General features: G+C 38.5%; 5 protein-coding genes across 5 annotated transcripts in view; 1 reads left to right on the forward strand and 4 right to left on the reverse strand.

Moving 5' to 3' along the window:
- Positions 1-676: 676 nt before the first annotated feature.
- LOC106925704 (calcium voltage-gated channel auxiliary subunit gamma 2a) lies at positions 677-39327 on the reverse strand. Its single transcript, XM_088007899.1, has 3 exons — positions 37268-39327; positions 2050-2133; positions 677-846 (listed from the first exon to the last, which is right to left on the reverse strand). The coding sequence occupies exons 1-3, from the start codon at positions 37491-37493 to the stop codon at positions 677-679; spliced, it is 480 nt and encodes a 159-aa protein (XP_087864025.1). The 5' UTR covers positions 37494-39327.
- Positions 39328-40264: 937 nt separating this feature from the next.
- On the forward strand, positions 40265-47642 carry apol (apolipoprotein L). Its single transcript, XM_015000156.2, has 4 exons — positions 40265-40673; positions 42543-43136; positions 43868-43987; positions 45609-47642. The coding sequence occupies exons 1-4, from the start codon at positions 40660-40662 to the stop codon at positions 46567-46569; spliced, it is 1689 nt and encodes a 562-aa protein (XP_014855642.2). The 5' UTR covers positions 40265-40659; the 3' UTR covers positions 46570-47642.
- Positions 47643-49347: 1705 nt separating this feature from the next.
- On the reverse strand, positions 49348-55917 carry LOC106925702 (uncharacterized). The gene is made up of 3 exons (XM_015000158.2): positions 53930-55917; positions 53731-53847; positions 49348-50943 (listed from the first exon to the last, which is right to left on the reverse strand). The coding sequence occupies exons 1-3, from the start codon at positions 54457-54459 to the stop codon at positions 50106-50108; spliced, it is 1485 nt and encodes a 494-aa protein (XP_014855644.2). The 5' UTR covers positions 54460-55917; the 3' UTR covers positions 49348-50105.
- Positions 55918-57999: 2082 nt separating this feature from the next.
- LOC106925701 (uncharacterized) lies at positions 58000-65869 on the reverse strand. The gene is made up of 5 exons (XM_088007779.1): positions 65808-65869; positions 63689-63730; positions 61937-62503; positions 61726-61839; positions 58000-61632 (listed from the first exon to the last, which is right to left on the reverse strand). Exons 2-5 carry the CDS (start codon positions 63700-63702, stop codon positions 60717-60719), a joined length of 1611 nt encoding a protein of 536 aa, XP_087863905.1. The 5' UTR covers positions 63703-63730; positions 65808-65869; the 3' UTR covers positions 58000-60716.
- A 1380-nt stretch (positions 65870-67249) lies between these two features.
- The window catches only part of LOC148158126 (uncharacterized), a 4746-nt gene continuing 617 nt past the window's right edge, over positions 67250-71378 (reverse strand). Inside the window, exons 1-3 of the mRNA XM_088007900.1 lie at positions 71318-71378; positions 69827-69987; positions 67250-69711 (exon numbers count right to left, since the gene is read on the reverse strand). The exon at positions 71318-71378 is cut by the window's right edge and continues 617 nt beyond it. Of these exons, the coding sequence (XP_087864026.1) occupies positions 69039-69711; positions 69827-69987; positions 71318-71378 (895 nt within the window). The 3' untranslated portion in view covers positions 67250-69038. The remainder of the gene's footprint in view (positions 69712-69826; positions 69988-71317) is intronic.

A 71378-nucleotide genomic window follows, 5' to 3' on the forward strand; every position in this document is an offset into this window, starting at 1 on the left:
TCCTAGAAAATCAAATTCTTATTTTTATTCTGTCTTTGTTTACTGAGCTGAACTTTTGTGCTTTATGGCTTTTTAGTCTTTAAATTTGTAACTTGATATGATCTTTTTAGACAAAAAAATTATTTTTATTTATTATTATTCTGTTTTTTTGGAAGAAGCTTGTTAATTTGTCTGTATTTATATTTATATTGACTACAGATGGCTAACTCTGGCATATTATGAGCACTGTCCCTTTTGAAATTCATAAACTACAACAACAAATTTGCATCGGCCTCCTGTGACCCCATCGTGCACCGAGCAAAGAAAAAAAAGGAGATCTTCAGAAGTGTAACGCTATGAATCACCACGACTGTAAGTGCAACGCAATAGCGGAGTGTGAGGGTGAAGAGATGCAGAGAAAGACGGCGATCAAGAGAGGCCTGACCTATATAAGAACGAGGCTGAAATATTTATGGATGTGAGTGTCCTAATTGGCAAGCCACTGGGAGGAGCGCGGCAAAGAGGTTAACGTACACTCAAAGAACACGGCGGATCATCCCCGCCCTGATGGACGCCTCATTACGACTCCCACCTCCCGCCGCCGCGGCTCCGGCTCAGTTAGAACCATTACCAGAACCGTTGTCATAACCCCTCTCCATCGCACAGACGGACTGGAACAAGCGCTCAGAGCGCTGAGTCAAACGCAGCCTAATTGGCCGGGTTTATCTCCAGCGCTGGCACGCACGGCGCTGCGCTGCGCTGCGCTGCGAGAGGCCGCCATGGCTGTCGCCCGCAGTGGGAGATGATCAGAGCGACGCTTTCTGATCACTGAGAGAAAGACCTGAGGGACTCCAACCGTCCCCATGTCTGCAGAGGGAGACTGAGGGCCGAGCTCATTCAAAATAACATAAAATGACGAGAATAAAGTCATAAAATTAAGAGAATAAAATCTGTTCAATATGAAGACAAGAGCTGGGGACTTACTATTTACATTTCAGTAACTGTTTTTAAGTACTTTACTTTTAGAAATATTTTTACTACGCTTTTTACTTGTACTTGAGTAATTTTATTATAAAGTATCTCCACTCTTACTTGAGTAAAATTTCTGGATCTTCTACCCACTAAATGAAAATAAACACGTTTTTAAAATTCACCACACAGACCTGCAGTTTCTGTTAAAGTTTCATCAGTTTTTTGTTGACAGAAACTGATTTGGAAACATTTTATTTTGCCTGATTTTGATATTTTTTTGTTATTTATATAAATTATTGTGATTTTGGTCTTTAAAATATCAAAATTTCCTCTGAACTTCATGTTTTGGTCCATCTGATGATGTCATTTTTAAATATTAAATGATTTGATCAGTTACTCAGTACGTCAGTAAACTTTTTACCAAATACTATTTTACTCTTATTTCTGTAATTTATTGGACGGTTATGTTTTACTTGCGTTCAGTCTTTGGTTTCTCTGTCCTCCTTTGATTATGACTTTATTGTTACAATAAACGCTCCGTCGTTTTAGGGCTTCACTAAGAAAATTAAAACCTTTAAATTACAAGAATAAAGTTTTAATAATAAAAAAGCTGTAATATTGCCAGAATATTGATGGGAGATTATTTCATGGGAGATAATCTGCTAATGGAACTTTTTCATCAATAATTACTGACTTAAAAGAAGCTTTGATAACTTAGTGAAAGTGAGTTTTGTCTTATTTCAAATGTAGTCAGATATTTTGAGTATAAACTACATTAAAACACTGGGTAAGATGTTGTGTTTTCAGTGTGTAGCTCTTCCTGAGCTGCTGTGATGTTTAGGATTTGTAATCAAATGACTCCGACAAGCATCTCTGTCTTGCTTGCACAAAGGGGATGGGAGCAGAAATCGATGTGCTGTGTTTACAGGCGCACAGCTGACGGTAACACTGCACGTTATGTTACACACAGCCGAGCAGAGGAACAGACGAGCCGCTTTTGGCTCGGCCCGGTCCGGCCGGCACCGCTGGCATCAGGCGCCGTCTGAGCAGAGGAGCAACATGGAGCAGGACGCAGACGGAGGAACGTCTGGTACTCACGTAAGAAGTACTCTGATGGATCCGCTTCGTAATCCGTTTCCTCGGGAAAGTGGTCTATCTGTTTACACATTCCTTTGAAGTTTCCTGCAGGGAAGAAACACAGAAAGTTGGAGGGAGTTAACCCACAGTTAGACAAAGAACGGGCAGAGGAAGGCTGCATGTAAATAAAAAATGGTTTTCATTAGGGGGATAAATTCATTTTACAGATTAATTACATTTTTGGTTTTTAGAATATTTAATTTTGGGGAATATCTGGATGTTTATCATTGACAAACTTCTTGGGTTTCCGTAGTTCAGAGTGATGTCAGCACTCCCAGGGCGGCCATCTTGTTTTACATGTTATGTTTATTCAGGTCAACTATACGACAAAATATAGGGGTTGAAGTATTTTATAGTTTAATTACCATAACAAAGTTAGAATTTTATAAGAACTCCAACACCAAAAATTAAAAATTAAATGAGGATTGTTGAGCATCTTGTGAAGTGATACAGAAGTTTTACAGATAATGCTAAATACTTTATACTTCACCTTTTAGCACATCTGCATCAAATTGTTATCAGTACCAGGATTTTTAAACTATCATGCAAACAACCGAGTCCATTTGGTCATAATCAAATCCTGCATCTAAGCTTTTTTCCCCTATTAAAACGTCTTTTTCAAGATATTTTTTTCTGCTAATATGTTCTCACAATAAAACAAAAAATTCTCAAGGAAGAAAAAGTTATGTGATCATTTTTATATATTAATGACATGAATGACATAGGCCTAAGAATATGTATTCATTTAGATTATGATATAGAGTGACACAGAATTATAATTTAAAGCCAGAATTCTGAGAAAAATCTGAATTCTGAGATTAAAATTAAAATTCTGAGAAAACAGAATTCTGACATTAAAGACAGAATTATAAGAAAAAGTCAAAATTCTGAGATTAGAATTTAATAAATTTTTTTTTGTTAGTTTATTTCTTTGTTGTCCCTAATCTTCTTCCATTGAAGTTTTCTGTAAAGCCAAACATCCCAGCCCTAATATTCAGCAGAAAAACATCCAAAGGAGGAATTAATTTGTATTTAATTTCCTGTTTGCCTCCATATTTGTTTCATTTAAACAGATTACCGTTGGTTCTGGCTGCTTCCTTCTGGCTTACAGGTGGGTTTAATCTGATCATTTAAGTGATATCAAGTAGCGTCCAGCCCGGATCGCGTCAAAGCAGCAAATATTAGAGGCTCCGTTTGAAGACCTGCAGCAGTTGGCGGCTTGTAAACAAGAGCGCAGCAGCTGCTGCGACCTGGAGCCGCTCCAGCTGCGGCGCAGCGGCAACCTCAGGCCCAACACCTCTCTGTCCAGAACCGCCCGCCCCGGTGTGTCCTCCTGCTCTGGGACACGAGGCGGTTTGACACTGATGAGGTCACTCCAGGTGGTGCTGGCAGGGGGAGGCCTCCGTAAGGCGGCCATAACGGCAACCTTGTTCTTCAATGGCGGCAAGCAGCAGGCAGACGCCGGGGCATTTGATTGGACCAGATTAGTGTTTCATAAACGTTTTCATCTCCTCTCCCACCGGTGTCCCGCTAATTAGGGGAGCAGGTGTTGGTTGCTATGGCGCCAGGTGTTGCAGGGCAGGTTTTGGCAGCGGGGTGTGATGGACACGGCGGGGTGAGCTTTTTACCTTGTGAACGATCAAGAGGTGGGTAGAGTCGCTAAAAGTTGTACTAAAGCACAACTTTAACATATTTTTACTCAACTACTGAGGAACTGACCAAAACATTAATCATTAATATTTAAACATTACTGCCAACAGAACCAACAGAACAAGATTTGGTTTTATTGGGACATTTTTGACATTTTTCTCCTTCTATAACTCTGTTATTATAGCTAACTTTTTGTTAGTATCTTTCCTCATGAAAACATTTCTGATGTTCTGGTTCTTATGCTAAAGCTAAATATGGCTGAAAAACTTCTCACAATATCTGAATGTTTTTACATTTATTTTGAATATGTAAACAATACCTGGGCTTCCTATTTGTTGCATAATATCATAGATCTCACAATAACAAATTGAAATTAAGGACGCACAATAACTATAACAAATAAATATAAGAATTTAATATCAGTCGATATCAATAATCATCTATCGATAATTTTGTTGTTTGGTTTAAATATCTGAAGTACTGCCATCCTGGTGGGATGAGTTTAATGTTTCAGCTACAGTTTTCACTGCACACTAATGAAACCTGAAACTTCTGCTGCGCACGCTAACATGTTGTTGCTAGGTAACCAAAGAGTGAGTGAGTTGCTAGGTAACCAAAGAGTGAGCAGGAGTGTTGATTCCACCAACTTTTTTCAGCTGGCAGTGAGAAATTGAACAGCTAAAGTTTTTCCTCTGCCTACATAATATTGAATATCCTATCATTTATCCATTGATATTGATCACGTATCTGTTATTGATTTATTGTCCAGTCTTAAATCTACCTCACAAATTATCACCAGATTTGTGACTGACCACTGAATTATGCAACCTTGTTTTTCTCCAACTTCCAAACAAGCGTGGGAGCCTCTGGACTAATATTCCCACTAATCCCACTTAGTCCCAATCCATCGTTCTGTAACACTTATTTTTTTCCTGCTGACTCAGCGTTGGCACATAATAAAAAAAACATCGATTTCGTTCCACAGATTTTGTAGCAATTAGAACAAGCATGTGGGTTAAAAAAGAGGAGAATTTCACGGAGTATGGTAGGGAGAGATAATAGCAGGAAGAGCAGGTAACAGAAAGGCTTTGAAGGACAGGGAGCAGGAAGACGGGCAGGAGGTGGAATACATCAGTTTTAAGTGGTACAGTAACTGCTGAGCCGTGAAAAAGCCCTCCAGAGTTTAACAGAGCTGCACACTTTTTGAACTCGATGCTCCGATCAAAGTTCCTTCAGACTGGAGATTAGAGTCGGGTTCTCTGTAATCAGCTGGAAGGTGAACGCTGAATCTTACTGAAAATAAAAGGCACATAATCCACTAGCGCTTTGTTCACACACCGCTGAAGGTGTCAACCCGCCGCCTACCTGAAATAACAATACGTCCGTCTGAAGCGGGGTTGCCAGATCTGAATAAAACCCACCAACTCCAAAAGAAATCAACCCAAATCTCAGCCTCTAATGAAACTCTTCCAGGAACTCTGTAGCTGTCCACCATCTTGGTAGGTATCCAAAACCACTTGTCATAACACTTGCTATGACAACAATAAACAAGCCAACAAGTTTAGAGCTAGCTCCCGCCTCGTTCTCATGTAATTCATAAACAATATAAAAACATTATAACTCCATTATAATTTTTAAGTCCTCTGACTTCCTTTGTGCTGGTTGCTTTGTGCTCTGCTTTCCTACCAAGATGGCGGTTCAGTGGCGTGGATCACGGTTAAAACTTATGAGAACTATGAATAAGATAACACATTTTCTGCCACTTAATGACAACTATTTCCAAATCATTTTCCTCTGAACTCTTTCTAAAAACTCATCAAATGTTGCAAACAGCAGCCCAAATTTGAAGAACTCGTCCAAAGTTGTTTTTTCCAGCCTGATGTGTTTGAAAACAGCAGCAAAGTGCACACTTCTGCCTCCTCTCTGAGCGTTTCAGGAAGATGACTTGTGTTTACATACGGCTGCGTTACTCCGTCCCAGTGGAGCTGTCTGGGCTAACCAGCAGCAGCAGAGGCGCCATGTGTGTCCTAATAACGTTATGAAGTGGGTGCAGGATTTGGTTTGCAGCTGGCCGACCCGTCAGCAGCTGTTGGGAGGGGAAGGACTTCAATTAACGTGTTGAGAAGATTTATATGACAGGCATTGCTGTAAATGTACTGCGTCTTGTAATGCATGTCAACACAGCAGGTTGCTAACATTAAACCAACATCATGAATGTCAGCGCAGGGATGCAACAACCTTACTAGGTATTTTTGAATAGTGACAATATCTTTGTCACCAAGATAGTTAGTGTAAATATCTTAGTACGCTTGAAGTCTGAGTCAGAATGCATTTATTGTTATTGTACAGAAGCACAACAACATTTCGTTTCAGTAGAGCCAATCCAAGAAGACGGGGTTCCTGCGACGCTCACTTACAAGTAACTTTTCATCAGATATAGGAGATTATTGGGTAACATTTTGTTTGATGGGATCTGCATAAGACTGACATGACCTGTTATAAACATAACACCTGTTATAAACATGAAGGAGTGTTTGTGACTGTTGTCAGGAAGTGCAAATCGTTAAATAATGACACTTTTAATGCAAAGTCTCATTAAAAGTGTCATTATTTACCAAATTACACTTCATAAACATTCATAGAAAACTCCTTCATGTTCATACCAGGTGTTATGTTTATGACAGGTCATGTCAGTCTTATAAAGTCAAATAAAATGTTACAGTCAATAATTCCTTAATATTGATGAAAAAGTCCTAGTCTCACTTATAACATGAGAAAAATGTCTTGCTGTAAATTAAATAATCTGCTAATCAATACTAAGGAATTATTGACTTAAAACAAGCTGCTATATCTTGATGAAAAGTTACTTATGTTTGTTTTGTCTTATTTCAAGTGTACTCATAAGTCAGAAACCTGTGTTTTCTTATGTGACTTTTTAACCAGACGAGTGTTACAAATAGCTTTCTATACTGTGAGGCTTGTGAATGTTCGTATCCATGTCATTTTTTCCCCAAGCAGGTGATTATAAATGAGTTTGCAGGCAGATCTTCTTGGTGCTGCTCCCACAGACCGATGCGCCTCCATGTCGCTATAAGGAGCTACATGCTAGCCCCCTGCCTCCCCTCCTGTCCTCCGCAGCCATAAAGCACTTCACTGCCACCAGCCTGCAGAGACTGAGGGCCACTCAAGAGTGGAGTGCAGCAAAGAGAGAGGAGGCTTGTTGTGGCAAGGAGACAGAGGGCGTGTGTGTTGAAGATTTATAGTCGCACAACACAGCAAGGCTCTGGACCGAGTCCTGAGGGACCGGGGTTTATCCGGTCAGCTCGTTTTCAGGCACAAACACAAACCGTGTGGATTGACTGTTCATGGTGCCGTGACGTAGCCTTGATGCTCTTTATTCATGCTGCTGAGAGGAAGGAAGTTTCCCCCAGGCTGCGTTCAGGTGGAGGTGCAGAGTTCTGGTCCAGCTCCAGCTCAGATGAACACAACTGGTACTGCAGACACGGATTCTGGCTTCCAGTTATTAAACAGCAGCAAGACCATCAATGCGTCTCCTGCAGCCCTACTGGGGAAAAGAAAAGTGGTCTGGAATGTTGCTCTTAAGTTTCTGTCACTTTTGAGGCAGAAACGTATATTAGGGCTGCACCGATTTCCTTTATTTTGGGAGATATAAAACGGATCTACTGATTTCCTCTTCTGCCACAAAAGTCTGGAAATCAACCACTCTCCCCTATTTACTGCAACTTTCATGCAATATTTAGCGACATTTCAGACAAACAAAATCTGCTTTGTGTTATGCTTGCCTACCAAGATGGCGGTTCAGTTGTGCAGAAAACTTCGTCCACAACGGTGGCAAAAAGTTACGATTAATGTCATCGCAAATATTTCTAAATTACCACCACAAAATCTGTGATATGATTATCACAAAATCACAAAAACAATCATGAAATTTTGCTTTACGAGGTGAAAACATTATTTAATTGTAAGAATTACTTACTGAATGCAGACACAGCTATTTATTAATATTTAAACACTTTGTTTGGGTTTTATCAATACATTCAGAATCTTCCTTTAAGATACAAGGTCTTCATTTTGCCCAAAATGAAAATGAGTTTGACACCTTAAAGTGTCTTCTTTAAAATAATAATAAAAAATCATAATTAATCTGAAAGGAATTATGCAGCATTTTATTTGAACTCAGCTCTGAAGTTGAATTGGAAAGTTAAGAGATTCTCATTAACCAACATAAATGCTTCACATCATCAGGAGATAACCTGAGTAAGTCCAAAAAAGGAAGTTTTCAAATGATGATTTAATTCAAAGCGATCCAAATCAAGTCGGCCCTCTGGGAAAAGTAATTGACCTTCTTGTCAAATCATGAATGAACTGATTGAACTACAGTTGTTAGAAAGTTGAGCTCAATTTCCCAGGCATGATTATCACCTGACCTGGAGATGTAATAACGAATGACAGCTGAAAGCTCTCAAAATGCAAATCATTTTCTGAAAAAATGTAAAATAAAAAAAACAGAGAAGAAAGTGGCCGACATCTCTCAGTCTGAAAAGGATTATGAAGACGTTTCTAAGACCAAGGAGAGAAAACATGCAGCAAGAGAGATTATTACATAAAAATCACCCAACCAGGAAATCATAAACCAACCCAGAAAAACCCAGAAAGTCCTGTGAGATTTAACAGCAGGAAACTGAAACTGGGCAAAGATGAAATCTATGAGAACGAAAAGCTAAAACCTCCAAAATATTCTTTTCACTGACAAAACAAAACTGGATCATTTCTGGAAGGTGTGTGTGTGATCGCCTAAAACTAACACAGCGATTCAGAAACAGGAAGTGGACTATACCGCTGGGCATTCTGGGTAAATACAACCAAATACTACGGCAAAAATGGTTTGTGATTTTTAAGAAAAGACAGAAGAGAAATCCTACAAAATCTGATAAAATCAGGGTTGCGCTTGGTGTCTCCTTCAGAGGTTTTCTTGTGTTTTCCTTCAGTAGTTCTTAGTGCAGCGCCCCCACAGGCGAGGAAGGGAACAGGTTTTCCAATTAGTTTGGATGTTTTGACGGTTCGGTGCACCGATTACAGTTTTCTGGTCGATCTTTAAGAAGTCAGATTTTGGCCGATACCAATGTTTTCTTTCTGGAATGTCACTAAGTATAGTTAATTACAAATGTGTAAGTAGCTACATTTGTGTGGTTGATTTGTAGACATTTCTTGAGGTCGATAAGATCAGGGGATAAGATCGGCTTCATGTGTAAACATCAGCCGATCACCAATCTTCCAAATTTAACTAAATCAGTGCTGATAAATCAGTGCACCCCTATTTGACAGTTCAGTGTGAAAACAAACAGCTAAAGCTGAAAATGTAACAAATTTTACCACTTTTGTTGCCAGTTGCACCGAGTCTGAGTAACTTTAATGATTTGGAACAACGGTGTTGATAACAGAGAGACAGAAAAAGATTTGTTGGAGTTTTTGCTGCTGATTGTGACTCTGCTGCCATAATACATGACGGACTCTGTAACACTGACGGTGTGTTGGTCCTGACTGCAGGTAGAAAGAAAGTGAGACTTGTCAGCTTCTTCCTGGACGGCATATGAGAGAGACATCCGGGTCAGAACTGCCCACTCATGACACGGATCAAATGGATCCACAGCTGCCACAGCTCCACACAGACAAAGGTTCTGATGAGACACAAACACGTAGGAGGCGCCTGGCGGAAAGGGGAGGGCGAAGCGGCGAGGAGGCTGCAGGGGGTCAGAAGGACTTGACTGAGTAGGAGGTGCCGTTTAAAACAGACAGAGTTCGAAACGGTTAGAGACGGAGAAGATTGGAGCTCGCTTTGGATCCGGCAGTGGGCGGCATTCTCGAAAACTTTCCTGTTGGCCACTGAGTGCGTCAGCATCCAGATCCCCCCTCCCTTCATCCCTGCCCCCGTGTCCTCCTCTTCCTCCCACCTCCGTCCTCAGTCCCAACAGCAGCCGTTGCCATGTGGACATCAGAGAGCTTTTCGCTTCAGTTGCCATGGCGATCTGGGCCCGTACGAGGCAGAGGCTGACACGGACAGAGCTGCTGGTGTGTTTTTAACACCTGCATTTCCTTTTCTAATATGCACAAAACTTTTTTGATACTCCGCCAATGTCGAAAAAACACAGTTTTGTGATCGCGGTGTTTCTTTTAAATAGGAAAAGCGACTGAAATCACACGTGAATAAGTTTGTTCACGCTGTAAGCCTTTAAAAAACATGCTGCGCCATCATCCTAAAACCACTTCCTGTTCATCATTTCCACCAGCAGTAACATCCAGTTGTTGATCATGTGACTAAGATGTGAAAAAATTTGCTTATTGACAATTTGCCGTTTTTTAAATACACTAATTTCAATACAACCGAAAAACCACCTCACCCAGCGCAAAAATGTTTAATCGAAAAACTTTTTTCAAAATTAGCATGTTTCCATTAAACAAATGTATATTAATAATTCCAATTTGTGGTCAATTATGTGGTTAGTGGAAAGGCAGCTAGTGACACATAAAGACAGTTACAAAGTCAGCCTTCTATCACCTGAAGAACATTTCCAGGATTAAATGACTAATATTCCAACAAAATCTACAGAAACTCATACGTTCATTAATCTAGCTGATCCAGAACTCTGCTGCTCGGGTTCTGACCAAAACCAGGAAGACAGAGCACATCACCCAGACCTAAAGTCCTTCCACTGACAGAATAGACTTTAAAATACTGCTGATAGTTTATAAATCACTGAACGGCTTGGCAACACAACACATTAAAGATCTGCTGTTGTACCAACCTTCAGACCTCTCAGATCGTCATACGTGTTCTTGTACATGAATCCCTGTGGATGAAAACGTAACGTGTTGCTGAATGTTACACGGCAACAACCTCTGGCTCCTTCTGAACCGCCTCCCAACAGGAAGACACAACTCCTAATCGCCTTATTCATCTTCATAATCTCGATATTTGTCTTAGTAATGAGCCTGCAGAGCCAGGGAGGACCTTATCGCTACGGCTCAAATACTGCAAAAACACAAGCATGTTAGTCTAGTTTCTATTGATTTAGGTCAATAATTCATTAAAATTGATGAAAAAGTACTAATTCCACTGGAAGATTATTTCACTCATAACACGAGAAAATGTCTTATTATTAGTGAAATAATCTGCCAATGGAACTACAACCATTATTAACTTAAAACAAGCTCCTATATTTTGCTAAAAAGTTATTTTTAGGTTAGTTTTGTCTTAATTCAAAAATGCTAAGACATTTGCACTAGAAACTAGACCAAAATACTTGGTAAAATTTTGGAGGGCTACAGTTTTAGATCAGCCCTTAACAAGATGTTGTGTAAAAAACTAATCAAAACGAGAGAGTAAGTCAGATATCTTTTCTCTGTAGAGACAAAATCTGCATTTTGAAAGATAAACACTGGGAGTGGAGTGAATTCACTCCATGAAAAGCGAGTCCAGGAGCAGGAAGAGGCGTTTTTAGGTACGACGGCTGCTGCAGCTGCAGGTGATGAGAGAGTCAGACTAAAGGAGGCGGTGAGGAGCCGTCAGCTTTCAGCTCTTTGAAAGACGACTGACAGATGTTAGACAGTCGCTTGACCTCTGATGACCTGGCACCAAGTCGGAGAGCTTTCCCTTCACTGGAAGGTGGGGAGAGTGTGAAACAATCAGGACGTTTAAGATAACGATACCTACGGATTTTTAAGAAAACACTTGATCCAAAGCTTGTGTTTGTCTGTTATATTGATATTATTTTGGATAAAGATGTAAAATTTAACCTCCTGCATTACAGAAACAATATTTTTGTCTAATTTCTAGTGCAACTATCTTAAAACACTTGAAATAAGTCTAAAAATGATTTACAAGAAACTTTTCAGCAAAAAAGAACTAGTTCTGGTATTACGTAATAATTATTGAATAGGGAGGCTCCGGACCAGAAGCTAATGCTGCTCTAACATGTTGGTAATATAAACAAAAGCTTCTAATGTTGAACCTGAAACAGTGAAAATTTCATGAAGCAAATATTTACGGCAGGAATTACCAGTCAGTTGCTCATCCATATTTACTATTCTCTTAAAGGTGACCTATTATGTTTCCTTGAACCAGTTAGAATCGGTCTATGGTCTATACAAAACATGTTCATCACACTTTCTGCAACAAATCATTCTTAGATAATGAGGCTTCAATCTGGTCACTTCAGAATGAGCTGTTTTAGGGCGTCTTGTCCCTTTAAATCCAAGTAAGCTGCTGCTGGCTACACCCCCCCAACTCATCATTTACGTTTGCATGAAAAAATGGATTTTTGAAAAGCAGAAATGGGGCCTCCTGCACAACCAGCAAGAATGCAGAAAGAGGATTCCCGATGGTCAGCCAACAACAAACACTTATCTTTTCCAGCAGCCATTGTACAGCACATACAGCAGTAAAAACCAGCTGACGAAACATGCTGGGCTTGCTAGGTAACGGGTGGAACTCTGCAGGGTTGCTAGGGAACGGGTGGAACTCTGCAGGGTTGCTAGGTAACGGGTGGAACTCTGCAGGGTTGCTAGGTAACGAGTGGAACTCTGTTGATTTGTGACGTTACATTCCGGAAGTTTTTTGAAACAGCTCATTTTCCAGATAGTGTTTTTTTTTTTTTTTTTACAATATCTGCTTACTGCCCTAATTAATTATGATACATGTTAAGTTTTATTTAGCATGACTCTGTCGTAGCTCACAGTTCCTTTTTTTTCTTTCTGAGCAAATCATCCCACCAGCTGGGGATCCGTCGTCACAGGGAGACGGAGGGGTTCCTCCTGCCTGGACCCATCTGTGCGACTCGGTGGAGTTTACAGGGAATGGTGGGATGAGATTTCCCAGTTTCAGGAACAGACGCACCAGTGAGTCACGGCAACACAGTGCATCATGTCCTTCTGGTTAGACTGGGTCTGGGGGGGAGGAGAGGCTTTCCCGCACTGGAACCACGCAGTGACAAATAACGGCAACACTTCACCGACGTGCATCACAATCATGTAATCAGCTCCGCATGGGGGAATGCCGATAAACACAGAGAATGCTGGGAAAACTGCAGCGAACCCTCATTAACAGTTACTTGTCAGATTTAGTTGCAAACTAAACTGTGTGTAATTTTCTATAAACACTAAATATCCCAGAGTTTTTTCCCTTGACCTGCTGGTCAAATTTTAAAGTTGTCAGAAAGGGAACATTTTTAGTTTTGAGATCATTTTCAGCTTTTCTTTTTAAGCAACAAGATGATTAGCATGAACTGAATGTTTCCATCCTAATTAGTGAATTAGTTTGACATTCAGCCCAAGAATGAGTCAACGGTTCAGAGTGAGCATCTTAATGTCTGCTCTGAGATGATTTCTCTTTTATTTTTACATCGTAAAAATAAAAGAGAAATAATAAAATTAAATAATAAAATTAAATAATAAAAAATTAAATAATAAAATTAAATAATAAAAGTTGTTTTCATGCAGATTGGGATGTGAAAATGTCCCCTGTCTGCTTTTATTGTGATTTATTCCTGATTTTTAACACAACAATGAACATCGTGTATAGCCATTCAGGTGACGATGTAAAACAGTAATTTGCATAATAAATACGAACCAACAGAAACCAAAGATTAAACAAAACACACAAAAAACACAGCAAATATTTCAATAAGTAACTTTTTAGCAAGATAAAAGATCTTGATTGAGTCAATTATTCCTTAATATCGATTAAACAAAAATACTACTGGCACATTATTCCACCTAAAACAAGGAGAAACGTCTTGTTTTAAATAATAACTGTTCTGGAACAGTTTTTTAAAATTTTTTAACCTAAAACAAGATACCGTATATTCCATATATTTCAAATTGTGGCCCATGAGCCACACTTTGGACACCCCAGTCCTGGATCTTGCTAAAGCTGGTAAATTAGTTTACTGAGAGATTTGTAATAGAAACTGGACCAGAAATACTCAGATTTAGTGTTTAGTGTCCAGTTTGAGTATCAGTCATAATCAAATTCACTGCGACTGAGAAATGTTCTTATTTTTTTGCATTTTTTGTTATAGTTGGCGCCTTTAAGCTGATTCTGACTCACGCTATGTTCATATGTCAGTCTCTGCAGCGCAAACAGGATGTTTCTGTCGTCCGTCTCCAGCTAAGATCACAGGCGACGCAGGACACACTCACGCCGTGTCCTCGCAGAAACGCGGCCGCTGGCTGCCAACGGCCTGTGACATGGATGGAGGGATGGATGGATCACGGCTGTGTGACTGGAGGACGTGTGCGATCGTTTTTAAAGATCAAGACGGAGCGCTGACTGATTAAAACAAACAGTGACTCTGGCAGCTTAATGAGTTTAAGACCAATCTGACAAAAAACAAGCATTTCCAGAGTAAGTTTGCCAAGTTTTCTCACTTTGGAGAGAAAAACAGCACAGATTAGCTGGAAAAGACACGATTATATGATATAATTTGTTACTATTTTTAATAATAACTTATGATAGTCTTCTATTTTCAAGATAAACTAAAATATAACAAAGTTTTATGTTTTGAAATGTATCTAACACACCTGACTGGTCCACTAAAAAACACTAATCTATCAAAAAACAATTTCAGTAACATTAAACGTATAAAAGATAAGACGATAAATAAATCATGGAGCAATTAGGAATGATAAATATTCATTACGTTGAATCAATACAAACTAATCGTGTTAAAGTAAATCACCTTAAATTAAATGCTTAAACACAATATACAGAAAAAGCTACAAATAAACGTTTCTGCTAAGTTTTCTAGCATTTAGCAAATAGAAATTATTTTGGTTATTCTAACAAACTTAAAACAAGAAAAGTTTAATCTGGTTTAAGTTTAGACAGTGAGAAAAATGTGTATGTGTCTTATTAGGTGCATGAAAATATCTGTTTTCATCTGTAAATAACAAAACTTAGGCTTTTAATTAAACAATAAATTGCACTTTATGACAAAATGTTCAGTTTGAATATCAAACACTACAAACCTTGAAAACAATTAAAATTCAAGCATTTTCGCAGTTTTCAAGCACCCTGAATTGTGTTGCTATTGTGTTCCTCCCCTCAGTGTGAATAATTCCAAACACGTCTTCCTGTTCCTGAAACTGCGCGCCTCAGCAGCACCTTTTAGATAAGGTTTTTCAGAAAAGATAAAGTCTCTCTGGAGATAAAAGTGGCAAAAAGGCCAAACTTGGAGCAGCACTTTACAGGAAGGAAATGTTACAGGAAGGAAATGCAGTTATGTACGGCAGGGCTGAACATAACACCAGCTCAAGTTATTCTGTTACAAAATCACATGATTCAGATGGACTGATACGGCAGGCCATTTTAACATATAATATTGAGGATTAGAAAGGTGGCTATACTCTTAAATATCTAAGTAAAAGAAACAATGCACAGAGACGTAGTTCTTGCTGCTAGGCCATAGACGAGCTGGAGATTTATTACACTTCCACGGATTCCTCGTTACAGTTTCTTCAGTTCAATACAAAATCTTCATCGTCATTTCTTGTCACAAAAAATCTCCTCGAAGTCTTAACATCAACCTATTTTATACCTTCTCATCTTCATCAGTGTGTGTTGGAAAGTTTCAACCAATGGCGTGCAACTGTTGTTTTGCAGAAAGATTCTGGCACGTTTTATACTGAGTGTGTATTGGACGACCTTTAAAATATTTTGGACCTCACAAACTCAACATCTGCTCCATTTCAGAATTGCTGAATAGAACAATTTATCTCAAATTGTTGATTTTATCTTGCACAAACAGACATCCTTTCCAGTAAATTCTGGCTCCATTTGCGCTTTGCACGCAAATGGAAGGAAAGAATTTGGTCAGGTTGACCTAGTGCGAAGCCAAAGTCTTCGCCGAGGCGCCAGTGTCTTTTTCCGCCAAACAACTCCTTAGATAGTATTTCCGCTCTTACAATAATCAGTTTCACCATATTTACATTCCACATATATAACATTTGTTTTTAACTAAATGAATTACTAAACTGATATCTCTAAATATATTTTGAACAGACAGAATATCTATTTGAGAAATATCTAACTACATTCTGACTAGCATGGATGATGCTGATTTACTGCTAAGTAGCATGGTTAATTAAAGATGTTTACAGTGAATTTCTAACGACCTGAAACGTGTATTTCAGCAATTAACAATTAAATTATGATTACACATGAAGTACAAAAGAACATGTTTGAAAAGCAGAAGTGGAGCCTACTGCACAACCAACAAGAATGCAGCAAGTCAACAAATTCTGTTGTCGACTTTGTTTTCTGACTTTAAAGCATTCTGGCTTGCCTTTTCCAGCAGCCATTGTACAGCGCAAAAACATGCTGGAGCTCGACTGGGGTTGTTAAGTGATGGGTGGAACTCTGCTGGGGTTGCTAGGTAATGGGCTGACTTGGGTGGGGTTGCTAGGTGCGCTGCATAAACAAAAAGAACTACCAACTATTTTTGGTCTAGTTTCTAGAGCAAATATCTTAGTACATTTAAAATAAGACAAAACTAACTTAGAAGTGACTTTTAAGCAAGAAATATGAGCTTGTTTTAACTAAATATGTCCTTAATATTCATGAAAAAATATTTTTTTTCCTATAAGTGAAATCATCTGCCAGTGGAACAAGAATTTTTCATGAATATTAAGAAATTATTTACTTAAAACAAGCTTCTATATCTTTACTCAGTTAGTTTTTAAAGTGTAGTAAGATATTTACACTTGAAACTAGACAAAAAATACTTGGTAAGAATTTGTGTTTTTGCAGTGTGACGGGCAATTACTGCTGATTTATGACGTTACATTTTGGAAGTTTTTTTTAAATGTCTCATTTTCCAATTGTCTAAAATTATGAACGTTTTTCTAACAAACCCAAGTGTGAATTTTTTTAAGCTCTTAGGCTGTTCGTAGAAGCAATAGAAACCCATACGGAAGTACAAAAAAGTAAAAAATGTAGAAATAACAGACTTAGATTACCATGTGGGAAAGTCAAAATTCATTTTTAGGTTTCTAGAACAGGGATGTTCAAAGTGTGGCATGTGGACCATTTTCAGCCCTCTGGATGATTTTGTTTGTCCCACAATTCAAGAATAGAAAGAATTCACAACTAATTTGAAATTTTTTGGTGAGGTTTATCACAGCAACCCTACAAGCCCTTGTTTATATTTTGGATTAACAATGAGAAACTAATTCCTTTCCTACCAAAATTAGACTACTTTGCTTTCTTAAAATATTGTGCATTTACAATATTATTGAACAGATGACTAAGATGTCTTATGTAAAAAAAACAACCTTTTAATTAAAAAAAGTGGCTCTTGAGTTCTCCCAACTTAGCAATTTTGGTCCTACTGGCAAAAAGTTTGGACACCTCTGATACGGAATGTATTTACGGACAGTGAGATGAAACTGATTGTACGCTAAGACGGCCTGCCATGTACTGATCAATACCTATGAGCCACAGGGTGTGATGTCATCAGTGGAGCGGCTCCAGTAACTGATGACTCCACAAGTCTGAGGTTTTCCAGTGAAGCTGAGATAACGGTGAGGAATCAGAAAATTCATCCTCACACGGTAAAAGTCACCTTCCGCCGTCCGTCGCTGCCGATTACGGCAAGTTCAACAGTGAAGCTCAGCGACTCGCTGCCGCCGTAACGAACTGAACCGGCTCATCGCCCGAGCGCTGACATGCCGACTGCGTCACTTTAGTTTCAGATTTCAGAGCGTTTCAAACTCTGAGCTGAAGAGATTTGCAAGAGGAAAAAGTGGAAGGAGAGAGGAGAGAGAATCCACAATGGGGTTCACTTCCTTCCTTCCTTCCTTCCTTCCTTCCTTCCTTCCTTCCTTCCTTCCTTCCTTCCTTCCTTCCTTCCTTCCTTCCTTCCTTCCTTCCTTCCTTCCTTCAAATGTATGTAAGGAAGGCATACATTTGCCTTCCTTCCTTCTCTCCATACATATTTCCCACAAGTGATCTGCGCCATCTTGGTAGGCAAATGTATGTGCAATGCATAGCGGACTGACAGCTTCGAGAATAAAAAAAGAAAATATGTGGACGTTCTTGACTGATCTGTGAGAGAAAGACACATGAACAAAATGGCTGCTGTCAGGATCGACCCGTATGAGACGCAGAATAAAAATATGTCAGACGATGTGGACAAGCTGCCTCCGATCTTACTACTATAGTTAACTACCTGGTGAACATGAAGAGTGGAGAGGCTTCACAGCCTGAAATCCATGGATGCATACAATCAATGTTTAAACAGATTGTAAGGACTGTTTGTGTGAATATTGAGGCTCTGGTGACTGGCAGAGTAAATACATGTAGCAACAAACACGTAGGCTACATGTCCGTCTTAGCTAGCAGATAAATTAGCTAAGCTAATTTTGCTAGTTTGGCAGTAAGTGCCGATCTAGCACTTACTGCTAGTTCAAGTAATATCACTGATAGTACTCAGAAACTGTGATCCAGTAAAAGCTGTAAGGTATTTTGTTCAGAAGTTAGAAAGTTCTAAGCTTGTGGCTTGCTTACTGTTGTCATAGCAACTCCATAGCAACCGTCTGTCAGTTATAAAGTGCGACGTCACATTAAACTACTCATAGCTTGAGCAGACGGTTGAATGAAACATTATTTTTGCCCTCATTTTGTGAAAAATCAGGAGATTTTAAATAAACTTTAAGAAATAAACGTTCTTAGAAACTTTCTTGAAGTGGTTAAATGCCCCGGTCCCCACAGCCTCCTCCCATGCTCTGCCCATGGCAGAATGATTAATTTGTGGCTATTGATTCCTCCTCCTGTGTGGGAGACAGAGATCGAGAGGGCGAGGCAGCGTGAGAGAGGGTCAGAGAAGCACGAAGGAGTGGAGCAGCTCGGAGAGGTGGAGGTGTGCTGGGGGGAAGCATTCGGTATTCAGCGTGGCGTCTCTCTGCAGATCTTTTTTTTTCTTCTTTCTAATCTTTAATGTAGAAAAAAAGCCGATGGTTGCAGTATGGATGCGTCAAGCCACCTCCTCTTGGTCTCCTGTTCGGTTCCCGATTAGGAATTCACAGAGTGTCCGCATGTCATCTGTTGACCTGCTGCAGCAAGGCATGCTGGGAGGAGGAAGAGGAGGAAGAGGAAGAGGGGACGGATGGAGGCAGGCGTTTGTTCATTTTACTATGAACAAACATTTAAATACTATGTTTATTTAAACGCTGCCGGCTTGTTTGTGCTCACATCCCTTCCTCGTCTTCCTCGTCTTCCTCATCTCACAGTCTGATAGAAGACGACCTGCCAGAGGATTAGGGCCACTGAGCGAAAAATCTGACTTTAATCCCATAATTCTGAGTTTAATGAAAGTAAAGAAGGAAAATTTTGAGTTTCAAGTAAGAATTCCAAGAAAACTTTAAAGAATAGAGTTTAAAGCCAGAATTCTGAGAAAGAAGTCAGAATTTTGAGACCCAAATAAAATTAAATGAGAAACAAAATTTAGAATTCTGACAAAAAAAGTCAATTCTGAGATTAAAGACAGAAAGTCAGAATAACAAGAAAAACCAAAAATTTAAAGTCGGAAAACAAAGAAAACTGTCAGAAATTTAAGACATCTGAGATTAAAGTCAGATTAAATGAGACAAAGTCAAAATTGTGAGAAAATTCTAAATTTTTTTAGTTTAAAATCAGAATTTTGAGAAAAAAAGACAATTCTGATATTAAAGACAGAATTCCGAGGAAAAACTTAAAAACTTTGAGCTTAAACTCAGAAGTTTTAAAGAAAATGTCAAAAATTTGAAATTTACATCTGAATTCTGAGATTAAAGTCACGATTATGAAAAAAAAAGAATTCTAAGAAAAACGTAAGAAGTTTGGGATAAAAATCTGAATTTTTAGATTTTTTTTCAGTGGCCCTAATCCTCCTCTGTACTCGTCGCTCCCTTTTCTCTTCGGTTCCTCACACCGCTGCTGCAGCCTCTGCGGCCTCGCAGAAGCAAAGTTAGCATGTCGGGCTGTGGAAGATGACAGGCTGTCTGATCGCCACTTAATCCTGCTGGATTATCGTTTTAATTAAGCCAGCATGCGGCTAGCGTTTGCTCTGACGAGCCCGACTCTCTGCGAACGACGAACGTTTCTGAAGGATGTTTGGAAAAGATTGTGACCTACATCAGCAGTCTGACGAGCAGAAGCCACAGAGTCAATTAGAAAAACAATCAGCAAATGTCCAGTTTGGTGAAACTACGCTACAAGGACGAGTGGAGACAGAAATTAAAGAAAAAACTATAAATCTGGTAAATATTTGCATTTTCTCCATCTTACAAACATTTAATGAAATAAATTAGAGGTATAGATGATGACAAAATGTTCCCAGAATTGAGGTAAATACAACATTTAGTGAGACGTTCACTGTAAAACATCAGACGGTGATTTAACCTGAAAACAAAGCTTCACCTGCTGCCTTGACAATACAATAAAGTTAATCGAAGTTGTTCAAACTTTTTTTAAGTCCTGACAGTTTAAAAATCCTCAAATGTGAGTTATTATAATCCAATATTGTAATTTACACTAGAAATTATTTCACACTATGCAAGAAAAATGCTACATTTTTGTGTTGTTTTCACTCACATTATCAAGTTAAAATAACTACTTATAGTTAGGAAAATGTACATAAATTATTGATTTCATGAATAATATATTATTTTTTTTACATTATACTGAGTTTTGTTTTCAGATTTGCAAACTGACTAATTTTACAGAACAGTTTCTTTAAAAACACATAATTGACAATGTATTAATAAAAAGTTAACAACTTTCTAGTTTAAGTTTATCTTATGTCTTTCACAAATTCACACACTTAAACTCAAAATCTAAAACTTGGAGAATTTATTTATTTGTATTAAAGTTGGGAGACACAGCTACATATAAAAATTCGAAACATAAAGTTAAATGGAAATGTTGGTATTTTAATAACGAAATGGCAGTATTTCATAAAAAAAATAAAATAAGGGAATTTTTTTTCCAAATCAGTTTCTTTAAATATAAAACTTATGAATCTGGAGGTGCGTGGTGACTTTTTGGTTAAAATGTTTTTGTTTTTCATTCAGTGGGAATGTAAAATTTTACTCAAGTGAGAGCAGAAATACTTCATAAAAAATTACTCAGGTAAAAGAAAAAAGTAAAAATACTTCTAAAAGTAAATTTTGTTCAAAAAAAGTTACTCATGTAGATACTTACTACCCAGCTCTGGCCCAGATGACCACGTTTTGGTAAATAAATAAAAATAATCTTTAGGGACGTTGTTTTAAACTGACAGTAAATTTGACAACAATTCAGGTGTTTTGCTCGTAAACCAGTTTTAAATGCAATTGATAAGAATATGTGCGATTCTATGCACAAACAGAAATTCACTTCTGTTTGTTTTCCCACTTCACATCTGAAAACTCACATTTGTTGGGTTTTTATTCAGAGAAATAGTTTTTAAATAATGGGGAGAAGTTATTTCCAGGGTTTTAGTTGTGTTTATCGGTGCAGCGCGGTGTGAAAACAGTGAGCGGTGTAAGGAGCTCTGTGGGCAAATAAAAGATTCATTTTCACAACTTGTCCACGCAGTCATCCAAAGGACCGGCAGGGAACCGCGGCGGCGATGTGAGGAAGAGCACAGCTTTGCTCCGACATGGGTGTGTGTGTGTGTGTGTGTGTGTGTGTGTGTGTGTGTGTGTGTGTGTGTGTGTGTGTGTGTGTGTGTGTGTGTGTGTGTGCGCTGCACAGCGTTGATTTCCAGGTGAAAGTGTGTTTGTGTGCGACTCTTCTCACCCGGCGCCGGCTGTGTTTCACGCTGCTGTGATCATGAGAGACACGCCGTCCTGGAAAGCGATCTGAGGGAGCGGAGAGGAGCCACGCTGCGTTTCATTAAAAATTCATCCGCATCCTTACTGCTCTCCAAGAGACGGAGACACGATGAGGAGCGCTCACCTACACGCATGCGCAGTCACAGAGACACGGCAGAAAGAGGGAGGGAGGGGAGAGGAGCAGATCGGAGGAAATGACGTCACGGCGCCTCGGCGGACTCAGCAACACTTTAGCATGAGCTGGATGGTAACTAGTTGTATTTACTCAGATTACGTTTACTAGAGTAATTGTTTTGAAGAAGCACGGGGTCTCTGTGGGACGTTTCCACGGAGGGAGGAAACGGAGGGATGGAGCGGAGCTGCAGGTTTAAATAAACTTTCCGCTGAAAATCACTTTAACATGGAAACCTAGCATCTTCAGCGGTTTATTGGATTAAATCTGAATTAAAATTTTACTTGAAATGATGATCAGGTTATCTAAATAAGATTGTTTTGCACATATTTGGGTATAACTAGTTATATTTACTCAATCAAATCTTCTTGAGTAACTTTTTTAAAAATGTACTTTTAGGAGTATTTTTACTACGGTGTACTTTTTACTGTTACTTGAGTAATTTCATCATGAAGTATCACTACTCTTATTTGAGTACATTTCTGGATTCTTCACCCATTGAATGAAAAACAAACAAAAATTCACCAGACACACAGCTGCAGTTTCAGTTAAAATTTCATAAGTTTTTTATTGAAAGAAACTGATTTTGAAAAAAAAATTCTGCCTGATTTTATTTTTGTCACTTATTTTAATTAGTGTATTTTTTTATTTTTTTTAGCAGAACGCAACTGCTTAAAACAAATAAATGGCTTAATATCATGTGAAAACTTTAACATCAACATGTGAAAAGCTCAGTCCTTTCTGCGTAACATCAACACAGAGATGATCTGGTGATTGAAAATATATTTTTTCTTTTTTACAGACTTCATATCAGTGAAGCTAAAACTGACTTGAGAAGTTTTGTGTAGAACATATTTATCTCAAATGCAAAATATGTGTATTTTTTGAACAGTACTTCTCTGAATGTGTTGTTCTTTCAGTACATTTCCTTTTTAAAAGTGTGTTTACTCCATTTAATGCTTAAACTAAATGATAAATTAGTTAATGATTGTTTCAATAATCGACTAATCGTTTCAGCCTTAATCCAGTTCCTAATATTAAGTCTCTGCGGTTGGATATGAGTCATAGGAACCCGGATGTCAGAAGGTTTCTGCGTCACGCAGCCAGCCTGTGTAACTTAACAACCTTTAGCCTCTTCCTCCGTCGCCAGCCTCGTGTGTTTTGGAGCGGCGCGGCGTTCAGCAGCCTCTCTGGCAGATCCAGTCTCATTACAACTGTTTGTTTTCCCAACAGCACCATTTGCTGTGACAGTGGGGTCTGCCAGCCCAGTAAATACTCGCTCTGCAGCGCAGCAAACGCAGCCAGTCTGAGCAGCATCACATGAAGGCGGCGCCGGCGACCCAGGGGCCACCAAACATGGCCGCCAAGCAGTAAGACAGCAAGACGAAGCCATTCTTCTGAGACTCATCATGAGAAATGTTTGCTAAATGGATACTGGAAAAGCAACTCATGTCTGTTGTGAAGTACAGCAGAGGATCTGTGATGCTGGGGGCCTGAAAGCTCAGGGAAACTTTCATCTTGGATTGTTTGAAATACAACCACATAAATAATGATAATAGTAGCTATAAAAACCACCAGAAAACTCAGAATAATCCCTGGATCTATCAGCAGAATCAGAATCCCAAACAAATCAACAGAAACGGCTAACGAGTTTCTGTTTGTAATGTTACACTTTAAAAAGCTAAAAGCAATAAGAGTAAAACTTTGGGGTTAATTTTTCAAAGCCATGTTTTCATCATGTTATTCATTTGTTTGTCAGTTTTAAACCAAATACTTAGTTTGCAAGCTAAATATCTAGCATCCTAATTAAATAGCTAGTTTGAATATTTTGCTAGTTAATTAAACATTTAGTTTGAAGCTGTGACATTTATAAATTAATGAATAACATGGAGAAAATATGACTTTGAAAAATAAACTTAAACTTTTTTTCTCTAATAAGAGGCTAGAAAATCCAAATGATTAATAACTATAAATGGAACCCCATCCCGTAACCCTACATAATGCAGTTTTCTGACATAATTCCTGTAGAAAAATGTTTATAACTGTAGTTTGGAGGTTACAGATTTGGAGAAGTGAATCTGTTTTCTGAACTTTTCCTCCATCCTCCTGTTTGTACCGTCACCGTGTGAGAGGAAGTGTTCACCTTCTCGGCCAGGTCACCCTTCAAATGCAAATCAGAGCTGCAGAATGTCAAAAGCTGATAACAAACTCGCATTTGCATTTCAGATCGCAGCAGCAGATGTGTTCCTGGGCCATCTGGATCAGATCACCTTCATCCTGATCACACATCGCAGCAGAGCAACATCATGTTAAGCGTTAGCCCTCTCACTCCCCCATCTGTCACCGTGGCGACGCCCCGCTGACTTTACCTCCAGCTGTCCTCCACCCGGCCCCAGTTTGACCTAGGAGCCTCCGGCCCGCCGCCTGCCTCGGTCCGGGCTGAAACTTGCAGCGCGGAGCTTTTATTTATCTTCCAGGAAGCTGCAGAGTGAGAGCTGCTCTCCCGCCGGGCGCTAAGAGCGGCTAGCAGAGGTGGGAACGTCTCTGTCTGAGTTTCACCTGCAGCTTAACAGCCACGCTGAGTTAGTTACATTTACTTGAGTAACTTTTTGAAAAAATTTACTTTTAGGAGTAATTTTACTACGTTTTACTTTTACTTTTGTTATGAAGTATTTCTACTTGAGTAAAATTTCTGGATTTTCTACCCACTGAATGAAAAACATTTTTTAACCAAAAACTCACCAGACTCAGACACACACCTGCAGTTTTTGTTAAAGTTTTATATTTAAATAAACTTATTTAGGAAAAATGTATTTTGTCTGATTTTGTTATTTGTTACTTTTATAAATTATTGTCCCTTTGGTCCATAAAATACCATAATTTCCACTTATTTATGTCTGTCTGATGATGTAATTTTTAAATTTAATGATTATTTGATCAGTTATTCAGTTCTTGAGTAAACTTTTTACCAAATACTTTTTACTCTTGAGTAATTTCTGCCTACTTTTTACTTTTACTTCAGTAAAAATATGTTGCTGTTACACATGGAAAAAACTATTTCTATTTTTATAGCAGTTGCATAAATAACAGGCTGATCTCTTCCTGTTGATGGCTACTGTTGCTGCTGGGGAAATATAAGGCACCAAACTTTTTTAATTGTAAATTTAGTGTTCAAATAGCTAAAATAATATGACACCACTCTGCATTTCAAAATGCAAATAGTTTTGTACTTTTTTACACTTGTAAGGTTAAAATCACCAGCGATAACAACACTGGTATGATGTAAGCTAACTATAAATGATGCTAATTACAGTAGGTATATTACACACATAGAATAGATTAGGAATGATAAAGAATCTAGGTTTGGGGCCCCCAAATAAAAATCTGCTTAAGGCCCCAAAAAGGCTTTGGCCAGCCCTGGTTGGTATTAACACCTGCAGATATTCCTGTGGGGAAAAACCACCAGTAAACCCAAACTCTGAACTGAACCGTCTTCCAGCTCTGACATGATGCAGTGTGTTCAAGGTGCGTAGTGACACAAAGCAAATACTCCGTAATAGATTGCAAATGAACTGCGCCGCAGACACCACCGATTAATCAAAAAGCAGATTGCTGTGCATGCTCCGTGCCGCTGCAGGAGAAGGAGAGAAGAAAGAGGAGGAGTGAACTGCACCTCCTTAAAATGAATGGATTGCATCTGCAGTTAATTATCATTTAGCAGAGGGTCTCTTTGGGACGTTTCCACGGCGGAAGGATATGGAGGAGCGGAGCTGTGAGATGGGCCTGCTGGTAATTACACTTTCTCTGGGATCAATTCAGCGCAAACCCACTGAAAATCACTTTAACATGGAAACCCAGCACCTTCACCAGTTTATTCGACTCCATCTGAATTAAAATTAAGCTTGAAATGATGATCAGGTTGACGAAGGCCACATTCACTCTGAAAGTATTAATGTTCATTTCAGATTTTTTTGTGTGTATGGTTGTTGGCAGAAATGATCTTTTACATGCCGCGGTAGAACAATAACGTTACCAAAATGAATTCTGGACTTGTAGGGATTATTAATTCAGAGCGGTGCGCCACAGCAAAGGGAAAACTAACGTAGAAAAACCATTAAAGAGCAACTCAAAACCACTTTATTTCTGCTACGCTACACCCAGACTCGTTGCCATAGCAACTGACAACCATGCCAATTCATGTTTCAGGATTCAACACCAAAAAAAAACAAAAACACTCAAAGATTTCTCACACAGAGAACAGAACATTCAGTCAGTTACAGTTTTATGTTTTCAGGCTTGATGTTTATTAAATAAGTGATCACTGTGGTAGATTAGCTATTGTTGCTATTAGCTAAGCTAACACCGTCGTGGTTAATTAGCTAATTTAAACACCCGCCCTACTAGTGATCTGTCAAATTTGGTGTGCAGGTCGACTTTAAAAAAAATAAATAACTGAACTGAAAAACGTCGAATTCCACCTCACATCTTCATGTTACATTATCATAGTCAAGCTATCATAACTGAGCTACTTCCCTCTCTATCGCTATTTTTTTCAAAATTAAAACTTTTTCCTGACTTTTTTAGCTGTTGACAATTAGTAGCAAAGAACTGAGTGCCTTTCATATATCAGGCGTATATTTAAGATTTAGCGCATCATACTGAGGACAGCAAGCAGCTAAATTTCAGAAAGATTCTACAAAAATCAAGGAAATTTCTGAGCTCCAAAAGTGAAAAATTTGCTAGAAAAACTGAGAAACTTAAATTTGTCCCACAAATGTCCAAGGTGGACTAATTTGTTTGAAAATCAGAAATTCCCAAAAATCAAAATTCTTTAATTTTCTCTTTTAAATGTATTCGTTTTTTTTAATCTATAATGGTGGTTGCAGGTCGTTGTAGTTTTCTTATTTCAAGTAAACAAAAATATTTGTACTAGAAACTTGAAAAAAACTTGGTAAGATGAGTTTTTTTTTTGCAGTCTCACAATAAACATAATCTTGACATAAAACATATACCGTATTTTCCGCACTATAAGGCGCACCTACAAACCTTCAATTTCCTCAAAGGCCGACAGTGTGCCTTATAATCCGGTTCTGGTGTGCCTTATATATGGACCAATATTGAGCCACAACAGAGGACAACTACGGTAAGCAGCCGCCGACTTCATTTTCACCCATAGAAGAAGAAGAAGCGCGCGGTGCATGCTGGGATAGTTGTCAGAACGCTGGTTTGTTAATAAAATTTTACTGACCTATCAGGTCGTCTGCAGGTCATTTATCACCACGTTCTCCACGAACATGCTGTGGGCGAACAGAGAAGGGTGACCATCGTCCGGCAACGCCCCGGCCCAGTCGCGGAAGGCTTTCCTCGCCGAGTCGGACTGTTTTGTTGACATTCTTTATGAAGAGAGACAGAGGCTGTGGCGGCAGCGTGTCGGTTGGTCTGTGTTAACCAGAAAGCAGTTGGGCACAATATCGCAACACCGTGAGTGAAACAACGACTGGGGCAGCCTGCTATATAAAGTACTTGGGGACCAATTCTTTATTAGTATACATCCATATTTCAAGAGTAAGGACGAAATCGGGTTCGGGATGGGTGGCAAATCTAACCATTTGTTCTATGCGCCTCATATATGAAAAAAAGTTTTAAAATAGGCCATTCATTGAAGGTGCGCCTTATAGTGCGGAAAATACGGTAATCTTTTGAGATGTTTTTAGAAAAAACGTGTAAATTGTGAATTTTTCATAGTAGGTCCCCTTTAGATTGTTGTTTCTCCACATGCCGCTAACATGGGTGATGAAGCTCTGGAAGGAGCCGCCGTCCGAGCCACAGGGCGTCAGCGCGCCCAGCTTCCTGTCATGCTCTGGTGAGTTGTGGTGCCCCACTGCATGCTTACACAAATATTGGCCCAGGGTATGTTTCGTATCGATTTGTTCTCTGGTCACACAGGATAAAGATAGACCCCACCCAACAGGACCAGCTGCGGCTAAAAATAACCGGACACATACGCCGCTCCGCCGGAGTCAAAGTTGAATCCGCTCAGTGATGTCATCACAGGTCGGGTTTTAGTTTCTAATCTCCGATATGGTGGGCCATGTGTTTACAGTCGGGTTTATTTACCTCCTCCTCCTCTGTCCCATCCATCAGAGACATTAATCATGTATTACATCGCCATCACAGTTCTCTGCTGCCTGTTCAGCCTTTGATTGGCTGTCAGCAGAGCCAATCAGAAGCTGGCTGGGCTGATTGACTCTGCTGACAGCCAATCAGAGGCTGAACGTACCAACCAATGCTAATTTACAAGATGGCACTCAATGATATCTGCTGTTATGCAGGTTTGATGGATGAGATCATGAGGAAAATTATACTTTAGAATCAGAAATCTGAGGAAATCCAGAAAAAATGATTTTATCCATCCATCCATCCATCCATCCATCCATCCATCCATCCATCCATCCATCCATCCATCCATCCATCCATCCATCCATCCATTTTATGCCAGTAAATCTGATAAATATTTCCATGAAGCCGCTGCCCCAAATCAAAACTTGTCAAATGAAATGAGTCCCTCTTCATCATATCTACACAGATACAACAGTAACATTTTTCTCTTGACCTTCAGAGTTTTTAAAAAGTCCTTTAATCTCCAGAAAATGTTTTTCTTGTGAATAATTGATGGAAATGTGTTTTGAACCATATCAGTGTTGCTTTAGCAGATCCTCATTGGTTTTGGCTCAGATTTCACCACATGTTGAGTTTTTAGCAGCAGCTGCAGAAACATCCTGGTGCCAGCTGTCCACAGGCTGGACTGCGACCAGGAATTTTTATTATTTTAATAACAACTCCTTTTATTTTTTAGTTTTTCTGACTGTGACCAGAATCACAGTTTGGTTTTAATCAGCTGCAGTTCTTTATGGGCTGATTTTATTAGATTTGGATGAGTTAAGTTCATTTACAACAACAGTACTTAGAGAAATTTTGGTTAAAAAACATTTACAAGTAGTTTTGGTTCTAGTGTAAATATCTCTTAACACTTAAAGTCAATAACTCCTTAATATTTATGAAAACGTTCTAGTTGCCTTGGCAGATTATTTCACTGAAAGCAAAACATTTTTCCAATGTTGTAAATGTAATAATCTGTTGTTCAACTATTACTTTTTCATCATTATAAGGGGATTACTGCTTTTAAAAGTTACTTAGAAGTTAGTTTTGTTTTATTTCAGATGTACCAAAATATTTGCACTATAAATTAGTTCTGGGTGGAAGTTTGCGTGTTTGTAAACCTCTGAGATCAGGTCCAGTGCAGCAGCCTGATCCTCAGGCTTCCTTGTTCTCCACTGATCTGTAATTTGGCTTCAGTGGGTGATGGAGGCGGCAGAGCTGAGGCAATAAGCCGTCATGTTCGGTGGAGGCCGTGTGCATTCAGCGCGGCTCTGCGGTGGAAGTCAAAATGACCGCCATCCATCGCCGGCTGCAGGTGGGCAGATTGACGGCGCGGCGTAACGGAGCTCCGTCACTTTACTCAGGCTGATATCAGACGAACGAAGAGGCAGGAGACGCCTTCACCTCCCACAGCTGGCCTTCAGGTTGTTTTCTCTTGGCTTCGCCCCCAACTTTTAGCTGTAATCTGGATGTTTGGTGAGTTGGTGTCATAATGCGGCGTAATGCCACTCTAGAGACGGACATTAGCTGGGATGGCGAGCTCCAGCTGGGTAATCCTTATCTGATTGGGCTGGGAGGCTAATCCTGCTCTTATCTGCTTTCATAGCATCCAGACACTCCAAACGTTCAAGCATACACACAACATAATATACACACAACACACTCCCACTGGGTTTTCTGATGCGTGAATGTGCAATACGTCATGCTTATGCATGACGTCATGAGGCGGGATGACCAGAGGGACTGATAGGAGCCGCGGGACGCTGCAAAGAGCAGCAATGAGCCACAAAGAGCCGCAGGAAGTCACAAAGTGACGCAAAGAGTTGGAAAGAGTCACAAGGACCTGCAACGAACCTCTAAGATCTGCAATTTATTAAACTGAGATTATAATTATTAACCGTTAACATTCACACAGTGGAAGAAGACAGAAATGATCTGGTGTTTCCTTCCTTCCTTCCTTCCTTCCTTCCTTCCTTCCTTCCTTCCTTCCTTCCTTCCTTCCTTCCTTCCTTCCTTCTTTCCTTCCTCTTATCCATCCTTTCTTCCCTCATTTAGATATAAAATGTGTGGGAGCCATGCTGCTGTGGTCGGGTCAAAAATGAGAAAATATTACCACCACCATCATCTCTCTCTCTCTCTCTCTCCCTCCCTCTCTCTTTCTCTCTCTCTCTCTCTCTCTCTCTCTCCTCTCTCTCTCTCTCTCTCTCTCTCTCTCTCTCTCTCTCTGTTTGCTGGAAGCGGTTTGTAATTTGGATGCGGTGAGAGCAACACGCTGCTGTGGAAACGTTTCCTCATTAAAAATGTAAAAACCGTCAGCCCTCCTTCATCATGAAGACCAACGTTTCTCTCCGAAGCGCCGCTGCAGACGGCCTGAGGGCGGGGCTGTAATGAAGACAAATGCCTCCACTTAGCAGCGCAGCCACACCTGGCGCAGGTGGAGGAGGAAGCAGGCGGGGCGTCTCATAGCAACGGCCCCCAGGGGCCAATTCACCAGAAACACACATGTATGTTTACTGGCTCACTAGCTGAATCTGCTCACACACACACACACACACACACACACACACACACACACACACACACACACACACACACACACACACGGCTCCGACCAGAGGCAGGCGGAGTATAGAAAACACTGAGAGGTAATAATTCAACATGTTGTTACTCAAGTAAAAGTAGAAATACTTCATAATAGAATTACTGCTAAAAGTAATTTTTTTCATAAAAGTTACTCAAATAAATGTAATTGAGTAAATGTAACTAGTTATTACCCAACTCTCTCTACGATGGAGTATTAAGAAAAATAAAAAAGTAATAATATCAGAATAAAGTCGTAGTAAAATAGTAGAGTTAATGCTCCAATATGTAAATATGTGGTTCATTTATTCAAACACTATTGTGTTTATTTCATGTACAGTTTGAACAGTTTAGCCTCAATCTGGTCGCTCGTCATAAAAACTCACTGCAGTCTAAGGGCTCGCCGATTTATCAATTTCATCGGTTAATATATATTTTTAAAAATTCTTTTAAATTTTAAATTTTTTTCTACAGATGCGCTCCTCGGGTCAGAACACTCAAAGCCACCATCTTGATTGACTATCAACTTTTACAGCTTCTGTTTGTTGGACTTTGACTTCAAGTAAACTAACAACATATTTTACATTTCAATAATTCAGTTGTAGTGATGCAAAAATAAAGTCATATAACAATAAAATGGAAATAATAAAGTCATAATAACAGCAGAATAAATCATATTTGGAGAATGAAGTGGTAATTTTATGAAAACTCAACCACAAAAAACAACAAAACTTTTGATATTTTCTCATTTTGAGACATTTCTCTAGTAAAGTTAATCTTTTTTCAACCCGTCTGACTCTGTTCTCATAATTAAATATAAATTCTTGTAGCCTGGCCCCAATACTCTGTCATACAAGTCATAAACGATAATTTAAATAAAAGCCACTTTTGAAAATGTTTCTGTCTTTTGTCATTTCTTTATTAGAAAAAAAATAAAATCATAAATCTCCAAACATGATGTCTGGAACTGATGGAAACTCCTCATCCAGGCACTGAAGCATAATTACCATCTGAAATATTCAACCTGATTTGACTGAAATACGGTTTGTAGCAAGTCGCCTGCGTTTCTCCAGCTGTTTCACTGCATTTCCTTAATATAAGGAGCTTAAACTACCTCTAATCAGACCTACTTGCTTTTTAAGACCCAATTTCCTGCACAGGAAGTAATTTGAATGAGAATTTAAATGAATCTGACCCCGGTAAGTGAACGCAGCGCCCTGATTTTCCACTCCCATTCCTCCTTCAGGGCTGAACATCATCCGTGAATCACAAATGACAAATCTGGGTTTATTTCCTGCCTAAATGCACGCTCAGTTCAAAGGAGGAGCTGATCGTGGCGATGCAGAAGCAGTGCCCAGAAACACAGCGAGCTGAAAGTGTGAAGCGTTTTGATGTCATCCTGACTCCGGCTTGTTTTGTTTGCTGGTTAAATAACGACTTGGCCTGGATAAAGGCCGGTCACTAACGCAATTACGGTCCAGCTGTGATTAATCCTGCGAGCGGCACAATAACAACCGCATTGTCTCACATCTGAAGCAAAGTGGGAGAGCAGCTCGGTTTCCGATACATAAAGGAGATTATCGGGTGCAATTAATGTCAATTTATAGTTTGTTAGATTCAGAAGTGGACAGAGTACTCAAAAAATTTACTCAAGTAAGAGTAGGATTTATCGATCAAATTATCAATCATTTACTATTTAAAAGTTACAACAAAATCAGGCAAAAGAGAAATTTTCCAAATCAGTTTCTTTCAATAAAAAACGTAAAAACTGCAGGTCTGTGTCTGGTGGATTTTTGGTTAAAACATGTTTATCATTCAGTGGGTAGAAAATCCAGAAATTTTATTCAAGTAAAGGTAAAAATTCTTCATAATAAAACTACTTACGTAAAAGTAAAAAGTAATTTTTTTCCAAAAAGTTACTCAAGTAAACAAAACTTCAATCCAATCAATTAACTGACGAAGTCGCCAGACTTTCTTTTCAGTGTTGAAGTTTAGCCGCCGTCCAGCAGAGGGCGCCGCTGGTCAGCATTTAGCGAAGACCGGTGATACAGAAACGAACCGGTCCAGAGTCCAGTATGAGATTTAAAATGCGTTTCATGCGGTTCTGTTTTGAAATATAAACGTAACAGAATATTTAATCTAGTTCTAGTTCCACTGGCAGATTGTTTCACTTGTTGCTGGCACTTTTTCATCAATGTTAGGGAATTATTGACTCACAACAAGCTTCTATATGTTGCTGAAGAGACGCTGCTAAGCTAGTTTTGTCAGATATTTGCGCTGTAAACTAGACCAAAAATGAGGTGTGTTGCTTTTTAGAGTCGTTTTGCTGCTCCAATCATGATGAAAGTCAGAATGCTCAAATCTCTTCATGTTGGATTCAAAACGACAACGTTAATCAAACAACCTGTTTTTTTAAACAGCAGATTTGGACAACAGCCCACAGCAACACGATCGATTGGAATTTATAACCCAGGTTTGCAATCTTAAGCGTCAGCTGACAACTCTCATTAAACTCCATAATGTTTAATCCTGTGCAGAAAAATCCATAATGTTGCATCATCACAGCAGCTTGTGGTGGAGAATAAATGAATTTAAACAAAAACAATAGCAGGACTGCAACTAAAGATTCACAATTAATAATCAGATTAAAAATTAGCATATCTCAAATTTCCATTTAAGACATTTTAGAAATATGTTTAAAGATGAATAAATAAGGACATAAACACCCCTTTAGTGAAAACTTTATCATTTATAGAAAAGAATGCACCTGCAGTTTAAAAAAAACTTCTAAGAATACTAAGCTCAGCCGTTTCTGCTTGATTTAATACACAGTGTGTGTAATTTCTTGATTGTATTTTGGATTAACTGATTAATAATTGAATGCAAAAGGTGGTTAATAGAAAATAGTTTTATTTAAAGAATTTGAACCAGGGGAAAATGAAACTGACACTTGAGTTTTGGGTAAAGTTTTTTTTGGCCTTACATGTGACATTAGTTGTGTTTCCATTAAAAACGTGTGTAAAACATTGTAGATATTCTGCTAAGGTTGAAAATACACAATTTCACAATTTTCACTGAATAAGAAATGCAATTAAATTCACACATAAATACGTTTGTTCACGCAATGTCATCCTCCTCCTACCACTTCCTGTCTACGTCTTCTTTGGCGCCTCTGACAGTAGTAACATCCTGTTGTTGATCATGTGAATCCTGTGATGCGAAAATAACTGTTTCTATTGCAGTTGTGTAAAATACAATTATGATATGGCTGAAAAACAAACTAAACCTAATCCAAAAACATTTTATTGAAATATTTTAGTGTTCTTCAAACTTTTGTGTTTTCATTAAGCAAATTTATTCTTGTAATTCCAATTCGCGTAATTTTATGCTTACAGGAAACACAGCTTCTGCTATTCTTTCAGCAAACAACCTTTTTAAGTTTGTATAATCCAGTTAACTTTTCATCGATTACTAAATTAGTTGATGATTATTTCAGTTATTGATTAATTGCAATTAATCGTTTCAGCTCAAACTGAGAAACCGTTTTCCTGCAGACCTGAAACTCTGCAGCCTCACAAGGTTAAGTTTGTCTCCTCCCTCCGGAGTCATGACAGGAAACGCGTCTCCTCCGTCTGACAGGGCGACCCTGGAGATCGTCTGGAAACCTGAGCTCAGGAGGCGAGGCTGGAGACAGGTCAGAGGTCACGTGACAGCTACTGCTGCTGTCATCATGGCTGTCAGGCAGGTCAGCTCCAAACGCCCAGCAGAGCATCGCTGCACCTCTACAGCAACACGACGTTTAGCTCCAGACGCAAAAACACAAAATCCTACCAAGTATTTCTGTCCAGTTTCTACAGCAAATATCTTAATATCTGAAAATAAGACAAAACAAACTTATAAGTAACTTTTAATCAAGATACTGGAGCTTGTTTTGGATTAATAATTCCTTAATATTGATGAAAACTTCTAGTTCCTGATTCTTTCTAGATTATTTCACTTATAACATGTGAAAAATGTCTTGTTATAAGTTAAATAGTCTTTTAGTGAAACTAAAACTTTTTCTTCAATATTAATCAATTATTGACTTGAAACAAGCTGCTATATCTTGCTGAAAAGTTGCATGTAAGTTTGTTTTGTTTTATTTAAAACATACTAAGATATTTGCTGCAGAAACCAGAAGTACTTGGTAATATTTTATGTTTTTGGAATAAATATGACCATCCTGAGTCACAGCAGCTTCACCTGCAGCTTCCCTTCATTAGAGTAAAATTATAGGGAATATTGGACAATAAATCAGGAAATTAATCCATATTTCATTATTTAATCTGACTAAATTCACTGTTTCAGATTGCTTTAGTAATCCAACACTGAATTATTTCACTGCTGAAATAAAAATCTGAAATTAATCTACTAGTCAGGATTTTTTACAACTTGAGTTTTGTAAATTAAAAATGGATTTAAATACTTAATATTATTTCTTTCGACAACCTACAGAAAACTTTAAACTATTATATTTTTACTCACAGAAAATTAACTTCTTAAATGTAAAGTTTTGCTTCGTTGATCCAGAAATATTTCTGTTTAGTTGCATGTTTGACTTTTTTTTTGTTAGATTTGATGCTCAGTTTATAAAGTTTTCATCGTTTCATGTTTCTCTGAGTCTGAGTTGTTTTTCCTCTTAGATGAAACTTTGGAAACATAAATAAATGTTTAAATCAGAAACGTATTTTCATTTTGAACCAAATCTTTAAGATTATATTTATGTCTCTTCCGATCAGCTCCTAATTCTTCTGTGTAATTATGAAATAAAACAAACTAACGTTTAAAATATAGTTTTCCCTCTTTTGTCATTGAAAAATTGCATTGAATTTCCACATTTGATTTATTAAGTTTAAAACTATGTTGATTTATCTCTTCTCTAAAGCTTTATTTCACTGAACTGAGGGGAAAATTGACTCTTTGGATTGTAAAGTTTAAACTCATTTTCATTTCGGGTCGAATCCTTAAAGGGCCGTTTTGTTGCAGGATTTAAAACTACCATTTAGCAAACTGGTAAAGTATTACATCTAACATCGTTTCATATTGATGTAATTTGGCAAATAAAACCTGATTTGATTTGACTGATAGAATAATATTTAAGCACACAGCTGTTATGTTAAAGTTTTATTTCTGTGGCTTCAACTCGGACTGAACAGATTCACTTGTTTCTAAAACTACTAATAAAAACATTGCGTAAAAATTAAAATCATCGTTCATAACTTCTTCTGATCGCTGATTGAAGAAAATCTATCGGAGGGAATCCCAGTGAATGGGAGAAAGCCCAGACTGAGCAGGAGGTGAGATTTAAATCGAGCTGCACAGGAAGCTGACGTCCAGGCTGATAGTTCATGTTAAAGATTAAAGAACTAGAAACACAAAAAGTTTTTCTTTCTTCTTGCAGATAAACAATCCTCTGATTCCTCAAAATGAAGTTTTTTCTTTTCTGGATTGTTTCATTTAAAGACAAAAAACTAAGATTTGTGCTATTTATTTTACACCAACATTCTCCTTAACCTGCTGCTTGTTATGATCAATATTTATATTTCACAACCGAACAAACTTTGCATCTTCACTGCAAAAACATCTTACCTGGTTTTTTGGTCCAGTTTCTAGATCAAATATCTTAGTTCACTTGAAACAAGATAAAACTAACTTACAAGCAACTTTTCAACAAGATATAGGAGTTTGTTTTAAGTTGATAAATACTTAATATTGATGAAAAAGTTATTGATTCAATGGCAGATTATTTCAATCATAACATGGAAAAAAGTTTTGTCAAGTTAAATATTCAGTCACTGGAACTGGAACTTTTTCATCGATATTAAGGAATTATTTACTTAAAGGAAACTTCTTTATCTTGCTGAAATGTTCCTTCTAAGTTAGTTTTGTCTTGTTTCAAGTGAACTAAGTTATTTACTCCAGAAACTAGACAAAAAATACTTGGTAATATTTGGTGTTTTTGCAGTGTAGTTAGTTGATTGTGCTATAAAATGTCACTATGTGTCTGGAAAACATGTCATACATTCATAAATACAAACAAAGGCAAGTTTGAAAACCAAAAAAAAGCACAAAAAAGAGCAAATCAGAAATAAGGTGACAGAGCTGCACACTTTTATCTAGTTTCTATTACACTTATAATAAGACTAAACTAACATACAAGTAACTTTTCACAAGATAAAGCAGCTTGTTTTAAGTCAATAACACTTTAATCTTAATATTTAGCTCCACTTTCAGATTATTTCTCTCATAAGACATTTTCCCCAAGAGAAACAATCTGCCGGTGAACTACTACTTTTAAAATCAAGATTAAGGAGTTACTGGTTTACAACAAGCTCTTATATTTTGCTGAAAAGTTACTTGTAAGTTAATATTGTCTTATTTCAAGTGAACTAAGATATTTGCTCTAGAAACTAGACAAAAATAATGGGTAATATTTGGTGTTTTGCAGTGTAGTTAGTTGATTGTGCTATAAAACGCCAGCATGTGTCTAGAAAACCCATCAAGAACACAAGCAAAACCAAGTCTGAAATCCCCCAGATCAACCATCAACTACACAGAAAACCAAATCAGCTGATATTTGCTCAGACTTTGCATTTCGCGGTGTTTGTTTCTGCATCGACTGAGACGTTGCAGAAGTTAAACTACCAGTTGCGCGAACATCCCGGAAGCTCCAGAAGCGGAAAAGTTTGAGAGCCTCTGACTTCCTACCTTCCAGGCAGCAGGTCCTCCACAGGCCCGAGTGGGTCATCACCTCCTCGTTCTTCTTGCTCGTCTCGTTCTCGCTCATCGACTTGGTCCTGCAGACGCCGCGGGAGTACAGCCAGTAGTCCGTGCCGACCGCGATGGTCATGAGGCTGAAGGCCGCGAAGGCGCCCACCGTGGTCAGCAGCATCTGGACTCCGCGGTCGAACAGACCCATGTTTCCGCATTCCATGAAAGGGGGACCCCCTTTCCTCTTGATGTACAGGAAGTAAATATTTGAAAATTTGCGGGACCAAACCAAGCCGAAAAAACGGGCTAGACTCGAGCGGAAGGAGAGGGAGGAAGGAGGAGGAGGATGCGGTAGGAACCTTATGGTTGCGTTGGGTGAGGACCTCCAAAAGAGAAAAAAATAAACGACCAAATTTAGAGTTTATGGAGAGGAAGAGGCAGGAATGTCTCTTCCTCTGCGGTGAGTTTCACTTTTTCCTCCAACAGGAAGCGGAAAATGACACGGCCTGTAGCTGCAGAGGTAGCCCCCACTTGCAGCGAGAAAAGCTGCAAATGTGGATAAAAACACGGAGTTACAGAGATGAGTTAAAGCCTGAGGAGGCTCAAAACAAACCCAAAGGCTGGAGCTGGATCCACATGAGATCAGCTTACAGTTTAATATCACTTCACTGTTAGCTGATATTACTAATAATTATTATATTCTAGAGGGTTTGTTAGTCTGTTAAGGGTCATAAATGAATGACGGAAGGCATTTCTCTCGTTTTAACAGAAGAGAGTAAACAATTCAAGTCCTCTTCCCAGGAAAAATCTCTCAAATCAACACGGTGGAAATGAGGAAATCAATGATGAATTAATTCATCGGCAGGCCAGGAAAACAGAAAATACCAGAAATAATAAGAATGGAGGGAGGGAGGGGGGAAATAATAAAAAAATTATAAATAAATAAATAATAATTAACCGCTCAGATTTTCCTTTTTTCTAAAATTTTGGTCTCCAGTTTCCATATGGAGCCTTAGAGCTCTGGGCAGGTTTCCGCCGAAAATGGGGGTCTGCGGTCAGAGGAGGCTCGGCCGTCGACGATCCAGAGAGAGCGGGGCGCATCCGGCAAGGCAAGCCGACCATCACTCGACATAAAGCCGACAGAAGAGCCAGGAGGACGGGGAGTCAGAGTGGGCGCCGATGGAGGAGGAGGAGGAGGAAGATGCTGCTGCTGCTGCTGCTGATGAAGCCGCCGCTGCTCCCGTATCCAAATTCACCGCGGCGGGATCACACCCAGGACAGTCCCGCTTGTGTAGTAGCCCTTGCGCCATGTATTGGGAAGAAGAAGAAGAAAAAAGAAAAAAGGAGCTCGGATGAACGTTGCAATGCTCCCCCTCCTCTTCCTCTCGTTCCTCCTCCTCTTCTTCCTCTCCTCTTCCTTTGCGCTCACGGATGGATGCGGGTTTGGTCGCTTTTGCAGGAAGAGAGGAGGAAGGAAGAGAAAAAAAATCTATATTACACAATCAGGAGAGGGAGACGGTGCTGGTGTTGTCACGATGTGTGCGTTCACACGCTCACTTCGGCTTCTCTGCGCTCAGTGAGAGCAGTTTGCGGAAGCCGCTCTGCAGCTCGTCCGGAAACGCACAAGAAATAAAAATAATAATAAAAACATCTGCTGGGGGGATTTTCTCCTCTTCTTCCGTTTCACTTTTTTGGTGAATAGTGAATTCGTGGGTGAGATTTACGCATTTCTGAATCCAATTGTTGCAGCGTGCTCTCTGAAGCACATCCAACTTCACTAATTTCCTGCCAAATAACTGATAAAACCACAAATATGAACAAAAATGTAAAGATTTTAATTTTAGTCATTCATTAAATGTTTGATCTCATGATAAAATGTACATTCGTATCTTTGAATTGCGGATATTTAAGCAGTTGTCGCTGTTTTAAACGGAGTGGTGCTGAAAGGACAGCTCCCTGCAGCGCCCCCTCTGTGGACTCTGTCTCCCTCTGCTGGCCAAGCATTATAACTACAACAAATAAAAACAGCGAATGTCCTCTTGTCCTTAAAAATCACATTTTCCTCTGACGTTACACAAAATATATCAACAAATAAATATCAAAGTAGTCCTATTAATGCTAAAATACTTTACATAACTTATATTTTAACTAAAATATTTAAGTGAAAACAGTAAATCCGCCTAATGGTGCTGGAACAGAATGTTCTGTCTCATTTACAACAAACTGTTTCATAACTGCAGCCAATAATAATCTGTAAGGAAAAAATAATCTTAACTATGCTTAGTGTCTTTTTTTTAATTGGTTGTGATCAAATTCATATTTGTATAAATAAATCGGAGACTATTTTTAAAAATAAATTCACATAAAAGAAAAAAAATCAATATTTGAAACATAGACGCACTGATCAGAATTCTGTCCTTCCTTCCTTCCTTCCTTCCTTCCTTCCTTCCTTCCTTCCTTCCTTCCTTCCTTCCTTCCTTCCTTCCTTCCTTCCTTCCTTCCTTCCTTCCTTCCTTCCTTCCTTCCTTCCTTCCTTCCTTCCTTCCTTCCTTCCTAACAGCAAAGATACATAAATAAAATCTTTTTAATCAAATTTTGTCTACTGTTTTTATTTTAAGCTTATATATATATATATATATATATATATATATATATATATATATATATATATATATATATATATATATATATATATATTTTTTTTTTTTTTTTTTTTTTCTCAGCTGAAAAGGTGAGAAAATTATGATGTATGCCCGTTAACTGTCAGCCGGCGGATGACCTGGCAAAGAAATGAGGCTGAAAATGTGGACGGGGTTTGCCTGATAATGTCAAACATAGAACTGTCAGAGCAACTCGACGTTTAAATTTCATGATAGCTTGATAGTAATTCAAGAAAACATAAAATTGAATAAAATCTCCTGTAGTCTCCGCTTAGCGCCGCTCCGCGCGCCGGCTGACAAATGGGGCGTACCCAGGAAGCTATAAAAGCTTAACAATAAACCGGTTTGTCTGAACGGAACAAAGAATCTACTGAAATGTCGAACGGGAGGAACCCTTTTCTCTGATTGGCTGTTGGAGTTTCGCTGGTTTGTGTGGGACTGAAAAGTTGCTTTGTTTTCGTCTTCAGCAGGAAAACAGACGCGGATCATCTGACTGCGGGGCTGAACGGGTTAACGCGGGAGGGTGTGGTTCAACCTGCTGATGTGGAGGAACGAAAATCGAAACCGAGCTCAGATATGCAGGTCAAACCAGAAACTTTCTCACCGAGGCTCAGTTTACCAGGTTCAGTCCACAACTCCGCATAAAATCTACTGTCCGCTCGGAGATTTTAGTTTTATTCATGCAGGAATAAAACAAAACCTACAGGAAGTGAAGAGAGAGGAAGAAAGATGTCTGCAGCAAGGTAAGAGAAGCGCACAGACAAACGGAACCCAGAGAATAAAATGTCGTATCTTCACAAACAAGTAATAACTTTTTTATTTTTACACAACTCGTCCTGTACTCTGCTCTTATCGCGTATTTAAAGGCTTTAAAAATCCTTAAATACATTTTAAACTCTTCATATAGGGAAAAAAGCTCCACATGTCTGTATTAACAGTCTGATAAATTAAAGTATGAATGCTGAAGTTTTAATTTTATATTAATTTGGGAGCTCAGTTCGGTGAGATCTGGGGACCTCTAGTGGTCAGTTCCTGGAACTGAGTGCGACTAATGCAAATAAAGACAAGTTTATATTTCAGCAACAAGAAACGACATTCATAAAGCTTTAAATGGTGAAAATATGAAAATATACATGACAGCGGTAAAATAAAGGAATGTAATGAAAAGTTGGAGTAAAAGATAAGCATCTTGTTGAAACTCTAGAACAGTGTTTCCCAATCCTGGTCCTCAAAGCTCACTGACCTCCATGTTTTAGATGTTTCCCTGCTTCAACACACCCCATTCAGATGACTGCAATTCAGCAAAACCCTGTTAATCAGCCATCAATTGAAATCATGTGTGCTGAAGCAGGGGAACATCTAAAACATGCAGGTCAGTGAGCCTTGAGGACCAACGTTGGGAAACGCTGCTCTAGAAGCTTCGCATGTTTAAAGTGCCACTCATGTTTTAAACATAACCAGTTTTCAGACGGTGCTGGTAGAAAAAAGGCTTTTATAAGACGAAGAAGTGAAAAGATGGTGGTGATGTGTCGTTTACATGTAACATAATTTACTTTGACTTTATTCTTTTCACCACGTCATCAGTGATGCAGAGTTAAACTTATCCAGATAATCTTGACCAGAATAATGTCTAAGCAGCTTCGTCTGAGGATGTTTTGATTTGGTAATGGCTGCAGATAGTGGAGCTTCATCACAGCCAAAGTCACTGGAGCGATGACAGAAATCTTTAGATATTCAAAAAATGTCACTTGACAGAACCGTCTTCCAGTTTTAGATGCTTGGAGTCTTTGGATGATCTGAAGCTTTAGGAGCCTCTGTTCTTGTCTTTGTATTTTCTCTCTTTACAGCTTTGTAAAGAGAGAAATTACTAAAATAATAAATGTTGTAGTTAACACATTTTATTGCAAATTTATGTGTGGAATGAAAAATAACTAAATAATACTTTATGTCAGGGTGTCAAACTCATTTTAATTCTGATTAATGGTTTCTAGCCGTTAGAGCCAGAATGTAATGATAAAACCCATAAGAAACTGTAAAAACTGAGAACCACAGACTCATTCAGTCTTCATAAAATGAAATGATATTGAACATATTTTCACACTAATCAGTCCCTCTAGAATTACTTTTAGAGATTTTTCCCCCAGTGGTTCTAATTTAGAAATACTTGCTAGGAATTTTGCAGTATTTTCATGTATGGTCAGACGGCCGTTGTAGATGGAAAAAAAGTTCTAAATTTCTGCCCCAAAATGTTATAATCTAACAATTAAAAAAAAAAAAAACCTGGAAATTTCTCAGCTGGAAAAGTCAAGAATTTGCTAGAAAAAAACCTCAGAAAATTCCTAGCAAAAAATTTCTGAATTTCAAAAGTAAAAAATGTTTGACTCTTGAATCTCAGAAACTTCCAAGGTTTTTTAAATCATATTTTTGACTTTTAAAATGCAGAAATTTCTTTGTTTGTTACTGGAAAATATCTGAGAACTCAAAATGTTTTTGCACTGCTTTTTCTCTATCTGCTTTATGTGCCGTTGTAAAAATGTCATATTTGTTGTTTGAACCTGTTGTTAATCTCTCTGCTGTTAATTTTGACATATAACTTTAGCTTTGCTCCACAGGAAGGAGCTGGCGGAGGCTCTGAGCCGCTACGTCTCAGAAACGCTGGCCTGCATGCAGCTGGCCAGCGAATTCTGTTCCATGTTCTCCAAATGGATGCTGTGGAGGGAAACCGAGTTGGACATGATGCTGGACATCAAAGACAGAGCGGACAAGGTGAACCTGAACATCAGCCACGTCACTCAGTCGGAGCAGAAAGGGAAGGCGTTTGTGGAGTACATGAAGAACAAGGTGAGCGGTCTGACGGCGGACAGCCGGCTGGCGGAGCTGCAGGGCGAGCTGGCGGCGGTGCTGAGCGACACGCTGGACGGGCTGCAGAAGCTCGCCTGCTTCCTGGACGCGGTGGAGAAGCTGGCGGTCACTTCGCTGCACGTCTTCGCTGAGAACCAGACGCTTCACCTGCCTGGAGACGTCGGCGCCGACCTCGTCCAGGTGGTCGTCACCGCCGCGCGTCTCATCTGCCCGCTGCTCCTGGTGTTTAAGAGAGACGCCAGCGTCTTCTTCCTGCCTAAACTGCAGAACGTGGATGTGATGGCTCACCAGCTGGACCGATACATCCAGACGGCCAAGAAAATCTGTGACAAGATGGAGAAAAGGTGAACTCACCAGTTAAGGTCATGCAGTGTGTTTATGCAACTCAACCAGAATCCTCCACGCGTTTAATTCAACACTAACCGACACAAATAGCATCACTTATAAAACATTATTTCATTTTGAAATCTTATGAAAACTTCACATTTTGCACAATTTTATTTATTTATTTATTTATTTATTTATTTATTTATTTATTTATTTATTTATTTATTTATTTATCCTTTGCATCCATATGTAACATCCATATTTTTATATCCATTGAGATATACTTATTTATTATTTTATTCAATTATTTGACCTGCCTTTGAAAGTTACTATTTTTTAATTTTGTTGCGCTTTCTTTCATGCACAAAGACAAGTGTTTTGTTGTTTACCATCAAGAAATCACTTGCTGCCTTCCTGTTGGTTGTGCAGGAGGCTCCACTAATGTTTTTCAAAGATGCACAGTTATGTAATTGTGCGTCTGCTGACATGGAGGCCCTAAAACATCTCATTCTGAACTGAGCAGAATAAATTCTCACTATTTAAGAATGAGTTTGTGCAAAAAATGTAATGAACAGGTTTTGTATAGGCCATAGATCGATCCTAACTGGTTCAAGGAAGTACAATAGGCCACCTTTAGTAAATAAAAAGTCTCCTGTGTGTATTTAGATTCAGCCCCTGAACTAACAAGTGTTTGAGGTATTGTATACCTACGACTTCCTGTAAAAACGTGTCACTGTGTCTTTAACAGCTGCTTCAGTGACGTTTCCTTGCAGCTGATGGGTGAAGCTCAGGTGAACCTCGGCGTGGATTTACCTGAAAATGATGTTCAGAGGATGTTGGATCACATCAACCAGCTTCATCAAATCAGGTTTGTGATTTCATCCCTGAACAGCAACAAAAGATCCACCTGGAGCGACTTCTGGAGGAAAAACTAGAAATATTTCAGCTGATTGTCTTATATTTTTGTATTGTTGTAATTGGTGGTATTTATTAACTTTGTTTGCATTTTACATATCTGTTATCACAAAACCCATAAAATTGCAGAATAACGTCGTACAAGAATAAAGTACTAATATTATGAAAATTGTCAAAATAATAATAACAAATAAAGTTAAATATTACATAATAAGGTTATAATATTATGATTTTATTACAAAAATAAAGTAATATGACTTTCTTCTTAAAATATTTTGAAATTTCTTGTATTATTTAGATTTTATTCTCATAAAATTCGTACTTGTATGACATTATTCTGTAATTTTATTTTAAATTTTTTTCTTACTAACCTAATAATTTGTCGTAAAACTGTTTTCTTTAGTTCATTTTTAAGATTTTTTTCTCCAATGTGTGGGGCTGGAAAATGTGAAAACTTACCTGAATTCAACACAAAGCGAAACAAAGTAGAGCATCACTAATGAAGCATTATTTTATTTTTAAATGTTTTAAAGGAGACTTATTATGAAATCCTTTTTCTTACGGTAGTTTATTTCCTGAACTACCATAAAATTCTTGAAAAGTGCTTGAATTTGTGGGAAAAGCGTCCGAACCCTGAAGGACGGTGGAGGATTTTCCACTTCCTGTTCTAAATAATGAATATTTTAAGTGAAACGTCTAAATCAGGGGTGTCAAACTCATTTTGGTTTAGGGGCCGCATACAGCTTAATCTGATCTGCAGGGGGCCACACAAGTAAACTCATTGCAAGATTAAATAGAACCAATAAAAGTGGACTTGTTGTTGTTTTTTATATTAAACGAATTTCACTTTTACAAAATATATTATGAATAATCTCAGTTTTTAAGAAAGGTATCTGCAATTTCAACAATACTTTTACTCAGTTAAGCATTTATTTAAGTGCATTATGCATAAGAACTGATCTCAGTGATTGTACAATGTTGCAAAACATTTATTCACAGTTTTTGGAACTTAAAAACACTGTCCTGCATCCCAAAATACAACAGACAAAAATTAAGAAAAGATTTAAAATCAATTTTCAACATCTGGGAAGCAATTTGAACAAATTATCTGGCTTCACACATTTGAAATCTTAAGTGTCAGCTGTTTTAAACAGACATTTGATTAAATACACTTGTTGATGCATAAAATGCATACATATAGAAAAACTTGCATACATAACATGTATGTATGTTAGCATGCACGAGAAATATGAGGTTGCCAGGGCCAAAATAAAAAGCTGGTAAAGCATAGAATCCAACTTGTTTCCAGAACCTGAAGCTCAGTGCTGCCATCTGCTGTTAGTTCTGCTGCAGTGTTGCATCATATTGTGTGCTCTGAATAAAACACAGCGCCCCTCGTGGACAGTATAGGAACTGCAGATTTTCAATTAAACGAAGTATATGTTTTTTCATGAATAATGATAATGCATTTAGGCCCCGGGCCGGACTAAATCGTTCGGCGGGCCGGTTCCGGCCCGCGGGCCGTACGTTTGACACCTCTGGTCTAAATGATCCGTTCTCTCTTTGGGTCTCAGGACGGATCCAAACTTCCGAACTGTGTTCCTGTTCCAGGACGATTCGCATCACGACTTCACAGAGGAGTTCGTCAAGCGCGAGCCGCGGATGTCGGCGTTCCTGAGCGAGCTGGAGGCGAACGCCGTCCAGCTGGACAGCATGAACAAAGGAGCCAAGATCTCCAGCGTGGTGGGCAGCTCCGTGGGTGCCGTCGGCGGCGTCCTCTCCATCGTCGGCTTGGCGTTGATTCCGTTCACGGCCGGAGTGTCTCTCGCCCTGACCATGACCGGGATCGGGATGGGGGTCACCAGCGGGGTCAACAGCATCGTCACCACAGCCACCGAGGTGGGCGTCAACCGGACACACCAGAAGAAAGCCAGCGAGGTTTTCCAGAGCTTCATGGAGGACGTGACGAAGCTGCAGGAATGTCTGGAGGAGGTGATGCAACAAACCATCAACAGAGTGGAAACCAGCAACATCGAAGTGGTTCTGGGAGCTGGGAAGGTTGTTTGTAAATTGGGGACAGTCGGGAAAAGTATTGATTCAATCGTTGATTTAGCTTCTGCTGCCAAACTGTTGAAAACCGAAGAGGTTGTGGCCAGCGCCGGGAAGGTGGCGGCTCAGGAGGGGAAAGCTCTGCGGAGCCTTCCCCGCTTGGCGTCGGACATCCCAGATGTGGGTCAGGCGGCCGTTAAAGGATCGCTGGCCGCCTCCAAGTCGGCCCGAGCCGGCCTGATCGCCGTCAACGCGCTCTTCCTCGGCATGGACATCTTCTTCATCTGCAAGGACAGCATCGGCCTGGCCAGAGGCAGCGAGTCCGAGGTGTCGCAGTTCATCAGGGCCCGGTCCGCTCTGTGGAGCTCGGAGATGGAGTCCTGGAGGAAGATCCACGAATCGCTGAGCGACGGCCTGCCGACGTCCGGGAAGAAGGAAGCCGTGCTGGAAACGCCGTTTTACCCCGACGGTGGGAACGAGGAATAAACCAACGCCGTAAAACTGATACGACTCTGACATGAACATGAACATGAAACTGACATAAACATGAAACTGACATGAACATGAAGGAGTCGAACGTTTGGTGTGAAGAATCATTCAGTAAATGACACTTTTAATACAAAGTTTATCATTTTAATGCACTTTTGATGCAACTTTGACTTAAAAGTTTAATTATTTACAAAATGACACTAATGGTAAAAACCCTTTATTCTATATGACTGCATCTTATTGCTGCTGGTCATCATCACTGACATGGTGCAGGAATGTTAAATGTGCTGCTAATCCTGTGATTTATGATGAAATGTAAAGATTTTAATTCGTCTATATTATTTTAATTCTTTTCTTTTAACTTAACATTTTCTGTCCAGCAGTTTGAAATTCATTAAAGGCTGAGAAAAAAAACTAACAGATTCACTTTCACAGATTATACCGCTCTGGAAAAAATGATCTTAAAGTGATCAGTTTCTGTGATTTTACTCTTTATAGGTTTATGTTTGAGTAAAATGAACGTTGTTCTTTTATCCTATGAACAACTGACAGCATGTCTCTGAAATTCCACCTAAAAATGTTGAATTTATTTGCAGAAATGAGAAATTTTCAAAATAACAAAAAAGATGCAGTGCTTTCAGACCTCAAGTAATGCAAAGAAAACAAGTTTCTATTCATTTAGAAACAACAACACTAATGTTTTAACTCGGGAAGAGTTCAGAAAACATTTGGTGAATAACCAGCAGGTTTTCAACAGGGTTCAGCGAAATCGGCTCACTGCAGAGCTGTGCATAAAAAATGATTAGAAATTTCTGTGGGTTTATTTCAAATGCAACAGAGATGAAAAAGAAAAGAGTTGATAAAGAAAACTCTGTACAAGTCTGCTTCCACACCTGCAGAAAGAGAGAAAATACGTGATGTTTCTCCATATAAATGTTCAGTATCTGGTTTGAGGAGCTCAGACCCGAGGCAGAAATCTAGAAAATATAAGTATGGAAATCTTTCAGTGGAAAATATATAAAATACTTATTTCTAATCCTGTAAATGGTTAAATAAAACGTCAGCAGCAACATGTCTCATTATTTTTCTCAGAATTCCCACACCCTGGGTTACATTCAAACAGCTTAAACTTTGAGTTTGATGGTTATTTTATTGAGTTTATATTGTTCGATTTGAGTTTAAAGTAAAATATAAACTGTTGAACTTTCTTAGCCCTGTAGATGACGATCTGACCACAGGAAGTGAACACATCAGACTTCCTGTCTGCTGCAGGCTGTGGGAAATATTTGATCTTCAACTTTATCAGTTTGCAGCTGTTGTTTATCATGAGTGTGAAAAAGTTAAAGCTAAACACAAATTACTGTTTGGTCTGAATAAAATACCAATACACAATATTTAAGATTTCCCCAAATTAAATGAGCGATATTGTCTTTATTTCCTAAAAACATGGATTTTTGTTTCATTGAAATAGATTTTGTAGCTTATTAAAACATTTCTGAGTTATCTTACCTGAACTCCAGGTGGATTTGAGTCACAAATTTAACAATAAAATTACAAAAGGCTTGGTATTAAAATTGGACTTTAACTCAAATGACTTTATTTGACTTGATAATGCTGCCTAACATGAACTGTAAGAGGTTGTTTGTCGTTTGGTGAAAGGATCAGTCCAAAATACGAGAACAGAGAAATGTGGCTCTTTAACGAGGTGAGGCCAGTTTTTTTTTCTTCCATATTGTGAAATAATTATTTGGTTTAAAGTGAAGCATTAAGTTAAAACTCAGAATTCAACAGTAATGAACTTAAAAAGCATCGTTTAGAAAACTTGCCTCCTGTTTTTAAATCAGCTTCTTTAAGTTATGAGTTAAAACCAAAACTATTTTCTTGTTTAATTATATTTTCAAGGCAGCAGGTGGGTTTTTATTTTCAAGTTAAACCTGCAAATGTTTTACAGTTTTAACAGAAAATGTGTGAACACTAATTGTTACAAGCCTCACACAGCTCTGCCTGCCTCGGCCTCGTTATCTGACTCTAGGCTGCAGGTGAGATGGGAAACACCAGGCGGGTTTATTAAAGCCGTGAATCTGATGGATCATCAGACCAGCGAGTCGCTGCCTGTTCTGTGAATTTCATCACTTCTTCTGTTTGTGGGCAAAGGGAGGAAATGTTCAGTCTCGGCTCATTATTGAGGATAAAACCAGGATCTGACAGGATCACAGAATTAGGAGCTGAAATAACTTAAACCTTCTGACCCATTTACAATAATCAGGCTTCTGATCGTCAATCTCTAAATTATTCTTAAAACCTGGTGGAGAAACTCCAGACAGTCAAATAGAAACGAAAAAAGACAAAGAATCTTTTCCCAAATGACTTTCCCAGCTAACAGAACCAGAATCTGGTTCATGATTTTAAAACAAGTCATGTATCTGAAGACAAACACCAACAATTTCAAATTATTCCTTATTTTGGCAGCTAGACAGTTTTTTTTATAACAGATTCCAGATGAACAACTTTGTTTTTTTTTTCTTCACATTCTCTGAAATATTGACAGCAGCACTTTGCTGTTTATCTGACCTCTTTTAGAAAGTTTGACTAGTTTTAATTAATGTGTTAATTAAATAAATACTGCAGCTTTACAGCATCTGTCAAATAAACACCAGAATGGTTTAATTTTCCATCTGATACAATGAAAATAAATCTTCACCAACTGGAAACAGTAAAATAAGATAATGACATTTTAACAGCAATAAATACAAAGACACAAATCAAACTGGACTCATATTGTTCTGCATTCAGTCTTTAATGACAAACAGAAGTAAAACATGTCTATTTAGTTTGAAATGTATATGAAGGATTATGGAATATATAGTGAGAAAACAAAGTTTAATCTAAAATACATAACACTGCAAACATTATTTTTTTTTAAATCCTTTATATAAAATCATCCACAGCAATGAATGAAATACCAGCAAAAACTGTAAATCAAGGCCTACACTGTAAAAAACAAAAATGTCTCTAATTTACGGTAAAATGTCATCAGCTGTGGTCGCCAGAATTTTATGGTATATTTTACTGTAAATTAGAGACGTTTTTATTTACAGTGAACATTAAAACAGAAATAAGGAAGAAACAACAACATTAAACATTAAATGAAAACTAATCAAATTCTTTCTGGAAGCACATCTGGAAATGTTTACATTATTTCAAATAGTCTCATTTGCAAATGAATTAACTAAATTCTTAAAGAGGCAGAATTATGTATTTCCCAGGTACAAGTTGCCGTTTTATAGCACAATGAAGTTACAACCAATTACCTTCAGTTGTTATAAAAATGCTGTTTATATAAATATGAAAAGGAATTTAGCTTCACAATTCAACGCCTTGAAATTAGGTTTCTGTCTCTTTAAGAAACTCCTCCTCTTTCTGACAATCCACCTTCAACATGGAGCAGTGCTCCTCCATTATGCCGTTCACAATGTACCTTTTTTCAATGTCATCCATACTTTTGTTCTCTTTATCCCTTCAGATCTAGTTTCTTATTTGTCGTCTTGAAGAAATGCCATCTGCAGGATATTTTTGTTTTCTTCTTTGGTCAGTTTGCTTTGACACAAAGAGTTGCAGATCTTCTCCCATGACTCTATCTGCGAGCGGAACAATGCAGCTCTGGCTCTGAGGAACTTTGAGACTTTAGTCTTGCTGCCTTTAGCCAGAGTCAGGCTTTCTTTGGCGATAAAGAATATATCCATGCCGAGGAAGAGGACATTAAGTGCAATGAAGCCAGCTCTGGCTCCCTTGGTGAGAGCGAGAGGCCCTTTAACCGCTGCCTGACCAACATCAGCACTATCAACGATGGAATCAATACCCTTTCCTATGGTGTATAGTTTATGAGCACTCCTGACTACTCCCAACAACACCTCTATGTTACTTTGCTCCAGATTAATTACTTGTTTCATCACCTCATCAAGAGAATCCTGGACCTTTTGGAAATCCTCATAGAACTTTCCAAAGACTTCATTTGCTTTTTTCTGTTGACTAGAATTAACTCCCACCTCTGTTAAGGTGGTTACCAAGCTGTTGGCTCCACTTGTTACCCCCATCGACACACCGGCGATGGTCAGCCCTACAGACAGTCCGGCTGTGACTGGGATTAAGGCCAAACCAACAATGGAGAGGACGCCACCAGCGGCTCCCACTGAGCTGCTTGTGATACTGGAGATCTTTGCTCCTTTGTTCATCTTTTCTAGCTGAGCGGCACACTGCTCCACGTCGTCTAGAAACCTTAGCAGTTTGGGTTGTTGCTCATGAAAGATGCTGATGAAACCAGCTGAAGAGACATCCTGGAACAGGAACTCCATCCGAAAGTCCTCGTCCATCCTGTGGAACAAATTTTAATTCAAAATATAATTCTAACATGAAATTGAAAAGAAAAAAAAAACAGAATAAAAATTATATGCAAGATAATTATAATTCATTCAAGAAATTTATTGTTAGAAGATTATTTAAAACTTTTAATGCACATTAAAACAAGAAAAAAAAAATGTATTCACAGAAGTGCATGTTATACGACATCCGGAAATTTTGCGCAGCCGCACCACACTATGGGCAGAAAGACGATTCTTTATAAATTAATTAACAATTCATTTATTAATTTATTAATTTAATGCAGTGCGCCACAGCAAAGGGGAAAATAACGCAAAAAACCGTTAAAGGACAACTCAAAATTACTTTTTTGTCGCTCTCTGCGTTGACGTCGTTACACGCACACTCGTTGTCATAGCAACTGATAAGAACGCTTCAGGATTCAACAACCCAAAAGATGAACATTTTCCGTACAGAGAACAGGACATTCGGTGAGTTAGTTATTTATCGATTCACTGTGATTGATTAGCTACCGCTGCTACTAGCCATTATAACAGCGGTGATTGATTAGCTACCGCTGCTACTAGCCATTATAACAGCGGTGATTGATTAGCTACCGCTGCTATTAGCCATTATAACAGCGTTGGTTGATTAGCTACCGCTGCTACTAGCCATTATAACAGCGGTGATTGATTAGCTACCGCTGCTATTAGCCATTATAACAGCGTTGGTTGATTAGCTACCGCTGCTATTAGCCATTATAAAGGCGGTGGTTGATTAGCTACCGCTGCTATTAGCCATTATAACAGCGTTGGTTGATTAGCTACCGCTGCTATTAGCCATTATAAAGGCGGTGGTTGATTAGCTACCGCTGCTATTAGCCATTATAACAGCGGTGGTTGATTAGCTACCGCTGCTATTAGCCATTATAACAGCGGTGGTTGATTAGCTACCGCTGCTATTAGCTTATCTAACACCACGCACCTAATACAGAATCCTAATTTCGTGACTGACTGTAGTAAATTCAGACTATTGTTCTACAAACTGTTCTAGTATAAATACTCTACTGTGGAGAAATAGGTGTGTTTGTGCTTAGCTTTTTCTTCATTGTGACAATAACACCACACCTTAGTGCAGACAACTCATCTGTCATTTCCACCACCTTTAATAACAGCACATCAAGTTAATTCATCTCCTCTACTTCAGGCCAAGCCTCATCCCTGACTCTGAGATTAACCTTTTTCCTATTAGGAACTATGGACTCATTCTGAACAGGGCCACATTATCTGCAAAACATCTGGTGAATAGACAGAACAAATAGGACTGGTGACAAAAATTTGTTTTGGTGAAGTCCAATACACAATGAAGGAGGAGCATTTAGCTCTGAGACTGAAGACAGCCCCAAACTGTCACCATGTCCTGACCAGAGGTGGGCAGAGAACCCAAAAATATTACTCAAGTAAAAGTAGAACTACTTCAACTTATCTTACCTGGCATAAAAAAAGTATTTGGTAAAAAGTCTACTCAAGTACTGCGTAACTGATGGAATTATCAATCATTTGATATTTAAAACTTAATCAGACAGACCAAAATGTAAAGTTAAGTGGAAATTTTTGTAATTTAAGAACAAAAATGACAATTCAAATAAATAACAAAATCGGGAAAAAGAATATTTTTCCAAATCAGTTTCTTTCAATAAAAAACTTATAAAAATTAAACAAAAACTGCAGGTGTGTCTCTGTGTCTGGTGAATTTTTGGTATGTTATTTTCAATTAGTAGGTAGAAAATACAGAAATTTTACTATAGTAAAAGTAAAAAGTACAGCATCGTAAGAATACTCCTAAAACTCCTTAAAAAGAAGTTGCTCAAGTAAATGTAACTAGTTACTACCCAACTCTGGCCCTGACCAGAGTTGGGTAGTAACAGAACCAAACGAGGAGAAGCAGCAATCAGCTTCTATGCACCACAGATTTGGAACAAACTTCCAGAAAACTGTAAAACAGCTGAAACACTGGATGCCTTTAAATCCCAACTTAAAACCCACCTGTTTAGAGTTGCTTATGGCTAAATTAGGGTTAGTGTGGGTTTTGATGTCTTCGATGTTTTTAATGTTTTTATCTTTACTTTTTATCTATTTATTAATTTCTTTTCATTTCTCTTTCTCACTGTTTACGTTTTAATGATGTAAAGCCCCCCAGAAAACGTCCCAGTTAAACGACATTTAACTGAAGTCCTAAAAGGGTTTTAATGTTTTTATCTCTTTTAATCTTTTTTTTCAAAATCTCTCTCTTTCTTACTGTTTATTCAGTGTCACATGTTTTTATTTTAGTTATGTAAAGCACTTTGAAATGCCTTGCTGCTGAAATGTGCTGTACAAATAAAATTTGATTGATTGACAAGATGAGATAATCTATTAAAAAAAATCAATTTGTGCTTTCCCTCAAAGCTAACCAGAAACAAGCAATCAGAGCCAGGAGGCGCGTCTTAGCGCTGTCAATCACTCTTGGGTATGCACTCAAGAATGCTAGGTTAGTTCAACGATAAACAGTTTTTCTGGAACGGTAAGTTGTTTCTATTGTTTCCTGATTCAGAGCTCTAAAACACTTCACCTTGAACAAATGTGTGGAAATTTTTATTTTTTTAATGAAAATTACATGTTATAGCTTTCAAGTTGCAGGATTTAACCTCCCGGCTGTAAAATGATGTTATCAGGTTTTTTACTTGTATTTTTATATTAAAATAATCTACAAAGGTTCCAGCTTCCTTGCAAATATTCAACTGAAAAAAAAGTGTAAAATTACCTGATTTTGTCCAGTAGTTTAATCTGATCTGTCATCTTTTGCATGTCGTTTTCACACAGGTCGTCAGAATTCACTGCAATTTCTTCAGCCATTTCCATGCAAATGTCAAAGTTAGAGCTGTGGAAGATAAAAGCTTAAAATGTTATTTTATTCAAAACAACATCAGAGTTCATTCTTTATGTTTAATAATATAAATTACCTCTGGCTGTGAATTACACATATCCTGTTGGCGGTGTCGATGTAATTCTGCAGCTGGAATGCCAGAACCTCCACATTGTGAAGGTTTGGGAGGAAGAAGGTCTTTGCATCTCTTTTGAACTCCAGGATGAGAGGACAGATTTGTTGTGCAGAGCTGATCACAGCCTGAACATCATCAAAGCTGATCTTTTCAGGAAGGTAGATGATCTGGTTCTCAGTGAACACATGGAGCGAAGTGACCGCCAGCTTCTCCACTGCATCCAAGAAAGTGTTGAGTTCCTCCAGACCTCCCAGCGTGTCTTCCAGCACTTCAGCCAGCGTCTTTTCCAGATCTAACAGTTTACTCTCCGCCTTGAGCTGCAAGCTGCTCTTGACGTATTTACAAAAAGACGGCCATTTGCCCTCTGACCTGGCAAAAGTGGGGTCAATTTTATCAGTCATTTCTTTGATACTCATCATTTTCACATACTCCATTTCCCTGAAATCCTTCCATTCTGAGAATATCTCATAAAAATCTTTCACCGTTGCCATGTAAGTCAGAGTATCAGTGACGTACTGACACAAGGTGCGCTGCAGCCTCCACCTGTAGGACAGGAAGTGTTTCTGTTTTAGAAAAAAGAAATAAGAAAAACAAAGGCAAACATCTCTAACAATAGATATATTAGAGATAAAAAGTCTAACAGAATATGTAAACTATTAGCTTGTTTGCTGTTAGGAACGGTCAAACCTGGTGTCCAAACATTTGGCCATGAAAGTTGAAGGCACTTTAATGTCACACAAATTATTTTAAAGGGACAGTTTTATGTTTTCCAGCCACATTGTGTTATTTTATAGCAAAATCCAGTAGTTATGTTATCTTCAGTTGTTATAAAAATGCTATTTATATCATACATGATTTAAAAGACATTGGATTTTGTGATTTAATGCCTTGAAATTGGGCCTCTGTCTCTTTAAGAAACTCCTGCTCTTTCTGACACTCTGCCGTCAGGAAGTCATCACAGCCTAAATACTGCGCCTTTTAAACAAACGTTTTATGCCTTTTTTGCACAGTAATAAGCTAAAAATGTAACAAAACAAAACAATCAACAATCTAGTCAGATTTTTGTTGAAAATTTGTTTTGTACAACTGTGATATTTTCAGATAGTTTCAAACTTTTTGGGATCGATTGATTTCTTATTGGTGTTCCAGATGATTTGCATTTGAGTAAAAGTGAGTCGATGTTTGCGGATGAAAGCAGAAACATCGTTAATTATTGGGAATTGATTTCTGTACCTCTTTTTTATGTCATTTATCTGTAAAAAAATAAAATAAAATCTTTCCCCACAAGATGAAAAATGGTTCATCAGCTGAAGCGACGCATGTACCAGATCTGGTCCATTCTTGAAATGAGGTCAGGGACGACCACATAAAATCCTCCAGAGGACCATAAATGGCCCTCGTGCCACACTTTGGACATCCCTAAGTTAATCTATTTAATAGTTATTTATTTTACTGCTGGCTTCTGTTGGACCTTATATGCTGCAGTAAAGTGCTAAACAGTTTTATTATTTGCATAATTTAAACTTTGTCTTGACATGTAACTCATTTACTGGCTTTATATATTTTTAATGTTTTAGATTTTTTCAAGCATGGCACATTCTCCTAAATGTAATTTAAACCATTTGAATGATCTTAAATTCAGCACATCTTACATTCAGTATCTTTGTGTCAGATAGATGGTTTTATCACAGCAGATTGTTGGCTAAAACATAGCTTGATTTTAGATAAGAGTTATCTTCCAGAATGGAGTAAATAAAGTGGAGACATTCACATCATTTTTAATCAAATTATTATTAACAGGCTATAGTTATTCCTATATATTGAGAAAAATACATTAAATATATTTGTTCAGAAAGCATCTGCTGTCTGTTTCTCGTTAAAAATAATTTAAAAATGATGGATTTGTGTTCACAAAGTTTCAGTTAAACAATTTCAAGTGAACAGAAGCAAGTCCATTTTATTTGTTATGCTGTGAAGCTGTTGATCAATTAATCACAGATGTAAATAAATTATAGTTATTTCTTTACCTTTCTCCAGGCATGTCGTTGGATTCTCAGCGTTGCGGTTCTGCAGTCTTCAGCTCTCCAGAGCTACTGACTAAGAACCGTTAAACCAGAGCAGTTGGTCTCAGTTTCTGCCTTTTATTCTGAACCACACCTTCTTTATAGTGACCAGTTTCGCGAAAACTGGTCAGACGACATTTCAAGCTCGCTAGCCGGACCCTGGAACATTCATCTTTTGGACTTCGGTTGGATTAAGAGTTGGAGTTGCCTTTCTGCCGCCTCCCCGGTAAAGTAAAAGAAATAAAAACACTTTCTTTTCTGTGAATAAAGTTTTGAAATATTTCTCGTTGACTTCGTGAGAATCCTGGCGCAGTCTATAATTGCAAATTATTTAGCAGTCTTTTTTTTTTTTTTTTTTTTTTACAAAATGGTATATATTTTACAATGCTGTTTTTGCTTGTGTATTATAAAAGTAAAATGCGGTGTATTACTATTCATGTATTTTTTACCGAACTCAAAGTACCGGCCATTTTTTCAAGTCAAACTGAACTGGGCGCGTGAAAGCTAACCGTTCATGACGTCATGCTACTTACGTCTCAGTCCTGTTTTTAAAAATATCAAGCTACAGTTGTCTTATTTGCTTAACATGAGTTGATGTCCCGGTTGTGAACATAAAAGCAGGTAGCCATTTAACTTCGGTAAATATACTGTCCATGTCAAGCTTGGGGTCTTAATATGGGAAATGTCGCCTGGGGGGGAGGGGAGTACTTTAGAACAGAACTATATAAATAGTACTTACTGTCTTTCTCCCAGGCCAGAACAAATGATTTCATTTAATTGTTAACCCCCCAAATGATTGAGTTAATCATTGGAAGTCTAACATGTTTTGGTGTTTATGTTTCTTTCTCCTTATATTTTGTTTTCTCTCCTCAACAGCTGCATCCAGACACTCCTGAACTTTTCCTGGCAAGCAACTAGGCATCTTTATAATAGGTGTGTCCATTTCCCAGATAGCACAGAATGATTGAAACAACATTGATTCAATGACACAGTTTCAACGGTAGTTACTTTGCTACAGCTGGATGGTTGTTTGATGGTTGACCCACCGTCATTTGTCGACTTCAACCAAAAATCAACCATTAATCAGACTTCGGCACAACGTTGATTTAACATCGTGTGCTATCTGGGTTGTTTTTGTTTTACTCAACCTGTTAAACCAGGGGTCCCCAAACTTTTTCCTGCGAGGGCCACATAACTGTTCCCTTTTGTGGTCGGGGGCCGGTCTTAGTTTTTCGAGAAAGAAACCTTAGAAAACTTTTGTCGGGGAGGAGGAGGAGTGAAACTGGAGGGGGGGAGGAGGAGGAGTGAAACTGTGGAGCGGGGAGGGGGGGGAGCTGGATTACAGCCGACGACATATTCACGTTTGTAGATAAATTTTTACCCAGAATGCAAATGGAAAAAACCCGTGAGCGAAACGGTGACTGGTACTGACTAGTATATATTCCATTGAGGGAACCTAAGTTTCATATTTGCTCAAGAGCCCCCCTGGTGGTTGAAGAAAAATCCACATATATATGAAAAACACTGAATGCTCTGGTATTGTTCAGGGGGCCAGACCAAATGAGGAGGCGGGCCGTAGCATGGGGACCCCTCTGTTAAACCTTTAGTTTAAATTAAGAAATATGTGGTGTTTTCTACAATACAATAGACATAATGTTTTGTTATGTGTCTTTCTAATAATGTCTAATGCAGCATTGTGTAACATGATATATTTTTTTACATATTTGTTGAAGCTGTCACTGTGTTGTGATATTGCATGAGAGATAATCTGTGAAAAAATGTAGCTCTTCTGTTAGCCAGTGCTAACTGGATTCAAACAGTCAGAGCCAGGAGGCAGGTCTTAGTGTGTGTTAAGGAAGAAAATCTAAAATAGTTAACTTTGGAAAAAAGTTTGGCTCTCTCTCTTCCTCTGGATCCCAGGTCCTCTCGGCGGGCCACGTGTAGCCACAAGGAAAACAACAATGCGTGTTGACGTCACAGAATTACAGAGTTTAATCCAATAAGAAACAACTTATGAATTAACAACAAAACTGCAGAACAACAGAAACATACATTGATTACCTGAGACAAAAAGATAGAAAAGAAAAGGCAAAGACGCGTCTTTGGAGAGAGCTGGTGCAAAAAAGGCAAAATAGTGGCAGCTATCTGGCTTCTTACTCCTGGTCACAAACTTTTATAATGTAGGTGTGTCTTTCCTTTTTAATATATTCAGTTAAGGCGTACCTCCACTTGACCAACTGGAAGCTACCTTGGACACTCAGAAAAACTTAGAACTTCCCCTAATTTACTGCTGTGAACAAAGGCCATTTGCTCTTTTGTTTAACAAACGAAGAGGAGAGCCTCATCCTGAACTCCTGCGGTTTTAAAACCATCTAAATAAAAGATATACTGAGAAAAGGATTTCACAGATATGTGTGAAAGCCGGAGTCTCTCCCGCTATCTCTCCCTACATAAATTCTCAGGAACAGACTTAAATTCTGTAATTAGTTTAAGGAAAGTTTATGTTAACAAACCCAGTTTTGCTCCTCTGCACTCAGCACCCCAAAAGATTGAGTCCTGCCTTAAACCAAAAATAATCACATAAAATCAACAGAACAAAATGAGGTACAATTCCTTTTTCTAACCTATGAAACATAATATTCAATCCTAAGTATACAGGTTAACACAATCATTTTCCAAAACCCCATTAAGCATAAATCCTGAGTAATTTTCTAATACTAAACAAAACATTTTCATTTAATTCTAACATTCAGAAATAATACAGTTTTCAAATCCATTCATCATCGTCTAAATTAATTCTAAAACTAAGTAATACACGTTCCATCAGAGAATGCTATCTATAACTAAGAAAAATATCTTGTAAATTAAATGTTAGAGGTTCAAAATCTTCACACAACCCAGATGTTCACAGAAGAATTCTGATCTCCCGTGAACTCGGTAAGTTCCTGTTTCTCAAGGTAATTTAAATGATCCTGGCCTCTACTTTCCTGCATATGTTAATCCATGGCCTCCTGTCCTATGTGTTACGACCACAGGGGTCCAAGGAGAAGCTCTACAGATCACCCCATTTTCCTTGGTACTTTTGAATACTTACCCAGCCATAGTTTAATTTTAAATCACTAACAGAAACCTGTTCAAAGTTTAAAAATTTGTTCAAAAAGATTAATCTGTATTAAACACTAAAAATAATCATTTTTCTCAACACGTGTCAATCACAAACTCTTGTGGTGCTGCTCATCCCACTTCTCCCTGATCTCTTGCGTTTGGCTACGCTGCAGCTAACAGAACCTCTCATGAATGTTAAGGATGAATGTTAGGGCTAGTTAGCACGGACACCGATGACAGTGGATAAACGGTTTTCCTGTAATGGTAAGTTGATTGACAGCGCTAAGACTCTCCTCCTGTCTCTGATTGGTTGTTTTTGGTTGGGAGTGATAGATTTCTTCAGATGGAAATAGTAGCTCAGGGGGAGTGGAGGAGTTTATTTTCACAAATTATACATAACATAAAATCATGACATGGTGACTTTATTTTAACAAATATGTAAAAATCCGTGTATGTTTTTATTTTCTCAAGAAAATATTTGTGTACTTGTGTATGTTAGGGGTGCACCAATGAATATTCCCCAAATCCTTAATTTTGAAGATTAATTTTAATGTTGGTATGAACACAATATTTACTGCTAGTGAATTATTCATACAGCATCCAATTCACTATTTGAAGCAAGATTAAAAGCAACTTAAACATTTTGCTAAAGGCATAAATCTTATTGCAAAAAGAAAAAGAAAATAAAAGAAGAAACTTTCTAAACAACCTCTAAATACAAGACATTTAACATACATTGATAACTAAATGTAAAAGTATAACTAACCTGTGTAATGTTAAAATTAGATAAAAACAATTTTCTTTGCAAAGTCATAAATCTAGTTCTTGAAGTTTAGCTTTTTAATCAACTGACTTTTATAATATGATAAGACTGCAAAGCCTGAGACACAGTGGACTTCAAATAATGTTTTTTAGTTTAATTTACTGAAAGGTTTCTCCCCACCAGCAACATTCACAGGCAAAGTACAAGAAATTCAGATTTCCAAAGAAAAATGCTTTGTGCATTTTGTAAATTTAATTTAGGCAAATAAAACTGGAGACGTTAGGAGGGAAAGTGGCCGTATGTTTCTAACTTAAATACAAGCTAAGGTAGGATGCTCACTGTTCAAGCTTCCTGTCTGCAGTCCAGACAGGAGGCTGTTTTTATTATCATTTCATAAAGATAGTTTACCTTTCTGTCAGTAATACATACTACAGGTTTTTGTGTAATTGTAGAAAGAGCAAAGAGAGAGAAATGCCCACTGAGTCCCTGGAGTGACGCCAACTAGAGTTTTATTGATCAGAGTTTCTCACCTTTTCCACTGGGAAGAGAGAAGTTATGCTGGTCTGGAGGTTATGGCTGCTACTGACTGACGTAGTCTGGTAAAAGGTGCAGACAAGTTAAACATTAATATCTTGATTAAATGCTGGTGAATTAGAGTCTAACAGTCACCTGTAGCTAAACTAACAAACTTATAAACAAAATGTTCTTCTGTTGAAAAACTGGGTTACAAATTGAAACCCTTTTTGTTGTTTTAGTTTTTCTCTTAGGGAGTCAACCAAAGCAAATATCTATGCATCCATTAATAGACAGATTGCTCTTAGACAGGATAAAATGGCCTCTCAAGCATCTCTCTGTTTTCCTCTGCGGTCAGTTTGCTGTTACACAGTGAGTTGTGGATTTTCTCCCAGGCCTCAATCTCTGAGCGCCACAGAGCAGCTCTGGCTCTGAGGAACTTAGAGACCTTAGTCTCTGTCCCTTTAGCCAGGGCCACGCTGTCTTTAGTGATGAAGAAGATATCCATGCCAATGAAGAGGGCATTGGCTGCAATAAAGCCAACTCTGGCTGACTTGGAGATAGCAAGAGACCCTTTAACTGCTGTCTGACCAATTTTAGGAACATCTGAGGCCACATTGGATACAGAACCCGCTGCTTTTCCTTCCTGTAGTAAAACTTTACCTGCTATTGGAACAGCAGCGACATCAACAATTAAGTCACCAGCCTTTTCAATACCACGTGATTTCAAAGCAGTCTGGCCTGCCATGTAAAACACATTTTTAGTGCTTTGTGTAACTTCAGCATATGGTAGTTTAGCCGCCTCTTCCAGACAATCCTGGATTCTCTGAACACCAAGCATGAATCTTTGAAAGGCTGTGTTCGCTTTTTTTGTTTGTGTATTATTAACTCCAACCTCTGTTAAGGTGGTTACCAAGCTATTCAGTCCACTAGTTCCTCCCACAGCTGCACCAGCAATGGTCAACCCCAAAGAAACACCAGCTGTAACTGGAATTAAAGCCAAACCAACAATGGACAGGATTCCTCCCACTATTCCCACTGAGCTCCCAGCCACACTGGAGATCTTTGCTCCCTTATTCATTCTGTCTAACTGAACGGCACACTGTTCAATCTGATCTAGAAACTGCAGCATCTCAGGAAGCTCATCGTTGTACTTCTTAACAAAAATTGAATAGTTGATCCTCTGGAACAGGAACATCATCCGGAAGTCGTCGTCCATCCTGGGGAAGAAAATTGTCTTTATAAGTTTTTCCATTTGAAAACTTGGGAAAATCTTTAAGTCATAATGTAGTTATTGGGGATTTGGATCTTGCCTGATTTTATCGAGTTGTTTGACCTGATCAGTCATTTTTTGCATGTCATCATCAGATAAATGACATTCAATAGCAATGTCCTCTGTTATTCCCAGGGAAATGTCAATTTTGAGGCTGTGGAAGACAGAAAAAGTCTGAATTCTTGTTCCTTTTGAAAGTATATTAATATTATCAACATGTTATAAACATAACATGTTAAAGACAAATTTACCTGCCAGCAAAGCTTTCAAAGATCTTCTCGCTGGTGTCTATGTATTTTTCCAGCTGGTACAGCAGAACCTCCACGTTGTGTCTTGTGGGAACAAAGAAAGCCGCTGCGTCTCGTTTGAACTCCAGTATTAAAGGGCAGATCCGTCGGGCAGATTTGATCAGATCCTGAACTTTGTCAAAGCTGATTCCTTCAGACAGGAACAATATCTGGTTCTCAGTGAAAACCTGCAGAGATGTGACCGCCAGCTTCTCCACTGCATCCAAGAAGCTGTAGAGTTTCTCCAAACCCTTCAGTGTTTCTTTCAGCACTTCACCAAGTACATTTTCAAGCTCTGCAACACTTTTTGTTTTTAATGTGCTCACGAGTTTCTCAGAGCTCTTCTCTTTGCCCTCTGACATTGTGAAAGACGGGTCAATCTCATCAGCCCTTCTTTTGATATCTTTGATTTTCTCCACCTCTTTCTCTCTGCAGTTCTTCCATCCAGGGAACATCTCACAGAAATCCTTCACAGCTACGATGTAAGTCAGAGTATCTGCGACATACTGACACAGAGTCTGTAGTTTCCATCTGTAGAAAAGATTACAATAGATTACTGTAACTCTTTGTATTTAGTGTTGGACCAGAGCGTCCAAAATGCTGCAGCTCGTCTGCTGACCAAAACAAGGAGGAGTGAATCTGTTACCGCAGTTCTGCACATCCTTCATTGGCTTCCTGTTGCTTTTAGGATCAAATTTAAGGTTTTATTGATTGTTTTAAGTATGTAAACTGTATGGGCCCTTCTTACTTAAGTGAGCTCTTGCAGCCCTACAGTCCACCCAGAGTGCAAAGGTCAACTGACCAGCTTTTATTGTCTGTCCCTAAAGCTAGGCTAAACCCTGTGGGGACAGAGCCTCTCTGTGGGGCATCCAGACTGTGGATCGTCTCCCTCTGTCTGTTAAACTCTGTCAGTAGGTCAGTTTAAGTCCAGACTGAAAACACATCTGTTCTCCCTGGACTTTAACAGCTAAAGAGAAAAGGTAAAGGAGGGAATATAATTGCTGCAGCTAAATTTCAAGATTTCGGGGGTTTTAATCATATTAGTAGCTTTTGGTATCTCTGCCAATTTTATATTTCTCTTATTATATTTAAATGTAATTTTATTTCTATTTTATCATTTATCTATCTGTGATGTGGTTGTTGTGAAACTGAGGCTGTTGAATGTGCTGTATAAATAAACCCTGACTTGGAAAAAAAAGTCATTCTAGATTTAAATAAATAAACAAACATTACCACATCAAACCTCTTCTAACAAGGAGAAATAAAAAATAGGCTAAATAACAAAAACTCTTTCATCACAAGTACTGTTTCTATACCTCTGACATAAATATGCTGGAATTTCACACACACACGCACACACACACCCCCACACGCACACACACACACACACATGTTTGTGTTGCCATCTTTGTGGGGACTTTCCATTGACTTCCATTCATTTTCTACAGCCTAAACCACCTTTACCCTTTTCCTAACCCTAACCATCACATACCTAACCCTAACCCTAACCAACCAAAACTCAATTCATACCTTAGCCCCAACTCTGACCGGTCCCCACAAGGAGCAATTGGTCCCCACAACGTAGCATATGTCAGGAAAATTGTCCCCACAAGGTATTACAAACAAACGCACGCACACACACACCCACACACACACACACACACACACACACACACACACACACACACACACACAATTGTATCATGTTTGTTTTACCTGTTCTGAGACATCTTCTCATAAACTCACTTGTGTCTTTTGCTGTTCAAAGGAAAATAGAAAAGCAAAGTTTTAGCTTTTAATGTAAAGTTAAATTAAAACATCAAACTCTTATATTCAGAATTTGCACAAAAACTAAAAACTCAAACTGATTATTTTCATAAGAGCACAAGTTGATCACCCAGATGAGAAGAAATACACAAAGTCTTCTGTAGATAGATTTTCTTTTGATTATGTTAAATGCCACATCCACACCATGAAAAGAAACTGACTTCCTATTTAAAAACTTACTTAACAAGCTGATAGTCTTTATATTTCTTGGCTGCAGGATGTTAGGCACATTAAACTAGCAGGCATTAAAGCAATAAACACAGATCACCCCTCAAAAAATCCCACGGACGTTCTCCCAAGATAACTATGTAAGCACAGTTATCACTTATCACCTTCAAGAGACACTACCATTTAAAATAAATAAAAAAAGAGTCTATGTACTGCAAAAGAATCAAAAACAGGACAAGCAGGCCAAAATCACAAAGAAAAAAACAAAAGCTAACAGAAACTCTGCATGGAGACGTCATGCGGCCTACAGCCTTTGGTGTGGCGATCAACAGGACGCATCCCTGGTGGTGGAAGAGCAGAAACGGGACGGAGGGCAGGTCTACACACACACACACACACACACACACACACACACACACACACACACACACACACACACACACACACACACACACACACACACACACTTACACAGGTGTCGAAAACCAGCCTATTTATAGGCGGACTAACAGCGCCACAACCTAACGTAATCAAATTAATTACCGAAAATAAGAAATTATCCAAACTCCAAAATATATTAAAAATCAGAAAAAAAATCATTTAACTGAAGTCTATAAAGAAAACAAGAAAAATAGACAAAAATAATCAGAATGTGCCCAACGCACATAATGAAGATGTTATTAGGGTTTATTTAGTAAAACAACATAAAATTAAGTTATTTCATAACCTTTGACCTTCTCTCCTCTGGTCTGTTTAACAGCTGCAGTCTCAGGTCAACTCAGCCTCCAGGACTGTCAGCAGCAGAAACAGCAACTTTATACCCACTGGACTAAATTTGCTTTGGATTGTCCCCACATGATGCCAGTGATACAGCATGAACTGATCTGATTAAACATTAGATTCTTGATTATTATGGGTTGTTGCCATGTTGTACGGTGCTTTAAGATCTTGTTCATTGTGAACCTTTCTAACTTTGAGCCCCTCCAAAGGTTTCTGCACGGCTCTGCCTCAATGTGTGATCCTCTCAGTTTTTATTTAAGAAAAACTGAACTGCAGGTGTAACGATAAAAACATTCAATCCTGAACACGAAAACATTGAAGAATAACAGAAGAAATAAGTATAACTCAAAGCATCAATTAAGAACAATAAGTGTCTGTCGGTCATATCAGTCCACAAATATCCTGGCATAAAGTATAAAATGAAACAAAGACAAACATTTGACAATAGACAAATTTTGTATAGACGGCTGCCGATACATGCTGCCGCCATCTTGCCACACCTCAAGATGGCGACTTGTGGTCTAAAGAGCCACAAGTTGCTGATTCATCTATACAGAGTTAACTAAAAATAAATAAAAAAAGATTTTTCTAAGTTCCACATCAGACCTACGTTTTTATTCACAAACAAGTACATGTTGAAAAAATAGTTCTTGCCCCGAGTCTGATAGTTAAAGAGTGTACTCTTTAACTACCAAATCTTACTATCAAGTCAAAGTTACCGGATGTTTGTGGTTTATTCTAAAAATTAAGATGAACCTGATTAATAAACAAAATATATTTTAAGAATTAAGAATTATGTCCATGAAAATGTTGCCCTATAATATGAAAAATTATTCATCTGCATCAACGCCTGTTCAGTTCTCAATCATTCGGAGGGCCTCAAATGGCCCCTGCGTCACACTTTGAACACCCTGACTTACAGTTAAGGACGGATTAACTGAACTGCTGCTGTAACTGTGAAAACATTAAACCATGAACACAGACATGAAAACCCTGAGCAATAAAAGACAGAATAAATCAGACATTAATGCTGAAAAAGTTCAGATTGGTTCAAACTCACAGAGCAGCGTCTCTGTTGGTCGACTGAGAGCCAAAATAATCTGACGGAAACGGTTTGTTTATATAGGAGGAGGAAGTGGAGGAGGAGGGAGAGGTGACAGATGAGCGATTTCTGTGTTTCTGCTGGTTTACAGGAAAGTGAAAGTAAATTCATTCTTTGTGTCTTACAGGAGCAGTTCATATCAGGTCAACATGGCTGCATCATTTTAATCAGAAAACGTGTCTCAGTTGGGATGGTTTTAATTTGAAGAGCTGAAGATGGTAAACAGAGACCAGAGTCTGAGAATCTGACTCAAGTTTCACTGAAAGACTTTAGACTCAACCTGGACTGAAAGGCTTCAGGTTTAAATAATAATGAATCTCATATTAAGCATCTTTTGCTGTTAATTAATCCAAAATAATCAATAATCAGTCCTGTTCTGTATTAAGTCATTTTGAAAGAGTTAATCTTTTCACATGTTGATCTTAATGACGTTTTTAGCTGCAGATGCTTCATTTGCAGCTAAAATCATCAAATGTTCACTAAAGGATTGATGTTACTGCATTTTGAGCAATAAAATGTAATTTTCTAGTTTTTAAAAATGATTTTATTTGCATTTTTGTTTCTCCAGTATTGCATAAAACATCTTGAGTGGTTAAATGAAAAATCTGCAGAATGTATTGATCTCCCTTTTTTTTCCCTAAATGTGCATCGGCTCCATGCAGGGTTACTTGTGCATCATTGTGCTACAGGACATGCGTTTAATTTTTTTACAGGTGTTCTAATCATTTATTCTAATCAGAATAAATGATTAGAACAATTGATTATTAAACAATCATTAGTTTCAGCTCTACTTCCTGATGAAAAGTTTGAATCTCTGAGTTTAATTATTGAGACTCTAAAACTGAGAATCCTGTCTGGTTCTGATCCACTCAGCCGCCCTTCAAACACCTGGATTATTCCTGCAGCAGATTATCTCCAGATGCTGGAATAATCCAGGTCTTTGATAGGAAATAAACATTTGATCAAAAACCCAGAATGAACATGAACAAATATCAGAAGCTCTTTAACAAACTGGACCTGAAGAACCAGTAGACAAATTAAGTCTGGATGTTTTATAAAGTCATATTTAACACTGGGGAACGTCCTCCTGTCTCTCAGGATGTTCTCATTATGTTACATTTATTTTGAGATTAAAGTGGAAATTAAAGCAGAAACAAGTTTAATGTCTTTAGTTTCTTGCTGCTGACAGTTTGAGAACATCAGTGATTGATGCAGGTTGATCATCCTGATCAATCAGACCAGCTGCCGTCTGAGCAGAACGGCTCACCTTTTACCCCTGGAAACTGTTTTTCAGTTTATGCCCATCAACCTTTTAAAGCCTTTAATTCACTAGAACCATGCACTGCAGCTTTTTACCACATAAACTATCCTGACTCAGTAAGTTCAATGTCCACACCGTCTTAGATTTTTTTATGCTTGATATTTATTAGTAAGGAAAAGTTTTGCAGTTACAGTTTGATGCGGCAGCAGCAATCAGGAGATAATAATGCAAATGACTATAAAGCTAAATAAATCTAAATATATTTCCCTCAGTGTGACACTGACAGCGGTAGGAGATGCAGCTCATGACGTGGCGATGAGGGGGGTGGGATGGAGCAGCAGCTGCAGGCAGGCTGCCGTCCTCAGGTTGGTTTCTCTGATTCCTCCTGTTTCCAGCTGATGACTGTTATTCTCTTCACACAGGGGAGTCTCCCTCCCTCTTTGCCTTGAATGTTGGAGCCCAGGCCTTCGCCGACGTTAGAGGTCTGATTTAGAGCTGCAGGTAGTTTCCCTCTGCTGTTCTGCAGTCCTTGGATCCTCTCGGCTTTGATTCAGGACGTTTGGGTTTGTGTGAGACGGCTGCCTGTCTGCTGTTCCTCTGCTTCGTGGCAGATCTACGGGCTCTGCTGCTGCTATGGTCTATCAATAGCATCAGGTAGATGGAGAATCAGGTGGATTTTACCTTTAACCAGATGAAGTTAGATGGAGTTTTAGGCCCTGATCTTGACCTAAGGCAGGTCAAAGGTCACCTTCCATCCTTTTCTCTCAGCAGCTCCTTTTTCTTATTTCATGCTTTGCCGTCTGCTTCCTGAAGGCCCAGTGATCAGCTCTGGTTCCTGCTTAGCTTCTCTGTTGTCTCGGTTCACAGACACATCCTGACCCCGTCAGTGAGTTAACGTCTCCTCTGTTTCTAGCCCATCAACAACCTGCATCTATGACTGCAGTTACTTATTTTCTGACTACAAATACATCAAAAACACGATAATAACTTGATTACAGTTGAAACTATCAGTACATAAAGCTGCTTCCTAATCCTCTTTTACTGTAAGCCAGTTGTTAAAACATTTCAGAGTTTTAAATAGCATTTAATTATTTCAACAGTTCAAGTTTTAAGTACTGTTTAAATTTGGTCTTCCTGTGTGAGGAAGGCCAAACTCCACTTTACTAAAACTGAACTGAGAGGAGAAACTCAGGCAGCTGCAAGCAGAGAAGAAATAAACTGAAGAAAACCTGTGAGCTGTGTGAACCGATTCTGTTCTCCAGTACAGAACCAGAGAGCGGACATTTTACACATAAACACTTTACCTACGGTTTCCTCAAGATGACAAGATGATTGGTGTGTGTGTTAAATGGCAAACTATGTTTTCTCAAGGTTTACACCTTCAATCGTCAGAAAATTTATATCATGACAAAACCAGTGAGAAAAAGATACAAAGAAAACAGGAAATGAATTTATCTTGAAAAATATAATTGGGAAATTAACCAGTTCTCTTGGTTAATTTCCCAAGAGAAATTAACCAATTATCAAGATAAAATAAATGTGAGAAAACGTCCGCTCTGTGCTTCTGTACTCCAGGTCTGGATTGGCCTTTAGGAAGATGGAGAATCACCACCAAAAACAGCCCTGAACATGTCAAACACGCGGCGGAGTCTGGTAGGGATTGTTCCTATTGGAACGGTCATGGCGGTGTTGTCCACAGCGTAGGCGTACTGCAGCCTCAGATACTCTTCCTGCATTACAGCTTTTCTGGGTGATTTTCCCAAGCAGGCGGCCAGGTGGACAGTGACTTCGTATTCAGAGAAACAGACCACCATAGAAATGGCCCACATGACATTAAAGAAGGACACCTCGCCGATCCCGGAGGCGAGGTACGGGACAAGATACCGGTTGGCTGCTGGTTCACCAAAATAATCTTTTAGAGCAATGAATTATTCAAATGCCTCGTCTCCTGGTTCTCCTACAGGACTAACCATGATCTTAGGGATGTTTGAAGTTCCAGAACTCCTCATGGAGTTCCAGTGACGGGGCAGATTGGGTGGTGTATGTTCCTCAGGAGTATAAGGACAGGTGTAAAGCTTTTGCTCCTGCTCTTCTGGGTTAGTTGGGGGGTCGCACACAAACTTCCGGTGGTCTGGATGAGCATCAGGCCGGATGCTTCCCATAGCGATGCTGTAGGCTGCTGTAGCAGTCAGGAAACAGTTCCAGGGAGAATACAGCAGGACGTCTGTGATGAACCTCGGAGGCAGCAGAGAACTGGCAGGAATCATCTGGTTCTCAATCGATCCATGAGCCAAGAAGATCAGCTCAATCTTTTCCCTCTTCCGATCCTTCTTTCTCTTCTCCTTCTTCCCTTCCTCCCCTGCTTCTCCCTCCCTCGCCTCCTTCCTGGCCAACTCCCCTTTCAGGTTTTGTTGTATCAAGTGTGCAAGATTTACCAGATGGAAGAAGTCATCCGACTCTGCATTGTCTCTCAACCACTGTTCAACCACCGGGTCATGGGAGTATTTAATCGCGTAATCAATCAGCTCTTTCTTCTCATCTTGGTTCCTGTTTTTCTTCTCTATGATGTCTTTGATTCTGAAGAGATATTTGAGAGATTTTCTGTGGAGAAAAAGGAGAGGAACATTTTAAGATTTATTTCTCAACAACATTCTGACTGCATTTGAGGAAAACTTGAGCCATTAATGTTTGTGTGTTTCACAGCCGACCAACATACTCAATGATGCTGAACTGTTTCCTCAGCTTCCTGGTGATCTCTAGGATCTGCTCAGCTCTGCTCCTCAGAGATCGACTGGCCTCTGTCACATGGTTGTTCTCGATCTGATCTCTCCAGCTTTTGATTTCTTCTGGACAGAAGTATGCCATCGCCCCTGCAAGCTGTGGATCAGCAGGAGGTCAGTATAGGATAGGTCTAGTCAAACTAACTAGAAACAAAAGTAGCCACATTGTTATTAATTATTAAACAAAGACGAAGCTAAATAGCAAACTGTGATAATCTGAGTCCAGGGATCCAACATGTTCATCCAGGAGTGAATGACTTGATGCAACCTGCTGGGTTTATTTAACTAGAAAACCTTTAAACTGCTTTTAATAAACAGAGCTTAGTTTAATGTTTAATATAATTCAGATTAATTTCAATTGATGATTAAATTGAAATGACTTTTGTAAACTGCACAGAGATGATGTCCAGTGGCTTGCAAAACTATTCACCAGGTTGTAAACAATTGTAAAATAGAAAATTATACATGATTCTGTGCTGTTAACAAACGCTCTCCATCTAATCTGTTTGAACTGTTTGGTGAAGAAAAATGGATGTCACTGGATGTGCAAAACTGGTGGAGAAAAACCCTAAAAGACAAGAAACTGAGACTGAAGCAAGAGATGGTTCCACAACATATTGACTCAGGGGGATGAATACTTTTGCACACTGCACTTTTCAGATTTTATTTGTAAAATGTTTTGAGTCTTTCTACTTCGCAGCTGTATAACACTTTGTTCGTCTTTTACATTGAGTTCCAGTGAAATATATGGTAATACTTTATTTGAAAGGGGTTGAATAAGACTGTCATGACACTGTCATAAACATGACATAACACCTGTCAGGAACATGAATAAGCCTTCATGAATATTTATGACTGTTGTCATAAAGCGTCATTCGGTAAATTATGACACTTTTAATACAAAGTTGACATTATTCAAAATGTCTTTGTTATGACAACTTGACATTAACCAGGAAATCATTACTGTTTAAACTTTACCTTTAATAACATAAAGTTACCTAATTTTTAAAGTGCAATCAGTAAAACTTTTATAACAAATTTATATCAGTAATGATTTCTTGGTTAATGTCAAGTTGTCATAACAAAGACATTTTGAATAATGTCAACTTTGTACTAAAAGTGTCATAATTTACCGAATGACGCTTTATGACAACAGTCATAAATATTCATGAAGGCTTATTCATATTCATGACAGGTGTTATGTCATGTTTATGACAGTGTCATGTCAGTCTTATTCACCCCCTTCAAATAAAGTGTTACCAAATATATTTATGTTTGATGTTGTAATGTGACAAAATATGGAAAAGTTTGAGGGGTATGAATACTTTTGCAAGTCACTGTGTGAATTGATACTACATGTATCAACTGAACTGAATATGTAGATGAATCATATATTTGATGTGATGGAGCTACAGTGAAAGTCTCACCATGACGCCTCCAGACGCCTCCATATCACTACTTCTGGCCAGAATCTGAAAACTTTCTGAA

This window comes from Poecilia mexicana, unplaced genomic scaffold, assembly GCF_051168715.1.
Source record: "Poecilia mexicana isolate PSO_F unplaced genomic scaffold, ASM5116871v1 scaffold_8, whole genome shotgun sequence".
NCBI classification, from domain to species: Eukaryota; Metazoa; Chordata; class Actinopteri; order Cyprinodontiformes; family Poeciliidae; genus Poecilia; species Poecilia mexicana.

Bases quoted from the DNA above. Each gene is read 5' to 3' on its own strand.
- LOC106925704 (XM_088007899.1), bottom strand. From the start codon at position 37,493: ATGGAATGCGGAAACATGGGTCTGTTCGACCGCGGAGTCCAGATGCTG. The intron at 2,134-37,267 runs GTAGGAAGTCAG...TCTTCCCTGCAG, and splicing joins GAGGACCTGCTGCCTGGAAG to GAAACTTCAAAGGAATGTGT. The intron at 847-2,049 runs GTGAGTACCAGA...CTCCCTCTGCAG, and splicing joins TCCATCAGAGTACTTCTTAC to ACATGGGGACGGTTGGAGTC.
- apol (XM_015000156.2), top strand. The intron at 43,137-43,867 runs GTGAACTCACCA...TGTCTTTAACAG, and splicing joins TGTGACAAGATGGAGAAAAG to CTGCTTCAGTGACGTTTCCT. The intron at 43,988-45,608 runs GTTTGTGATTTC...TTTGGGTCTCAG, and splicing joins AACCAGCTTCATCAAATCAG to GACGGATCCAAACTTCCGAA.
- LOC106925702 (XM_015000158.2), bottom strand. From the start codon at position 54,459: ATGGCAACGGTGAAAGATTTTTATGAGATATTCTCAGAATGGAAGGAT. The intron at 53,848-53,929 runs GTAATTTATATT...TATCTTCCACAG, and splicing joins TGTGTAATTCACAGCCAGAG to CTCTAACTTTGACATTTGCA. The intron at 50,944-53,730 runs GTAATTTTACAC...TTTGTTCCACAG, and splicing joins AAACTACTGGACAAAATCAG to GATGGACGAGGACTTTCGGA.
- LOC106925701 (XM_088007779.1), bottom strand. The intron at 61,840-61,936 runs GTAAATTTGTCT...TGTCTTCCACAG, and splicing joins TTTGAAAGCTTTGCTGGCAG to CCTCAAAATTGACATTTCCC. The intron at 61,633-61,725 runs GCAAGATCCAAA...TTTCTTCCCCAG, and splicing joins AAACAACTCGATAAAATCAG to GATGGACGACGACTTCCGGA.